This window comes from Coffea arabica, chromosome 10e (genome assembly GCF_036785885.1).
Source record: "Coffea arabica cultivar ET-39 chromosome 10e, Coffea Arabica ET-39 HiFi, whole genome shotgun sequence".
Lineage (NCBI taxonomy): Eukaryota > Viridiplantae > Streptophyta > Magnoliopsida > Gentianales > Rubiaceae > Coffea > Coffea arabica.
The window spans coordinates 10,615,106-10,687,194 of record NC_092328.1 but is presented as its reverse complement, the minus strand read 5'-3'; the positions used below and the strand labels follow the sequence as shown (position 1 = coordinate 10,687,194).

At 34.4% G+C, this 72,089-nt stretch overlaps 2 protein-coding genes across 2 annotated transcripts; both read right to left on the bottom strand.

The window, feature by feature from the left end:
- Window positions 1-23,579: 23,579 nt before the first annotated feature.
- Window positions 23,580-39,237, bottom strand: LOC113711268 (putative germin-like protein 2-1). The gene is made up of 5 exons (XM_072066970.1): window positions 39,070-39,237; window positions 38,673-38,808; window positions 24,374-24,709; window positions 24,269-24,287; window positions 23,580-23,781 (listed from the first exon to the last, which is right to left on the bottom strand). The coding sequence occupies exons 1-5, from the start codon at window positions 39,235-39,237 to the stop codon at window positions 23,580-23,582; spliced, it is 861 nt and encodes a 286-aa protein (XP_071923071.1).
- Window positions 39,238-54,649: 15,412 nt separating this feature from the next.
- LOC113712798 (germin-like protein subfamily 1 member 14) lies at window positions 54,650-56,007 on the bottom strand. The gene is made up of 2 exons (XM_027236378.2): window positions 55,817-56,007; window positions 54,650-55,357 (listed from the first exon to the last, which is right to left on the bottom strand). The coding sequence occupies exons 1-2, from the start codon at window positions 55,935-55,937 to the stop codon at window positions 54,807-54,809; spliced, it is 672 nt and encodes a 223-aa protein (XP_027092179.1). The 5' UTR covers window positions 55,938-56,007; the 3' UTR covers window positions 54,650-54,806.
- Window positions 56,008-72,089: the final 16,082 nt, after the last annotated feature.

Sequence of the window (72,089 nt, the reverse complement as noted above, 5' to 3'; positions counted from 1 at the left end):
AAAGAATCCTATGTTAAAAACAAGGAACTGAGGCAAAAAATTAGCTTTCTAATACAAGACAATGCAAATCTTTTTCGACAAAACAAATGTCTTAAGTATGAAAATGATAACCTGAAAAGGACTGAGTCTGATGTGCTTGCTGAACTTTACAAAAAGAAAAATTACTGTGACATACTCAGAAGTGAGCAATGCAGCTTAAGAAAAAGGTTGGATGACTTATGTCAATTGTTACATCATTTGAAACAGAACCATCTTCAAAAGAATGACACTGTACCTTATGTTAATACTCATCAAATAAGACTGAACCAAAATACAAATGAGTTTGCTATCCACAGAAGAAGGCAAGTCAGATTCATTAAACCTGTTCATTTGATTGATCCAATGTCAGTATGCAACTTTTGTTGTCAATCTGGTCACATGAATAGCAACTGTCATGTTAAGAAAAACATGAGGAATGGCATGAGATGCATGTGGGTAGTTAAACATAAGACTAACTCTCAAGGACCCAATATGTAAAGGGTACCAAGTATTATATTGTGGGTTTGTGTGTAGGTGAACCAGGATAACATTGCCAAAAAATCAAAATGGTTCATTGATAGTGGATGCTCAAGACATATGACTGGTGATGCATCACAATTCATTAAACTCAAGCAAAAAGCAAGTGGAAAGGTAACGTTTGGAGATGATAACAAAGCCAAGACTGTTGGTATTGGCGATGTTGGTAAGAATGATCAAACTTTTATCCACAATGTTCTTCTTGTTGACAATTTGAGCTACAATCTGTTAAGTGTTAGCCAATCGTGTGATAGGAATCTGTTTGTATTGTTCAAAAAGCTTGAATGTCTCATATTTGACTCAAAGTTCAACATTATTTTCAAAGGAAAAAGAGTTAATGATGTCTATGTAGTTTTTCTTGAAAAATTTGATTCCTCATATCTCAAATGTCTCAAAGTAGCAAATGAGGACCCATGGTTGTGGCATAGAAGGTTGTGTCACTTCAATATGGATTTGCTGAAAGAAATTTCTAAAAAGGAACTTGTTAGAGGTCTTCCAAAAATTAGATTTGAAAAAGACAGAATTTGTGATGCTTACCAATTTGGAAAACAAGTCAAGGTTTCTTTTAAACCTAAGAAATGTGTTTCTACTTCAAAACCACTTGAACTTCTGCACCTTGATCTGTTTGGTCCTACACAGACTGCAAGCCTTGGTGGTAAGAGATACTGTTTTGTGATTGTTGATGACTATTCTAGATATACTTGGGTGATATTCCTTGCTCATAAAGATGATGCCTTTAAGAATTTTACCTCATTATTTGCTAAAGTACAAAATCTGCTTGGCTTGAAAATTGTCAGGATTAGAAGTGATAATGGGACAGAATTCAAGTTCTGTGGTTTTCCAGAATTTTGTGATCATAATGGTATTACTCATGAATTCTCTATTGCTAGAGTCCCTCAACAAAATGGAGTTGTAGAAAGAAAAAATAGAACTCTCCAAGAGGCTGCTAGAACCATGCTTAGTGAATGCAATTTACCAAAATATTTTTGGGCTGAAGCCATAAACACAGCCTGTTATACCATGAATAGAGTTCTTCTAAGACCAATTTTGAACAAAACTTCCTATGAGCTCATGTATGACAAAAAGCCTGTTGTCGGTTACTTCAAAGTATTTGGTTGTAAATGTTTCATTTTGAATATCAAGGAACATCTTGGAAAGTTTGACAAGAAATCTGATGAGGGAATTTTCTTGGGTTATTGTGAAAACAAAAGAGGTTTCAGAGTTTATAATCGTAGAACATTGATTATAGAGGAGGCTATACACATTACTTTTGATGAATCTAATGGTGACATCTCTATGAGTTGTGGTGAAGATGATGACACAGGTGTTCAAGAAGAACTGAAGATGCTAGCAATCAATGATCATGACTCTGCCTCACCAGAAACTGATTCAAAGGATACTGATGCTCAGGTCAGTCCAGCTGAAGAAGTGAATAATAGAGATACCACTACTCCTAATGATCTTCCAAGAGCCTGGAAATTTGCTCATAATCATCCCAGGGAGCTTATAATTGGTGATCCTTCTGAAAAGGTCAAGACTCGTTCCTCTAGACACCTGGTAGATAATCTTGCTTTTGTATCACATATTGAACCTAAAAATGTTGTTGATGCATTGAATGATGAGCACTGGATTTTAGTTATGGAAGAAGAGTTAATCCAATTTGAAAGAAACAAAGTTTGGACCCTGGTTGCCAGACCACAAGGCCATCCTATCATTGGCACTAAATGGGTTTTTAGAAACAAAATGAATGATAAAGAGGAGATTGTTAGAAATAAGGCTAGACTGGTGGCTAAGGGATACACTCAAGAAGAGGGAATAGACTTTGATGAGTCTTTTGCACCAGTAGCCAGGCTGGAATCCATAAGAATGTTTTTAGCATTTGCATGTTTCAAGAATTTTAAATTATTTCAAATGGATGTTAAGAGTGCTTTCTTAAATGGATTTATAGATCAAGAAGTCTATGTTGACCAACCTCCTGGTTTTGAAAATGAATCTTATCCAGATCACGTGTTTAAACTCTCAAAAGCTTTATATGGATTAAAGCAAGCTCCTAGAGCATGGTATGAACGTCTGAGTGGATTTTTGATTGAAAATGGTTTTAAAAGAGGCATTGTAGACACTACACTTTTTACAAAACAAAGCTCACGAGATCTTTTGATTGTGCAAATATATGTGGATGATATCATATTTGGTGCTACTAATGAAAAATTGTGCAAGGACTTTTCCATCATCATGCAAAAAGAATTTGAAATGAGCATGATGGGAGAACTGAACTTCTTCCTTGGACTCCAAGTGATTCAAACCCAAGATGGAACATTTATAAATCAAACAAAATACACCAAAGAGTTGCTGAAAAGATTCGGAATGGAGGATTCAAAGCCTGTTGGGACACCTATGTGCACATCTACCAAACTTGACAAAGATGAAGAAGGTACAAAAGTTGAGGAGAAGAAGTACAGAGGTATGATTGGGAGTTTACTTTATTTAACTGCTAGTAGGCCTGACATCATGTTTGTTGTGTGCTTATGTGCTCGATTTCAATCCTGTCCAAAGGAATCACACTTGAATGCGGTAAAAAGAATCTTGAGATATCTTAAAGGAACCTTAAATTTTGGCTTGTGGTATCCAAAATGTCATGAACTTCCTTTGTGTGGATTCTCTGATGCTGACTTTGGTGGTTGTAAAATAGATAGAAAAAGTACTACTGGCATATGCAACTTTCTTGGAAATTGCTTGGTCTCTTGGTTTAGTAAAAAACAAAATGCTATCTCACTGTCCACTACTGAAGCTGAATATGTTGCTGCTGGTGCTTGCTGTGCTCAATTGTTATGGATGAAAAACACATTGAATGACTTCGATTTAGTATATGAATGTGTACCCATGTACTGTGACAACACTAGTGCAATCAATCTAACAAAAAATCCCATTCAACACTCTAGGACTAAGCACATTGATATAAAGCATCATTTCATTCACGATCTTGTCTCAAAGGGGGTAATCCGTGTTGAGTTTGTTTGTTCTAAAGAACAGATCGCTGATATCCTCACAAAAGCTCTTCCGCTAAATCAATTTGTGTCCTTGAGGACAAAATTGGGTGTTTCAGAAAAAATGTTCTAAGTCTTATTTCTAGTCAATCCTTATCGGACGTCCGATGAATTGGAACGAACGTCCGACAGTGTTCTTCGTCCAAGTTTCAGAAAAACCCTGGTTCGGACGGTTGTGTCGGACGCTTCATTTCGTTCGGATGTCCGACACTCAAAAAATGAGTCCTATAAGGCAGTTACCCATTCTTCTCAGTTCATTTTCCTCCATAAGTCTCGGACGCGACCTCTCAGTTTCCTCTAATATTTGAAATTCAAATTCCTCTCTCCTCAAACCAAGTTCCGAGAAATTGAACCAACCAACTTATTTACACCTCTATTGCTCCTTAATCACTCATAAAAATCACTCCTAACCCCCAACTACCCCAAAACTCCCAATTCACATACGAAACCCTAACTTCACACAACTCCCTTCTTGCGGCTTCTTAGTGCACTCTAGTTGGCTTTTACTGCATTCTTCTTCTGTACACCACATTCTGCATCAAAAATCATATCCACATTGCATCATGGTTAGAGTCAGAGGAGGATCTACTAGTGCCGGACGATCCTTTAGACTTAGGGATGAAGACATTGAAATTTTGGAACCCCCTCCTGTGGCACCCAAAAAGAAGAGTGTAACCCGTGGTGGTAAGGTGAAGCAAACTGCCCAAAGAAAACTGGATATTCCAACTGCTGAATCATCTGATGAACAGTTGGAAGAACAGAGCTCTGAAAAAAACATTGCTGGTGGAAACGAGGAACCAGAACAGGCTGTCCGGGGTGATAAAGCTGTCACAAGGTCCTCTGCTAAAAGAAAGAGGTCTGCAAAGAGGAAGAGCACTCCTCAATCCAAGAAAAAACAGTCTGCTGATCCCTCTGATGATCAGCAGAATGAAGGAAACACCACTGGGAGTCAGAAAACTCCTGAACCCTCTACCAGGAAGTCTCCAAGGACAAGAACTGAGGCTCAAAATGTAGAGGCATCTGCCACACAAACCTCAAACAGGAAACGTTCTGGAAAGGATCCTGTGTCTCAGCTAGTAGAAGAACCCACTCCTCTTCCAAAATTTATTGATGATGAAGCTAGAGACAGATTTGAGTTAGTCTCTCAAAAAGGGTTCATCACCCAAAGGCTCATCCTTCCCTATGAATTTCGTAAGCTTGATCTTGAACCTGTTATCAAACTATTTGAATTCCAGAAATGGACTCATATTCTGACCATTCCTAATGTCTTTTACCCTGACATGCTGTATCAATTTTTTGCTAATCTTAGAAAGGGTATATCACACACTGAACTCATCTCTAGGGTCAATTCTGTAGACATCATGTTAACTCCTGACATTGTGAATTCCATTCTGAAAACCAGTATTGAACCTAGTTTCAAAGGAAAAATTGCAAATTTCTTTTCATATGAGGAATTTCCTTCTACCTACCATCATTTTTACAATGCTAAACTCATGACCTACTTTCAAACCACATTCAATACTCCTGCTGAGGCAAGACTGGATGATCTTAGTCCTCAGAACCTGATCATCTTCACTATCATTTCAAATCTGTTAGTGCCAACTGATGGCCACAGAACAGATGCAAACAAAATGGAACTCTATCTGTTCTACTGCTTTGTTGAAAAAATTCGCATTGACTTTGGATTTGTAATGTGCAAGTTTTTGCTCAAAATTAGCACTGACAGCCGTAGGAAGCTCTCTTATGGCAGATTTCTGACCCCTATCTTTGCCCACTTTGAAATTCCTTTTTCTGAAAAATCTCCCAAAGACAGTGCTTCATCAGTCTTCTCAAAAGCTTATTTTGAACGTAAGAACTTAAAATTTTTTGAAGGCCATTGGTGCTATAAGGAGACTGTTGCTGAGTCTAGAAGGAAAAATTTTCATGAAACCCCTGTCACTCCTAGGACTCCTCATGATCAGTCAGACTTTGTCTCTCCTTTCACCATTCATCCTAGGAAGTCTGCTAGCAGGTCCTTCGCATCCAATTCTGAAGTCATTTCCTTGCTTGAAGATCTCAAACAGCATGTCTTGCTTATTGAAGAAGGTCTCATGATGACCATGACCTCTGACCAAAAATCCTCCTTCATTGAAAAAAGAAACCTTCTTGTCCCTCCAATACCTGAGAGCAATGTAAATGAGCCAAGAACTGAGCCCACAGGACCAACTACTGGTGCTGAGACTACACTAGCTTCCAGTTCTCAGCCCAAGGATAAAGGCAAGGCTCCAGCAACTGAGGAATCAGATGAAGATAGTGATGAAGAAACTGAGGAAGAAGAGGATCCTGCACAGTATCGTCTGGCAAGGAGAAGGCCTGGATCATCTAAAATCACCATCTAGGCACTACTAGGTCACTACACCTTTATCTAGGACTATAGTTCATCTTTTGCATTGCACTTTTGTATCAAGTGCTGAACACATGGTCTGTACAACTGGATATTTTTTGTTTACTGCTTGTGAATGTTATAACTAAGTGTTTTGTTATGAATGTTTTTCTTGGGTGATATGATTGGTTATGTGTTTGTGCAATCTGCTGATTGAATGAATGTTTCTGATTGATATCTGCTAAATGATTGATTCCAAACTGTGCTGTACATTGTAAATGTGTATACTGATATTGTTTCTGATGAGATGCATTGCTGGTACCAAAACTGATACTAAATCTTGTGATGACAAAAAGGGGGAGAATTAGAATTGGATTTGGTTTAACACTGATGGTATAGAGTAACTAGTTAGGGGGAGTCAGTCTCAGGGGGAGTTGAGTTGGATCAGCACTGATGATGTGGATTGCGTTTCTTCCTGTATACTACTCATGCACTTCGTTAGGGGGAGCTGTTATATTTTTTGCTCTATCCAATTGTTTTGTCATCATCAAAAAGGGGGAGATTGTTTATCTCAACTCATATCTTTTAATGATTACAAAATAATTGGATGTTTCTAATACCTTTTGTAGAGATCTTTTTTCAGAAATGAACCAAACAGGTCTGTGGATTTAAAGCAGAAAAAGAAGATCAAAAAGAATGAAGTCTGCTGAGGACGATGTCGGACGTACAAAAGGAGAGTATCGGACGTCCGACATTCTTTGAGTATCTTCGGACGAGTAAAGAACTCAGACTCGGACGTCCGAAGAAGACAAGCCAGGAGTTACTTGATTACTGATCAGGATCAGACGCTCAACACCTGTGTATCGGACGTCCGACAGCACCAACGGCTAGTTGACTCTTCAATTGCCTTCTACCCGTTGACAGCATTAATTGAATAACCTTCTGGTCTCCTATAAGTAGAACATAGTCAACCACCTAAAGAGAACTTTGCACATCAAGCCTACATCAGTTTGTGAGTGATTCTAGTGCTAGAATACTCAAAAGGAACATTTGTACTCTTTGCTTGTGTAATCTTCGTGTAGTTTTTCAAGTGTGACACAGCTTCTTCAATAGTGTAGCATAGTGAGGGTTGCGAGTGTTTGTAAAACTTCCTTGCTTGACCAAGTGTGATTTGGGGCAAGAAGGAAGTGATCCCTTCCTTGTACACAAAAGATTGGTTGCAAGTTTGTTCAACTTGAAGTAATTTGGTATATTAAAGTGGTGTTCAAACCTCAGTTGTGTTTGAAGCCTGGTTTGTTTCTTTACTTTCATTTACTGCTTTTCTACATAAACTGTTCTTCTCTTCATCTCACGAATACTTGTGCTCTTGTGTTATCTCGTTCATTGGGAGGTATTTGAGAAAAGAAAGGTAGTCTGTGAAAAAGTGAACTATATCTTAGCAGGTTTTTTTGAAAGCCTAATTCACCCCCCCTCTTAGGTTGTCTTCGATTCTTACACTTACCAAATGACCATGACCACCCTGTTCCACGATATGATTCATAAGGAGATGGAGGTTTATGTGGACGATATCATCATTAAATCCAAGAGAGCGGAAGATCATCTGATTGATTTGGAAAGGTTATTCAAAAGATTGAGAAGATATGATTTGAAACTAATCCCTGCAAAGTGTGCATTCGGGGCCCCTGCCGGAAAGTTATTGGGATTCATTGTCAGTAAGAAGGGTATCGAGATAAATCCGACAAAGATTAAAGCCATTCGTGAAATGCCAGTACCAAGAACACAAAAGGACGTAAAGAATTTTTTAGGCAAGATTAACTTTATCGGGAGATTCATTGCCCAGTTGACCCATACGTGTGAGCCTTTGTTCAAATTATTGAAGAAAATTGTACCATTGCGTTGGAGTGGAGAATGCCAGCAGGCGTTTGATAAGATCAAGGACTAGTTATTGCACCCTCCAGTTTTAGTGCCACCCAAACCCGGGCGACCTTTGATCATGTATCTATCGGTGTTGGACGAAGCTATGGGGTGTGTATTGGGACAACACGACGAATCGGGGAAGAGGGAGCAAGCTATCTATTACCTCAGTAAGAAGTTCACTGCGTATGAAGCCAACTATTCTTTTCTTGAGAGGAGTTGCTATGCTTTAGCTTGGACCGCTCAAAAGTTGAGGCATTACTTGCTCAGCCATACTACTTACCTCATTTCCCGCTCCGACCCTTTGAAATATCTTTTGGGAAAGCCTATGCCGACAGGATGTATGGCAAAATGGCAGATGATTCTTTCGGAGTTTGACATTATTTTTACTACGCAGAAGGCAATCAAGGGCCAGGCTGTAGCCGATCATTTGGCTGAAAATCCGCTGAAAGATGATTATCAACCTGTTCGTGGGTATAGCAGAAGATATGAATGATCAATGCCCGGAGTGGAGGTTGTTCTTTGACGGAGCGTCAAATTCCTTCGAGGCCTGTATTGGAGCTGTTCTAGTATCGCCTAAAGGAAAGCATTACCCTGGTTCGGCCAAACTCTGATTTTTCTGTACTAACAATATGGCTGATTATGAAACATGCATTTTTGGGTTAAAGATGGCGTTAGAAATGGAGATTAAGGATTTACTAGTGTTCAGCGATTCAAATTTACTTGTACATCAGACTCTCAAGGAGTGGATCACTCGGGATTCAAAGATCTTGCCTTATCATTGCAACTTACTGGAGTTAGCAAATAAGTTTAGGAGTTTGGAGTTTCGGCATATTCCTCGTGTCAGAAATGTCTTTGCCGATGCATTGGCCACTTTATCTTCAATGATTCAACATCCAGATGAGTTGGTAATTGAACCTATCCAGATTCATCTACAAGAAAAACCTGCTCACTGCCTAGTTGTGGAAAAGTTTTTCGATGGCCATCCCTGGTACAACGATATCAAGGAATTTCTCAAAACAGGGTCCTATCCCCCTGGGGCCGATACAACTGCTAAAAGCTTCTTGCGCAGATTGTCTTCCAAATTCTTCCTAAATGGAGAGGTGGTATACAAAAGGACGTCAGATTTGGGCCTTCTAAGGTGTGTTGATGAAGATGAAGCAGAATACCTGATGAAAGAAGTACATAGTGGAGTGTGTGGATCACATATGAATGGCCAGTTATTAGCAAAAAAGATCATGAGGACCGGATATTTTTGGCTTACTATGGAGCATGATTGTGTAGTTTTTGTTAGGAAATGTGTAAAGTGTCAATTGCATGGAGATGTTATGCGCACTCCCCCTACAGAATTACACAGTATGACTGCTCCCTGGCCATGTTCGATGTGGGGTATGGATGTAATCGGAGCAATCGACCCTCCCGCTTCAAATGGGCATCGGTTTATTTTGGTGGCAATTGAATACTTCACCAAGTGGGTCGAAGCTGAATCTTATAAGCATGTGACTAAAAGGTGGTGACGGACTTTCTAAAGAAGCACATCATTTGTCGTTTTGGAATACCAGAAACATTAATCACTGACAATACCAAGAATCTCAACAATGATATGGTAGATGGATTGTGTGAACAGTTCAAGATCAGGCATCGGAACTCCTCTATTTATAGACCACAGATGAATGGAGCTGTTGAGGCCGCAAATAAGAACTTGAAGAAGATAATCCGTAAGATGATTGAAAGACACCGTGATTGGCACGAGAAGCTTCCTTATGCATTAATGGCATATAGAACTGCTATACGGACCTCTACTGGGGCAACTCCCTACAACCTCATGTATGGGATAGAAGCAGTATTGCCAGCTGAGGTCGAAATCCCTTCATTGCGCATTGTAATGGAGGCCAAGCTAGATGAGGCTAATTGGATTAAACAACGTCATGAGCAGTTATCTTTCATTGATGAAAAGAGATTAAATGCCATTTGTCATGGTCAATGCTATCAAAAAAGGGTAGCTCGTGCTTACAATAAGAAAGTCAGACCACGGATATTCACAGAAGGAGATAAAGTGCTGAAACATATTTTGCCAGTACAAGAGGAGGTTAAGGGGAAATTTGCACCAAATTGGCAAGGCCCTTTTATTGTCCAAAAAGTTTTACCCGGGGGAGCGCTCATTCTCGCAAAAATGGATGGGCAAGTGTTCCCTCAACCAATCAATTCGGATATGTGTAAGAAATTTTTCATATGATAAATGGAATTTTCCTTTTAAGGTTGATGTAAAGAATGGAATGAAAAGTCAGGCCTTCTTCCTTTTCAATCAAACATTCTACCCCTAGTTATCCCTTTTGAGTTTTCAGAGCAAATTATTTCGTTTGGCAACCCCTGAGAATCGCAAACCCCACACTGGGGCAAAAAGAAAAAAAAAGGTTTTCAAAATGAAGAAAAATGGAAAAAGGATCTCGATTGAGAATAAACTGGGGCAATTGTTAGTAGAATTAATTTGAAGATGCGATCTCAGGAAATCTAAACATTCATAAATTTGCCTTCGAGCCTCAACCTTTTCCAAGCACCCCACCAGACCCTATTACAAAAACCAAAAGTCCTGACTTCTGTTCTCTATATTGCCTTCTTAGGATAATTCCTAATCAAATGGCACATGATGTCAAAAACACCTTCACCTATTTTGCAAGGGAAGGATTGTTATACTGATGCCATTGTTTTTCAAAACGCATTTCTAAATTAGTGCGGGCGGTGGACAAGATTTGTTCTTTAGGTGAAAACCCGTAAGGGCACCTTAAAAAAAATGAAAAAATGAAATGATGGAAAAGAAGAAAAGAAAAGAAGAAAAAAGAAGAAAAGAAAAGAAAAGAAGGAAAAGAAAAGAAAAGAAAAAATAAAATAAAAAGGGCGGGGGCAACCTTAGTGAAAACCCGAAAGGGCGCTGAGGTAAGGGTTTTGCAAACAAGAGTGAGTTTGGATCTGAAAAGCTGGTGACTTAGTTCGTTGGAATTTCTCCTCACATTGTGGTTCTATTTGTCAAGCATTGAACTTCCGAAGATTGATATCCAAAGGGTCAAGAGTAACATTTAGTTCGAGAACTCAAATGTTCGATCTATCAAACACAAGCTTTTGAATTTGAGTATATAAGTTTATTTATTTGAAATGATTTTTCATTCAATAAAAGGGATGGTTGTGTTTATGTTATTAGAATATTCATCATTATATGCAATTAGAATATTTTTTCATGTGTTTCATGGTCCCATTAGTTTCTCTCGTTTTATCAATGGCAATCCCTATAATTTATCGAATGTAAATGTGTGACGCCCAGAAAAAAAATGAGTTTGAGAACCCGGAAATTTTCTACTTTTCTAGGGTTTATTTGTTTAACGCCCGCTTTTCTACATTTTCTTGATTAGAAAAATTTCCCAGATAAAGTTTATGAGCAAATATCGTTTTCAAATGATTTTTCTAATATTGGAGAGTTTTTGAGAAATTAAGAGTTTATAACGGACGTGGGACCCACTAGTGCGAAAAGTTCGGAAAAATTCGACCAATTAGGTTAAATTTCGGATACTGTAAAATTTATCGGGTGTTAATGGATAAGTAAAGGAGTGTGAGGTGATTGATGTGAGAGAGAAAAGAAAGGATTGAATTGCATTTAATGAGATGCCATGTGTCATTTTTCTATTGGGTGGACTTTATGATTTACTATTCATGGTTTTGACCTTTTGACTTATGGATTAAATATCTTCAAAATTCACAAAAAAACTTACCATTTTTCACCCCTTGATGGCCGAACCTCTCTAGCAAGAAGAAAGACAAAACTCTTCAACATCTTGGCAAATTCCTAGCTCAAATCATCCAAACTACTTGCTTAAATTAGTTTTTACTCCATAAAATTCCTTCCTTGGGTGCTAGGAAGTAGTTTAGTGAAGTTTGTTTGAAGGCTTAAGGTGTCCAACATCTTCCTCTCTCTTGGTTACTTGGTAAGTGGTATATGAACACCCTCCTATATCTAATGATGTTGAATTTATGCCTAATGGTGGCTATGGTGTTAGAAATTGTGGTTTATTTCTTGGTTTGAAGTGATTTGGTTGAGTTTTTATTTTTTTTGGGAATTTTCTGGTTTCATATGATCATGATGGTGTGGTTGTTTTTGATGGTTGGTAATAAGGGGTTATGACTCTAGTGGATGTAAATGATTGGCAATTGCAATCAATTTTGGATTTGGAAGGAATTCTGGAAAATTAGGGTTCTTGGTTCTTCATTCTGTCCGAAATTTTAGGTTATAGATAGAGGCCGAATTGGCCTTGACTCAAAACATGAAAGTTGTAGGTATTGATGTTTTTGAGATGCCTGTAAAATTTCAGGGCATTTGGAGTAGTGTAGAGTGAGTTATGCTGTTTTTACTGTTGCTATTCTGGGTGATCAGAATGTGCGAACTGCACTTGTAATTGTCTATTTTGACTGGAATTGGTTTGGATTTTGTTGTTGGTGTCTTCTGATGAAATGTAGCTTGATGTCTTAGCTATCATATGCCTTTGGAATCAATGCATTTGGACCTGTATAGACTGAATTGGACTGATTACAGCATGGTGTGATTTGGGAACCTGCAATTACGGTTCTGGGTTGGTTTTCTGCATTTTTGACCTAGTTGTGCTAGGATTCGGACTGAGTGGCCTTCTACATTGTTGTAGCCCTGTCTTTTAGCTTCGAGATGGTGGGTCTTACACCCTAATCCGATAATCGTAGTGCAAGTTGTGCCATTACCGCAAAGTGATGTCCAAAACTGTTTTTCTGGTTTGAGCTAAACCTTCATTTCCGGACCTTTTCCCTAGCTTGATTTGTACTAGTACTACTTGGAGCTTGCTGAATGGCTATTGGATGAACTCGTTGTTGTGTGTGTACCTTTGGGACTGGCTGAGGATATAATGAAGCCGTGATGGCTGGGAAAAGTAAGGAAATTCAGGGGAAGTGCTGTCCGAACTTTTGAAGGAAGTTATTTGCATTGAGTTTGTGATTGAGGACTTGGATTTGAGCAAGGCAATGATATTTGATGGATGATTTCTGAGTCATGGAGGTGAGTGACCTCAAACTGTTTCCAAATTTACTTTTGAACCGCTTTCCTGCATTATCTACTTTTGAACTGTTTTCAAAGTTACTTTTGGAACTGTTTTCTTACATATCATGCGTGCTTGCATATTAGTGTCTTGTTATTATTGATTTTGCTTTCAATGATTGTTAAAACGAGTTTTCTAGGCGAGTGTGTACTTTATCGCACTCGACCTAAATAAATATGAAATTTTCAATGAGTAATGATTAAATGCTACTTGCGCATGAATGTAAGCCTTTTGGGCTGAACTGGCCATTGCCCCTTGTTACCGGTCGTCTCGAGCCAGAAGCGGACTCGGTCGGGCGACTAGGAACTTGGGTGAACGTTTCGATATACTCGAGTATTACCTTGTAGGTTGGTGGAGCCTGGCCAAAAGCCAGGGACGGGGTGAATGAATGCACGAATGAAACGAAAAGAATGAAATGAAATGTCAGGAGAACGAACGTATCCTTTCATGAATGTTACTATCGCTTTCCATTGTAAATGTTTCTTGAATTATTGATACTCCATCATTGATTTATGACATCATTGATCTATGACATCATTGAAATGAACGATTGTGAAATTGATTTGATAACTAATTTTACTGGTTACTCGCTGAGCTTCTAGCTCACCCCAAAAATGTTTTTTCCCCTCCACAGGGCTCAAGGCGAAGGAAGGGCTTGTAGTGTTTAATCCTGGATTATTTCATGTATGGTTTGAATTTGGTTTTCCTTTTATGTAATCATTCATATTGGGATTGTATTGAACGTTTAGAATTGATTGGATGTGTAATAGTCAAGTTTTGGACTTCCTCCTGTATCATAATTGCGACCAAGGATCAGAGTGGCGCAGTGGAAGCGTGGACGCTTCGCTTTTGATATGTAAATGTTGGAATATTTGATTTATATTGGAGATTTTATCTTGTATTCATTTGAGGACTGTAGTGATCGACTGAGTCCCGGCGAGAGTTGGGCAGGCGGCCCGTTGACCCCTCTGGTTCGCCTTAGGGGAAAATGGGGTCGTGACAAAATGGATACTAAATGATATGTTGGGTTAAGTATGAGAAATTATGGAAGTTTGACATTGTTTGCAGGGCAAGGTTGGAGTACTCACTGCGCCAACAAAGAAATCCAAAATACTCATGTTTACACATCTCTTGAAGAAGGGGTTGATCGAATGGTGGCGGTGTTATCTATCCTTATTTCTTTTCTTGCAGGTCCGACAGTTCAATCGCATTGCACTGGGGCAATTTTTAGAAGAAATCGTTTGTCTCTCCTTTCGAAATTCTACAAAAGTCTTGCACAAATCGATCAAATGAAGGCAGGCTCGGGTGTTGATCCCACTGACCAATTAACCAAATTAAGGCAGGCTCGGGTATTCATCCCACTGACGAAAAGGAAGGCAGGTTCGGGTATTGATCCCACTGACCAACTGACCAGGTAAAGGCAGGCTCGGGTGTTCATCCCACTGACCAAAAGGAAGGCAGGCTCGGGTGTTGATCCCACTGACCAACTGACCAGGTGAAAGCAGGCTCGGGTGTTCATCCCACTGACCAACTGACCAGGTGAAAGCAGGCTCGGGTGTTCATCCCACTGACCAAAAGGAAAGGCAGGCTCGGGTGTTGATCCCACTGACCAATTGACCAAATGAAGGCAGGCTCGGGTATTCATCTCACTGACCAAGTGACGGCAGGCTCGGGTATTCATCCCACTGACCAAAAGGAAGGCAGGCCCGGATTTCATCCCGCCAACATCGGCAGAATCGGGTGTTATCCCACTGACCGTTTTATGTTTACGTGTTTCACGGTAGAATAATGGAAGGTAAGTATTTTTGTCTTGAATTTCTCCGAAACTCAGACAAAGAGGGGCAAGCTGTAGACACCAAATTTTTATTTTATTTTATTCTATTGATAATTATTATCTATTTTTATTTATTAATATCATGATTTTGTTTTTGGACACTTTTGTAGCATTTTAAAATTTTTCACAAAAAATGTATTTTAATCAAATTTGTTGTCATGTAACTTTAGTTAGGGATTAACATTGTTTTTGATGAAAAGAAAGTAATGAAAATCAATTTTAAGAAAAATTAAAAAATAATAAAATAATAATAAAAGCAAAATCATCAATCAAACACAAAATTTTTAGCATTTTATTTTTTTGCTCATTTTATTCGATTTTACTTAAAATGTTATTTTTGTTTATGCTATTTTCATTTTTATTAAGTAATTTGTTATTAGAAAAAAAAAAAAACCAAGCTCACGCACTGTGAGCCACACAAGATCCAAGCCCTTCCTCAGCTTCATATCAGAAACCAAATACGTGCAGTACAGAAAAATTGCAGCTGGCTTTTTCTTCCCATTTCATTCGTTCCTCTAAAGGGTTCTCAGGATAAGTCCGGCTCACTCCATTCATGAATGGGATCAAAGGGGCAAGAGCAGGCCACATAAACCCATTTTGGGATTTGAGATCTCAGCCTTCCATCGTAGGTTTAGGTTCGAGGTTCCTTTAAATGCTTGAAAACGCAGCTAGCAAAGAGTAGGACTCAGGTGATGGCGGAGAGGACAGAAATAGAGAAAGGCTTTCGGCCAAGAGAAAAGGAGGGGGCTTCGTCTGAGAGCTAAAAAAAAAAGATAGAAAAAGAACCGAGAGAGTTGAGAGAAAAACGGAGGAGAAAATCGAGTGGAAAAAAAGAGTTTCGGCAAATGGAAAACCAGGTGAGAGAACAACGAGCTTGAAGAGAGAAAAGTTGAAAAGGAGACCTGGAAAAGGAATTGAGAATAAGAGAAAAAGAGGAGATTCGGCTGAAGTAAAGAAGGAGCAACCAGATTGGAGTTCCAAGTTGCAGCTTTTTTCCAGTGCGGGGCGTTTCTGGGGTAGAATCACCTTCATCAGTTTGTGTTTGGACGTCTCGCCTAGGCTAAAGGTAGTTTTCTCATCTTTGCTAGATTATGGGATTTGCAGCCAAGGCATAAAATTTGTGGTTGCTATGCTGTCACCCTATTTTTCTGTTTTCCTTCCATTTTCATTTTTTTTCCTATCTATGAATCTGGGGGTGGGGCGGTTTTAAGCCATGGAGACTCGTGTTTTCCGTGTATTTTTCTGTAAAAAGGAGGAAGACACTGCCTGAGAATGATTAGACTAATGTTGAGTTGCCTTTAGGTGAGTAAGTTTGCCGAATGTTTTTTTTTTCTTACATTATCTCTTCTGGTTTGATGAAAAGGAGGATTCTTGTTAGTGTCTCAGGGATTTTTGTTAGGAGTCTAGAGAAGATGTTGACTTAATGTGCTCCCTAGAATAACGTCTCTCAGGTTTCTTTTTACGGCATAACATTCATGCAAACCTTTACACCAGAAAACTCATGAAGTTGCAGAAATTTCATCTCCATTTTCACACATTCTTTCTTTTCTGAAATTCTGGTGTTTAAGTCTAAGAATCTCATATTGAAAGCTAGGAAGAATGTTTGATGTGCTTGTTTGCATGATTTTAGAACGCTCTTGCGTTTAGATTTACGCTTGAAATCTGCTGCAACAAGTTCGATGTTCCTCGGTTTGAGGCAGCAGTACAGGCAGATAATCTTTTTCTTCTTTTGGGGTGGCTGAAGTTCTTCGTTTGGCTTAATTTTTCTTTTGGGTCTGTTTGCTGTGTGATGTTAGCCTGTGTGTATGTTTGCTGCAATTTAAAGCAGCGATATGTACGATAATACCAGACTGCAACATGGCCAGTCCATGCGTTATAGCCATAGGTTCTTTAGCATTTTTGAAGTTTCGGTTGCCTCAACAGCAATACGAGCTCACGTTCAATTGATTTGGATTATAGCACTTGTTCATTATGTGTAGGATCTCTCTCTCCCTGCTCTTATTTTGGGCTAGGAGTTTATAAGGGTGAATGTATGATTTTACTTGCAAAAGTTTTCTCACATCCAGAAAAAAATCAAAAATTTTGAAAGCAAGTTCAAGGCCTTTGAGTTTTCCAATTCCTCTCTCGTGGGTTATGCTTCAGAATCCTTCAACTCAAGTTGTGGGAGAGGGGAACTTTTTCTTTAGTTACTTTGGTCATACGCGTTTGTTTTCTTTCTTTCATTACTGGTGTTCACTTCTGTCTTGCACGTTCTTGTTTTCCTGGCCATTATATTGAGGGGTTGGGATTGTTAGTTTTATTGTTAGAATGCCATGTTATAGCTTGCTTCCTTTGTTGTTGCGCAAATGGCTCGAATGTTTGAGAGTCGCATAAACCTACAGAAGAATTGTAGCTTGAAGTTGCAGAAACCAGAATGCATGGCGCGACCTTTGCATGAAAAGATTTTCCAAAATTGCAAATCAGCCCCTTAAGTTTCATCTAATGCCACTTTAGCCCAAATAATTGAATAATTTAATCAATTATATCCCTTTAAACATATTATTTTCTCTTTAGCATGCCTTAACATGATTCTTGGACAGGTTTTTTCATGAATTTTAGGATGAAATAGGGATAGTTGTGAAGAAGTTATAGTCTTGATTTCCATTTGATTAATATTTTCGCTAATTTGGTCGTTTTGTCCTAATAAATAAGTTTCCATTCTTCTTTTGTGAGGTTGTAGCACTTGAATGTGATAGATTCCATTTTTTTTTTAAGCCATTGAATTTTAGTATTTCATTTTAAACTTTTAAAACTTTTTTACTTAGGATCTTGCTTGTCTCGATTTCTTACACATGGATGATTTATTTCGTATTTAATTCTCATGTTTGTGTTTCATGTGATTAATTGTTAATTAAAGTGATGCCTTGACCCTTTTTATTATTTTGGAGGGTAAATAAGTAAATTTGTGTCACTAGGGTCCCGACTCAAGGGAGGTACACTCTATCCCTTATTTTCACTTTATTTGACCCTATGTGCATTATATGACTTTATGTGCCTAATTGCATGCCTTTTGAATGTTTCTTATCCAATTTCTTTATTTGCTTTATTTGTTTAAATTTTGAATATTTATTTTATTTTCTTTTCAATTTCAATTATTTGAAAGGCATTTAAATGCCAAGTTGTAATAGTTAGATATTTATTTTAATTATTTTATTTCATTTCCCCCTTTAGATTGTAGTAGGCCCCCCTCAAATGTAATAGTTAGGGTTTATATTCGCTTTATTTCTCGTTTGTGTGGTTTGCATGCCTGTGTGCTATATGTTACCGCTTTCTTAGGGTCTTGCATCTAGATATTATGATTATGTGTTATGTGTTTATGTGATATTATGTGTTTATATGTTTTATTAGGTCTTACATGATTTATTTGATTGTAACAAATGCATGTCGTCACCACACTAGTCCAACGCTAGTTGTGGCCCTCCTTTTCCGAATCCACACTAGTCCAATGCTAGTTGTGGCTCTTTGTTCCGATTTTTCACTAGTCCAACACTAGTGAGAATCTGTAGACATGGGTTAGTCCAACGCTAGACCCTTAGGAGCCCTTTGAGCGTTAGATCATAATTGTATGATAAAAATCACTTCATCTCATGCATATTTTTCACTTTCTAGGGTCTTTTATCATTTTGTGTGATATTCCCCTTATACATATAGCCCTTATCCCTAATTTCCCTATATATATACCCCTATGTATGATACATAACATTAGAATTGCATTTCATTTTAGAATTAGGATTAGGGTAGTGCATTTGCTTGATTAGATTAGGGAATAACCCCTTGAGTATGGGATATGGACGAGTATGGCTTTTCTAGCATTAGCACGCTCGTATTCCCTCTATAAAAAGGGAAAATTGAGTCACGAACATTAGTCCCCCGTACCCGACATGATGCATCCCTTTGGGTCATGTATATTTCTATAATTATTTTATCTTTTTTCTTTTCTTGGAGTCTCATATTTTTGCATTATTCGTGACTTCTTCGAAGAGTCTTCATTGGGCGTCACAATTAATGTGATTGGTACCATTCAAGTTTCAAAGAGAAATTTCGAGCCCCCGACACCCTCCTAGATCTAGGGTTTGCATTCATGTAGATATCTCCAAAATGTGATAAATTTTTAGGTTAAAAATAAGAAAATTTTTGACTAAATCGCGCAACTAGCCTTGGCTAGGTTGAGAGGGTGCCTTGGACTTCGTCCTTGCCTTCCCTCTCATCAAATGTGACTCCCGAATACTTTATCTGATTTTTCGTAGACTTAAGAGTCGTTTAAAAGGATTTTTCTATTTTTTCCTTAAAAATTCATTTTTTAGGTGACTTGGTACACCTTAACTCCATACCAAGTGACGACTCCGATTTTTATTTCAAAAACCCTTTTTAAAACTATTATTTTGGGTCAAAACGTCGCATTTTCAAGTCCCATTTAGACCCGTACTCTTTATTCATTTTTCAAATCAAAATTCACTTTTTAAACCATTTATTTATTTTATAAAAAATGGGGCGTGACACAAAGAAATCTGGAAAATGAACTAGAACTAGCATGAGGTTGGGGCAAAAAACCTTCACATTTATTGGTAATATTGAGGATTTTCAGGTTAATGATGACATAGAAACTGATGATGAACTTTATATATTTAGTGACAATGCTGAAATGTATGCTGAGTTTGATGATGATTTGTTTAATTCATATGTGAATGAGGGTTTAGAAAAAATTCAGAAGATAGTGGTGATTTGTCTGGTTATGAGTCAACAAATGATGTTGAAGCTACAAACGATTCAGATAGTGATTTAGAGAATGACTTGATGGGTGCTTGCTTGAATGCTGCTGCATTTTCTATACTAGAGGGGGAAAAATTCAGGTTGTCAAAAGGAATGATGTTTCCTAATGTTGATAAATTTAGAAAAGTTATGTATGAGTATGTGATTCAATGGGGCTTTCCTCTTGTTAGAGACAAGAATGAGAAGAGTAGAGTGACAGCCCATTGTGGTAGTGAAGGTTGTGAAATGAGGATACATGCTTCCCCAATGCCTGACGGTGTGACATTTTGTGTCAAATCATGCAACCCTGATCAAACATGTGTCATGAGTGAAAAAATTACTGCTAGTGCAAAATGGATGGCAAGCAAGATAGTGAATCTGCTAAGAATTGGGCAAGTATGGAGTCAAACCTACTGACATGTTGTTGTTCCAAGCAAGCAAGATAGTAAGCAAGAATTGGGCAAGAATGGCCACTGCCTACAAAAATGGATGGCAAGCAAGATAGTGAATCTGCACGAATTGGACAAGTATGGAGTCAAACCTACTGACATGTAGTTGTTCCGAGCAAAATAAAAGGCAGTGGCCATTATTGAGGGAAATCATGTTGATTCCTACAAGTTGCTACCAAAGTACCGCATCATGCTCCTTAACACAAATCCCAGAAGCCTTGCTAAAATTAAGTTTGAAATGGGACTTGGATCTCAAATACCTTCTATTAAGAGGATTTTTGTAGGTCTTGATGCAATGAAGAAAGGATTCGTTGCTAGATGCCTTCCTTTCATTAGATTTGATGGGTGCCATTTAAAGGGACCATATAGGGGAGTATTGCTATTTGCAGTTGGTTTGGATGGAAACAATGACCTATTTCCTATTGCTTTTGCAGTTGCTGAGAGTGAGAACAAAGAAAGTTGGTTGTTCTTCTTTAGGTTGTTATCAGATATGTTTGATGGATTTCCAAAACATAGACCTTGGACTTTTATGACTGACAGACAAAAGGTTTCTAAAATCTAAGATCTTATTACTATTTTACTCTAAAATACAATACACTTATTACACCTATACTTGTACCATGGATAGTAAATAGGAAATGTTGCAAGCATATCTACAGCAACTTCAAAGGTCAGTTTCCTAGAATTATGTTAAGACAACTATTTTGGCAAGCAGCCAGGTCCTATAGTGAATGACTTTTTAAGAAGCCAATGGCTAGAATCAAAGAATTGAAACCTGCTACACATGAATGGCTTGAAAAGATTCCATACCATTTATGGGCAAGGCATGCTTTCCTAATTGATTTGAAGAATGACCATTTCACTAATAACAAAGCTGAGTTCTTCAATCATTGGGTAGGAGATCTTAGGGAGGGCAACTATCCTAAATTTACTTGATGGTCTTAGAGCTAAGTTGATGAGCAGGCTGCAAAAAAGATTTGAGAAAGCATGTACTTGGAAAAACTCTATAGTCGCTAATGTTATAAAAAAAGTTGAATGAGTTTAGTGTTCAAGGCAGGAAGTGTACTTTACTATATGCTAGTGGGTATGAGTTCCAAGTGAAAGAGGTTGAAGTTTCCTACAATGTCAACATCAAGGAAAGAACATGTGACTGCAAAGCTTGGCAACTGACTAGAATACCTTGCAAGCATCCTGTGGTTGTCCTTGTTAACAAAGGGATGATTTAGAAAAGTACTGTGATCCAAGCTTGTCCAAGAATCAATACATCCAGGCATATAATGAAGTCATTCATCCTGTACCTCATGTTAAGTTCTGGCTAGATTTTGATGCAAATCCTTCAAATGTCCTACCACCAATGCCTAGGAGGAGATCTGGTAGGCCAAAGAAGGCAAGAAAAAGAGAGCAAGGTGAATCACTAGTTGTGGGGAAAGATAAAAGATCATATACTTTAAGGTGTGGCCGCTACAAGCAATTTGGCCATAACAAAAGAACTTGCGAACGTGGTCAAAAGAGAGATAGAAAAGGAAATTGTAACCAAAGAAAGGTAAAGTATAGTAATTTACATGTTAAACATTCACTTTTGAATGTTTACTTGACTTCACAGATTTACTCACTTTATCATTACATTTTCCTTGAAGCTGAATCTGGATAAAAATGAAGTTGGTTTTGAAATGTCTGGACAACAATCTGAGGCAAAAATAGCTACTGCACGTGGCCTATTTTATGGAGGAACACATGTGTCAATTGTGGATAACATGCCTTTTGGTGGAACACAAGAATCTGTCCAAGCTTCTCAGGGTATATTACTTACTCTCTAAAGAATTATGTGAACAATAAATAGAATTTTCACTAATTTATTTAAAGGCTTTCATACTTCAGGGGTCAATAGAGAACATGAGTGGTACCAGTACTAGAGCGTTAGAAGAGATATTTGGAAGTTCACGTGCATCCATGCTAATGGGTAATGATCTTGCGAGAAAGGTGTTGAAGGCAAAAGCTACCAAAACCTCAGCATCGAATGTTGCTCCTAATTCACTAGCTACTGCAGAGGCTTTAGCTATGGCAGAAACAAGACCAACAGCAAATTCTAATGGAGAAGAGACATTTGCACATTCTAATACCAACCCTTCTACCTCATTTGTTGCACCAACTATTACTAGTACTTTATTTTGGTTGCAAACTTGGTTGACTTAATATGTTATGAGTCATATGTTACTAGTACTTTATTTTGGTTGCAAACTTGGTTGACTTAATGCTTTTAGCAAGCCTTTTGTGGTACTAGTAATAATTGGATAGCTGCTTGGGTTTTATGCAATGTTTCATAAGTCCTATCAACAGCTATTAATCTAGTATTGCTAATGATGTAATAAAAATATGCATTCTGGTGAAGAGCATTTGCTTGTTTTCTCGTAATGTTTACTTCCAAAAAAATACGCATTTTGAAGTAATTTTTGGAGAATTTGGAAGATTAGTTCTCAATGTTGATGCTTTGTTTGGTTGTTCTGGAGTAAGTTTCTTATGTTTGGCCTATTATTGTAATGACTAATCTCCAGGTATAGAGACATGCATTATAATACTAAAATTTTGCAAAATTTGATTGATTTAAACTTAAAAACAGATTCAGAGGGTAAATTAAGTGCTCAATCACTTGAAAAACACAATTGATCATATTCCGTAGCCATCTATGTCGAAGCACAATAGGAAGGGACCACATTTAGACAGCCCTTTTTTGGAGTGTTTTCATTATTTAATCTTTATTCGGATGAAAAAGGCTATTTTTGGAATAAAAGAACAAAAAATAATGGCACATGGGCCTTGAAGGACATGTTTGGACTTTCACTTTAATTTTTGGTTGGTACTAGTAGAATTCCTAACCGTTTTAGACGATAGGGTGGCTTTTGTTAAAACAGTAATAAATTTGAAGGAGGTATCTGTTATTTTTTGAGACCACAGAGATTGATTGGTAGTTTGGACTAACCACAGGGGAGGTAAATGTAATTAACCCTTAAAAAATTCATTGGTTCTCTCTTTTATTTCCACCTATTAATTATGGTTTTACTATGAAAGTAGAATTTTGTCTCTATATCTAAGTGTGCTTGAGCAATGATGAATTATGTTTTCGGGGACATGGGGGCATTTCTTGGTTTAGTATTGGTAGTGGTGGCAGCAGGCCGCATTAGGCAAGATTAGTGAGGAATGGATTTTGAGGTGAGTTGGAATCACTGGACTCCATTTACTTTAGTGAGTTAAAAACTTGTTTTGTTTAGCCTTGTTCTCTAGAAGAAGAGTATTTCAAGATATTTGTGAAAAAATACAAACTATTGGGCCTATATTGTTACATAAGTCTTAAAAGCAAGGGAAGTAGATGTAATTTTTGAAACTTGAGAGCAGCCCCCTGGAAACCTCAAGGGAGGTTTCTGAAATTGTCCCACTAATCTTTGCAATGCCCCATGCATACATAGTACAACAGCAATGCTAGTAGATTTAGAACAAATCCATGGATCCTTTCGAGTTGTCTCAAGAAAACTATGCCTCAAGTAAGTCAATGACTTTATTGTCAAGCAGCAACACCTTAGTGATAACATCCGGAGAAATGGGAGGATTTGATCCAAAGACTGCATTTGCAATAGTATTGACTCGTGGATTCTGGCTGCTGAAACCAACAAATGCAACAACATTCATCTTCCCAACATTAAATTGGAAGTGAATCAGACCTTCTTTTTTTTTTCTTTGACAAAACATAAGTCAATATTATTAATCATCTAACTAGAAATCATCCAGCACGATTTGCTTGACAAAGTAATCTACACTAACGGCAGAAAATATATTGAACATATCATAGATATATTTGATATGAAAAATCATAAGATTTAATAGGGTTACAGAATATAAAAAATTACACTGTGAATCACAAATCATCAAATCTGACCAATTGAATGAACTGCTTCATAGATATCTATGCATGTCTATTCCCTCAGATTTACTATCCAATCGGTTCAAGTTCAAAGCTAATGTTGAGATCTGACGAGAAGACTAAAAAATTTTGAATCTAACATATAGATTTGAAGAAATTCTTAAATCTGAGAAAATAAAATAATAAAAACTAAACAAAACTCTCATCAGGATAGTTTGGGAAAGAAGAAAACTCTCACCAAGATACCTTAAGAGAGACTTTGTTAAATAAAAGTAAGAACAAAGAAATATGAAGGGAGGACAAAGGAAAAGGAATGAAGACTTTAGTTTAAGGCCAAGATCTCCCTCCTATGGAGGAAGAAGCGTAGAGAGAAGGTTGAGGGTAGAGAGAGGAGATGACTGAGAACTTTCTCCTAGATTCAACGTTTTCGTAAAGAGTTGATTTTTCATGTTATTTGGAGGATTTGAAGTGACAAAACCAACATGAAGAGTGCCCTCTAACACGAATAGGACCTCGGTTGCACGAGGATGAGTATGGGGTGGGTTTAGGCCATAAGGAAAGAAATCGAGACGAGCTAGGGAAACTCCCAAAGTGTTGAGCCCAGCTAGATTGTTGGCATTCGCAGAAGTAACATTACAACCTTGTTGATTTGCTGCATTTCCAAGTTTGTTCAGTCCCTGAAAGAAGAAATCGTCGGCGTTCACAACCTTTGGGTGCTTACAAATCTTTCCATTCACAAATACTGTGTTAAAAAAAAAAAGAGAACTTATATGTCAAGGCAAACATGATAGGACACGAAAATTGTGCTTAGAAAAAGAAAAATATTTTGCTACTGATTGGGAGTGGATTTTAGCAATGTTACATGTACCAATTGTTGGTTAATTGTGCCTTTTCATGCTTTAATTGGACGAGGACTCGTCTAACTTGGATAGATGTGGTTTTTGTAGGAAAAAGTGAGGTCGAGGAGAAAAACGTGTTGATTTGATGCAACTTGGCTTGGAAATTGCACGTGGAACTTGAACCAAAAGTGGAGGCGAGACTTGAGACCAAACTTAGGTGTCATTTGGTTCGCATTTTGGAATCGGATTTGGATTCAGAATCATTCATCCTGGATTTGGAATGAAATCAATCATTCCAATACATTTGCTTGGTTCAGTGCCAGAAATGTATATCATTACTATAGTTTATGTTGTGTTCGTTGGCTCTTTGTAAATTGAATATAAGAAATTTTCACTAATTAAATATATTAGTATAAATGTATTAGTAAATTTAGTATAACTATTAATAATTTCTATTAGTAAACATGTATAATTATTAGTATAATTGATAATATTAATTATTTTACATAAATTAATATACATTATATAATACATATAACTAATAATATCATTATTATAAGTTTGTAACTAATTAAATTAAATATTATATATAATTATACAAATGTTATAATATAAATATATAATTATAATTATATAATATATATAAATATTAATTATACTAAAATTTTATATACATATAATGTATATTATATATTAAATATAATTATTATATATTTTTTTATTTAAAATAATAAATGTAATTATAATTATATAATTTATTAATATTATATACATGTATATATTATAATTATATGCACATATAATATACATTTATAAATATACATATGTATTATAAATATATTATTATATAATATTAATAAATTTACAATATATATTATATAATTATAATTATATTTAACTAAATAATTACAATAAATATTTATATAATATACTAATATTATAATAAAATATATAATTATAATATATAATATATATGTATATATTATAATATAAATATATAAATATACTCCCTCCGTCCCATTGATAGTGTCATACTTTCCTTTTTTATCTGTCCCAAAATAATTGTCACTTGCTAAAATTGGCAATGAAAACTTTCACACATTTCCGCTCCATACCCTTCAATGTGACAGCCTTTTCTTATCTTTTAGTGGGCCCAATGTAATACATTTCCGCTCACTTACCAAGTACCAACACTGCATTCAATAGTTCGTGACTCTCACGTTAAATGCATATAGCAAGCGTGCATGACACTTTCCTCTAACGTAGTGTGGAGACATTTAAATTTTTTGGGTCCCACATGTTTTATCACAACTTGTGCCTCTTTTATCATTCACCGACGTATGACTGTATTGGAAGTCAAGCAGGGCATTGCCGGAACTTAAACGCAAATCATTTACCAGTCTTCCACTGTTGATAATAATTCCAATTCCCGAAACGCGACACACTTTTTGGGACAGAGGGAGTATAAATATATAAATATTAATGATATTAATATTATATAATTATAAAGTATATTATATATTAAATATAATTTTTATTATATATTATTATATTTATAATAATAAAAATAAATATACTTATATAATATATTATTATTATTTACACGTATATATTATAATTATATGCACATATAATAGACATTTATAAATATATATATATATATATAAATAATATAAATATATTATTATATAATATTTATAATTATATAATATATATTATATAAATATAATTACATTTAATTAAATAATTAAATAATATATTTATATAATATATAATATATGTCTATATAATAATTATACATATATTATATAATTATACTAATAGTATAATAAAATATATAATTATAATATATATTATATACATAATTATATATATAATTATATCAACACTAGGAAATTATATATAGATATGTATATAATTATATATTAATTTTTTTAATGGGTGGCGGGACGGGTCCCATTTCTAAATGGGAATCAGATTTGGGTTTTGTTCAAAACCCTCCAAGTTATTAGGGAATTGAGGAATTCTAAATTTTTAGATATGATTCTAAAATCTCGATTTCGATAGTAATAATCGAAACAACAATGATGGGGTTTATACCAATTCTTCATTCCAAAACCCTCTTACCAAACGCCACCTTAGAGATTTTGTATGGAAAAAGGCAATGGAAACAACTACGCACCATGTTCAGCCCCACACATGGCACCAGACTTGTGGCTAGTCTTGGCGCCAGACTTCCTCGAGAAACTACACAAGATTCATATTCTTCAACTTTAAGAAACTTATTCCTTTTGAGATTCAACAGAAACTTTAGAAAACTATAAATAGGAGTACTTAAGATGTTTTTAGGTGAGAAAATACTAGTTCAAATATTAGTTCTAGGATTTTATTTTTGAGATTCAAGAATCAAAGTGGGAGATTAACGTACATGAGAGTTTCATAAGTTGGGAAGTTCTACATGCTCCTTATTCTAAGTTTTGTATTTTTCAATATTGAATTCTTGTTTACTCTTTCTATTGTTATGAACTAATCTATATCTAGGGTTAGGATTTTGTGAAGGAGTTTTGATTATTTATCCAACTTAAATTATATACCTTTACCTTGGTTTATCTATTTTGATTTAATTACATGTTTGTGTCCAGCCATCATAGATATGCTCTTAGAATTTATATTGAATTGAAAAGGGATATATAACCATGCACTAGATAAATAGATATATTTAATCTAATCATGAGAATAGGTTAAGGTTTGTATGATATAATTAAATTATCTAAGATTTTAAAGGGTTTAATTAAATATATATATGATTTTGAAAAATACATGAGATTGAATTAGGCACAATTTATACATATCGAGAGATAATTTAAAATACTTTTGGGTGATATGCTCTTGGTGTCGTGCCCTATTTTTGAAAAAAAATAAAAGAGAAAGGGATGTTTAAAAATGAATTTTGGATTTTATTTTAAAAAATAAAGAAATAGGGCCTAAAATGGGACATATAAAGTGCGCCGGTTTGATCCCAAAATTTTAGTCTAAAAAGGGTTTTTAAGGAAAATAGGAGTCGCTACTTGGTATTAAGTTTAGGTGTACCAAGTCATCCATAATGTTTGAAAATGAAAAGAAATAAAAAAAACCCTTTTAAAACTCCAAATCTTTGAAAATAAGATAAAAGAGTTCGGGAATCACATTTGAAAAAAAGGAAGGCAAAGATTTGATGTAAGACACCCTTTCAACCTAACCAAGGTTAGTTGCGAGATTTAGTCAAAATTTTTCCTAATTTAACTTATAAACTTATCACATTTATGTGTTTCTATATGGATGCAAACATAGATTTAGGGGGTATCGAGAGGGATGGAATGTCTTTTCAAAGTTTAATTGGTATAAATCACACTAATTGAGATGTCCAAGAATGATTCTTTGAAGAGGTCACAAAAAATGCGAAATATGAGACTAAAAAAAAGAAATTATAATATATAGATAAATATACATGACCTTGAAGAGGGGAATGCAACATAATGGGTACACGATGCTAAAATTCGTGACTCAATTTTACTTTTTAGAGAGGCGATAAAAGCGTGCTAAAACTAAGAAATCATATTCGTTCATTTCCCATATTTGAAGGGTGACTCTCCTATTCTAGTCAAGGAAATAGACTAATCTATTTCTAATTTCCTAAAATAAAATACAATTCTAAATGATATGGTCCAAACATATAGAGGGTAAGGGAATAATAGTAGGAAAAATATCATGCAAATGAAAATAATCTAGAAATAGGAAAAATGCATAAAATGCAATAAATGTTACACAAGATATGAACCTAACGCAAAAATGGTCTAAAGGGTCTAGTATTGGACTAGTTCATTTTTATAAGTTCCCACTAGCGTTGGACCAGTGAGAAATCGGGAGAAAGGCTACAACTAGCATTGGACTAGTTTGGTGACATCATGCATTTATTATAAATAAATAAAACATGTAAAGCATAATTAAAGCAAATAAACACATAAAACATACATAGCACACAACACATAGGCATGATATTTAGATGCAAAATCCTAAAGAAAGTGAATAAACACATAAGTACACAAGCACACAAACATGCAAGCAAATGCAAACTATCTATTACATTGGGGGCAAAATTACAATCTAAAAGGGAAATTTTTGGAAATAATAAACCTATCCATTACATTTTTGGCAAAAATAAATTCTATCTATTACATGACTTAACTAAATACATTTCTTGGGCACCTATCTATTACAATTTGGCATTTAAGTGCATCCCAAATAATCATAAAAAATTAAATAAAATAAACTAGAACTTTAAATGAATAAATAAAAAAAGCACTTAAAACATACAATCACACATAAAATCACATAGGAGCACATAAAAGAATTTAAATTAATAATAAAAGGTACCTCTCTTGAAATAGTGGTTAAATGATGTAGAACTTGGCCTATTTATACTCCAAAATCAACAAAATGGTCAAGGCACCAATTTAATTAATAATTTAAAAGAAAATGCAAACTTATAGCGAATTCACTTTATTATTATAAAGAAATATAAAATCCCTAAAATTTACTAATTAAATGCATTTAAATGAAGCATGATTAACAATGAAATAAGTTAAACAATCATACTTAAGAGATCAAAACCATCAGGGACCCAATTGTAAAAAATTGAAAAGTTTTTATTGAAAAAATAGGGGTCAAAAATTAAATAAAAGATAAAATTTAGAGACCAAAATGTAATTAAATTAAGGACCTAATTGAAAGAAATCAAATTTTTTTGGGCCATGATGAGGTTATTTAAAAGATCAGGGGTTTAATTGCAAATTTGATTTTCTGATTTCTCAAATGCGGAAGGCCTTTGGGCCATCTTGTTTCTTTTTCTAGGCCGAAACTTCATTGGCCCAAAGAAAAACTCGAAGAAAAGGATGGGCTAGTCCTTTTATTTTACTAAAACAGGGCCATCTAAAAATGTTGGGATTTAGTTTAAAGTCCATGTCATAACTGAAAGAAAATAAAAGCAAATCCATTTACCAAAACCCAACAAATAACCTTAGCCCAATTCTTAAATTATTTTCCTAAATCCCCAAAAGAAAAAAAGAGAACATATTTAACTAGGTAATTTATATCCAACAAAATTATTTAATCTTTAATTATATCCTCAATTCAAAAATAAATCACTCAAAGCATACATAAAATATACAAAAGAAGATCAAGGCTTGAAAAGGGAAGACTTGATTCATTTTCACAAACTTTTGGGCCTTAGTGTAATTATACAAAAGTCAGGGGGCAAAATTGCAATTTCTGAATTCTTCCATGCAAGCTCCTCGAAGCTTTCTCAATTCTAGAAGCTTATCAAGCCCAAAATCATACCAAAATAATTTCCAAATTTTGGACCTAAATACATAAGGTTATGCAACCTCAAACATTAACACAAGATCTCATCTCCGAAACATAGGATTCAACGGAAGATTAAACAAATGGACTGCAACAAGAAAGAGAAAATAGCAGAGAAAAGAAACCAAACGATGTGCAGCAACTTTTCAACCAATTTGGTACGGATCTAAGCATGTACGAAAGAAAAGGAATGAACTAGGATACCTCTAATACTTTGTGGAGTCGAATAAGCACAGTAAACCTCAAGGAGAATGGATCCAAGAGTTGAAACAATGGAAAGCAACTTTTGTTGAAGAATGTTCAAGAATTGTGACTGCAGCAAGTTCAAGCCTCAATTCGAAGGGGTTGCAACATTTTTTTTGAAATTTTTCTAAATGAAACTTCTTCTACTAAGATCCTACATTACCCAGAAATTAAGATCTCCCCCAAAGGAGCTGTATCAAAAGAGAAAATCAAGCTCTAAGACCACGGGTCGGCCAACCTTTTTTTTCGAAAAATTTCTGCAAAACCCTTTTTTTTTCCTTTCTCTTTTCTCCCACCACAGATTTTGGTGCAGCTGACTTTTCTTACCTCCTTCTTGCCCTAAAGCCGCGTCTTTACTATTTAATTGAAATGAGAACAACAAAACCCTCACCTCCATAGTGAGGATGAGAGATGATTTTTTGTTGGCTATTTTGAGCCATTTGATGGCTTTTCTTCCAAAATTTTTTTGATAAATCTTGCAGGGTGAGATGGCCTTTTGTACTAGCCAGACTTGGGGAAAAAGCAAAGGAAAAAAAAATGCAAATTTGATGCCTCCAAATTCTAGCTCTCATTTGTACCTGTTTCTAGTACGAATGAAGAAGGTGATGTACGCGTGCTATGGGGCAGATTTTTTTTTTTTTGAAAAATGACATTTTTCATTTTGTTTTATTTTCTGCTTTTTCCCTACAAATCCGAAACAAATAATCAAATAAAGTAAAAATGATTTTCTTAGAAAAAAAAAGAAATAGCAATAAAATTAAAAATAAAATAAAAATAGAATAAAGTAGATACAAAAATTTTGGTATTTACAACTTGCCCCTCTTTGTCTGAATTTCGAAGAATCTCAAGATAAAAATGTAGACACCAAATTATTTATTTGTTTGCTTCAATTGCAATTGAATCAAAACAAATAAAGTGAATTTTAAACAACATTGAAATTAGTAAGCATTTAAATCGATTGGCGGGATCTAACTTAGTCTCAAATAACTAGCGAAAAATTATTTTTGAAACTAGATTAATCGGTGGGATACAACCCATCCTTAGACAATTAGTAAAATCTAACGGATTGGAGAATTCAAGCCCATCAAATGATAGGTTGTTGGGATAAAATCTGAACCCAACAAAATAAACAATTGGTGGGATAAAACTTAAAACCAACAAATAACCGGTTGATGGGATAAAACCCAAACCCAAAAAAATAAACGGTTGGCAGGATAAAATCCAAATCCAACAAAACAAATGGTTGGCGAGATAAAATTCAATCCCAACAAAATAAACGGTTGGTGGGATAAAATCCAAATGCAACAAAATAAATAGTTTGTGGAATAAAATTCAAATCCAACAAAATAAATGGTTGGTAGAATGAAACTCAAACCTAACAAATAAACAGTTTATGAGATAAAATCCAACTCCAATAAATAAATGATTTGTGGGATAAAATTCAAATTCAACCATATAAACTATTGGTGGGATAAAATCCAAATTCAACAAAATAAACGGTTGGTGAGATAAAATTCAAACCCCACAAATAAACGGTTGGTGGGATAAAATCCAAATCCAACAAAATAAATAGTTAGTGGGATAAAACCCAAATTCAACAAAATAAGCAGTTGGTGGAATAAAATTCAAATCAAAACTCAATAAATAAACGATTTGTAGGATAAAATCCAAATCCAACAAATAAACAATTGGTTGGATAAAATTCAAATCCAACAAAATCAAACCCAACAAATAAACGGTTTGTAGGATAAAATTTAAATCCAATAAATAAATGGTTAGTTGGATAAAATCCAAACCTAACATTCAAATTCAACAAAATAAACGGTTGATAGGATAAAATTCAATCCCAACAAAATAAATGGTTGGTGAGATAAAACTTAAATCTAACAAATAAATGATTGGTGGGATAAAATTCAAAATCAACAAAATAAATGATTGGTAGGATAAAATTTAAACCCAATAAATAAATAATTGGTGGGATAAAATCCAAACCCAACAAAATAAACGGTTGGTGGGATAAAATTCAAATCCAATAAATAGATTCTTAGTAGAATAAAACCCAAATCTAACAAAATAAGCGGTTGGTGGGATAAAATCTAAACCCAAAAACTAAATAATTTGTGGGATAAAAGTCAAATCCAACAAAATTAACAGTTTGTGGGATAATACCCAATCCCGACAAAATAAACGGTTGGTGAGATAAAATCCAAATCCAACAAAAAAATGATTGATAGGATAAAATTCAAACCCAACAAATAAATTGTTAGTGAAATAAAATTCAAATTCAACAAAATAAACGATTGGTGGGATAAAATTCAAATCCAATAAATAAATAGTTGGTGAAATAAAATTTAAACCTAACAAAATAAATAATTGATAGGATAAAATTCAAACCCAACAAAATAAACAGTTGGTGGGATAAAATCCAAATCCAATAAAATAAATGGTTGGTAGAATAAAATTCAAACCTAACAAATAAACGATTGGTGGGTTAGTGGGATAAAATTCAAATCCAACAAAATAAATGGTTAGTGGGATAAAATTCAAATCCAACAAAATAAATGGAGAAATGAAAATGCATTCCAATTAAAAAGAAAAGGTGTGAAGCGATTTTCGCTATTTTTCTAAGCAACTATTGAACTCACTTGCAGAATCAGGTATCACATTTATGAAAATTTTACCCCAGTATAGATCAAACTCAACTAAATAAGTGTTGTTCTTTCTTTCCCTCTAAGAAGGCATGCGTAATCCAATCTTGCAAAAGAAAACAAAAGTAATTGCGGTGAAATATAACGCCACCACCATGTAATTTCTCGAGTTTTGAGAACCATATAAACATGAGCTTTTTAAATGTCAAAAAAAATGTTCGATTTGAAAATATTGTGCAATCTGTTCCTGATCTGTTAGTGTCTGTACTTAACCAATCATGCCTATATCATGAGACATATATGTCTATACACCTATTACGATAAATTACAGGGATTGTCTTTTAGCAAAATTCACTAAAAAGTATAAAAGGTTTTAAACAAGATTATTTGATGCAACGACACAAAAATAGAAAAAAGAAATAATTTTTAACGTTTTTTATTAAGTCTATGAAAAACGACTTAGAGATTCAGATATAAATTTGAGCGGCCAATCTATGATGAGAGAAATACCACATTTGACTTTTTCTGATATCACTTTTCTAAAATTCAATGTTGGCAAAAGAGCCTTAATATGAAGAGAAACCCAAATGAATATAGTCATCAGTTATTCAACAATCGACCCTCTGTTCCATTCACTGCTCTCTTTGTGCTTCAAAACCTTACCTTAGTGCCCTTTCAGGTTTTCATTAAGGTCGTCCCTGCCCATTTATTTATTTTCTTTCTTTTCTTTCTTTTTCCATCATTTGCTTTTTCATTTATTTTATTTTTTATTATTTTCTTTCTTTTCTTCTTTTGCTTTCTCTTTTTTTTTTTAAAAAAACGTGCTTTCAGATTTTCACCTAATGAACAACCTTTAATGATAGCCTTTGTCAGTTCAAAAATATGTTTCAAAATTGATGGTATTAGTGAGACAATCCTTCCCCTACAAAAATTATTGAAGATATATTTATATCATCTGTCATTTGATTATGCAATTTTCTATTAGGAATATTGTAAGAAGTAGAAGTTGAAAACTTTTTAACTTTTGTAATGAGGTCAAGTGGGATGTTAAGAAGTGTTAAGACTCGAAAGCCGATCTTTTAAGGGGTTTTAAAAATTTTAGGACCCTATCCTACAAAATTTGCTCCAGTATAGGGTTATTAAAATTAAAAATTGCTCCAGCTTGAATTTTCAATGGATTTTTTCCTCTCTTTCCTTTGTTTTTGTGTACTCTTTTGTTTTTGACCAAACAAAAAATAAAATTTGCCCCAGTGTGGAGTTTGCGATCCTTAAGGGACTATCAAATGAAAGAATAGATCATTCTGGAGGCTCAAAGGAGAAAACCAAGGGTAAAATATTTAGAGGGAAAAGAAGAAGGCCCGCCTTTTAGTCCACCCTATGTAGTATTTCAAAAAGAAAACTTACATAATCAGATGAAGAACTTTTTACACATATTTGAATTGATTAGCTGAGAAAAAACTTGTCCGTCTATTTTCGTAAGAATGAGCGCTCCTCCGGGTAATACCTTCTTAACAAGGAAATGTTCTTGTCAATTTGGGACAAATTTTTCTTTGCCCTCAACTTGAATAGGAAGAATTTGCTTCAAGACCCTATCTCTTTTTTTGAATAGGCGAGATTTGACTTTCTTGTAGTAAGCATGAGCAATTCACCTTTGATACCATTGTCCATGACAAATAGCATTTAACCGCTTTTCATCAATTAGAGATAGTTGCTCATGTCTCTGTTTAATTTATTCAACTTCCTCCAACTGAGTTTCCATTAAAATGAGTAAGGATGGGATCTCAACCTCTGCGGGTTATACTGTTTTCATTTCATACATGAGACAGTAAGACATTGCCCCAATAGAATTTCTAATTGCAGTCCGATAAGCCATTAATGCATAAGGTAACTTTTCATGCCAATCTCACTGTTTTTCTATCATCTTGAGAATAATCTTCTTCAAATTTTTGTTTACGACCTCCACAGCTCCATTCATCTGAAACTTGTAGATAGCTGAATTTCAATGTTTGATTTTAAATTGTTCACAAAATCTATCTATCATGTTATTATTGAGATTTCTTGTATTGTCAGTGATTAGCGTATCCGACTCCTACTTTTTTGGTTACATGCTTGTAAGATATTGTTTCGACTCATTTGGTAAAACAATCAATCACCACCAGGATGAATCGATGCCCATTCGAGACAGGAGAATCAATAGCTCCAATTACGTCAATTCCTCATATTGAGCATGGCTAAAGGCAGTCATACTATATAGTTCTGTAGGAGGGGCACATATAACATCGGCATGCATTTGATATTTTGTGCATTTTTTAACAAAATCTACACAGTCATGCTCCATAGTAAGTCAGAAATATCCTGTCTTCATGACCTTTTTAGCCAATAAATATCCATTTATGTGTGGCCCGCATATACTGCTGTGCACCTCTTTCATCATATAATCAGTTTTCTTTCTATCAACGCACCTCAAAAGACCCAAATCCGATGTCTTCTTATATAATACCTCCCTACTTAAGAAAAAATTTGATGACATTCTGCGCAAGAAACTTTTGACAACTGAGTCAGCACCCGGAGGGTAAGATCCTGTCTTTATAAATTCTTTGATATTGCTATACCAAGGATGATCATCAGAAAATTTTTTTACAACCAAACAATATGCCGATTTTTTTTTCTAAAATTGAATGTATAGGTTCAATTACTAACTCATCCGGATGTCGAATCATGGAAGGTAAGATGAATAAAATATCAACGAAAACATTGCGAGTGCGAGAAATATGCCTGAACGTTAAATTTCTGAACTTGTTAGCCAAACTGAGTAGACTATAATGATCGACATGATCTTTGATTCTTGACTTACCCACTGCTTATGTGTTTGATGCACAAGTAAATCGGAATCACTGAATACTATCAAGTCTTTTATCTCCATTTCTAATGCCATTTTCAATCCAAAAATGCAAGCTTTGTACTCAACCATGTTGTTGGTGCAATAAAATTGTAACTTAGCGCAGCAGGATCGTACTTTGCCTCGGATGATACTAGAACGGCTTCGATTCCAACCTCAAAAGAGTTTGAAGTACCATCAAAGAACAGTCTCTATCCAGAATATTGTTCATTCATGTTTTTTGGTGCGTCAACAAAAAAAATCTCCTCATCAAGAAAATAGGTATGTAATGGCTGATAATCATCTTTCCTCGGATTCTCGATCAAATGATCCACTATGGCTTACCCCTTAATTGCTTTTTGTGTAGTGAAAATGATATCGAATTCAGAAATGATCATCTGCCACTTTGTCATATGTCCTGTCGGCATCGACTTTCCCAACAAATATTTCAAAGAGTCGAAACCAAAAATGAGATAAGTAGTATCTCAACTTCTGAGCTGCCTAAACTAAAGCACAACTCCTCTTAAGAAAGGAATAATTGGCCTCATATACGGTGAACTTCTTACTAAGATAATAGATGGTTTGTTCTTTCTTTCTCGAATCATCATGTTGTCCCAAAACACATCCTACAACCTCATCTAGCACGGACATATACATATTCAGAGGTCAACCCGACTTGGGTGGCACTAAGCCCGAAGGGTGTAATAAGTAATCTTTAATTTTACCAAAAACCTGCTGATATTCTTCATTCCAGTTCATCAGTGCATTCTATTTTAATAATTTGAATAAAAACTCACATGTAGATGTCAATTGAGTAATAAACCTACCAATAAAATTAATGTTTTCTAAGAAACTTTTAACATTTTTCTGAATTTTTGGTATGGGCATCTCTCGAATTGTTTTGATCTTTGTAGGATCAATCTCTATTCTCTTTTTACTGATAATAAACCCTAACAACTTACCAGCGAGAGCTCCAAAAGCGCATTTTACAGGGTTCAACATTAAATTATACTTTCTTCACGTTTCAAATAATTTTTTTAAATCTACCAAATGATCTTCAGATTTCTTGAATTTAATGATAATATCATCCATATAAACCTTCATATCCTTGTGAATCATATCATGGAATAAGGTGGTCATGATCCGTCGATAGATTGTTCCGGCATTCTTCAACCTGGAAGGCATTACCAGATAGCAGAACATTCCCCACGAAGTGATGAAAGCGATTTCCTCTCTATCCTTTTCTGCTATCAAAATATGATGATACCTGGCAAAACAGTCACCAAAAGATTTGATTTTGTGTCTAGCAGTGTTGTCCAGAAGAATGTGAGTTTGGTAGCGAAAAATCGTCCCTCGGACCAGCTTTGTTGAAATCTCTATAATCGACACACACTTACACTTCTCCACTCATCTTCGAAACAGGTATGGAATTTGAAAATCAAATGGGATTATGAGACACGATGATAATTTTGGCATTGAACTACTTCTCGATCTACTCCTTGATTTCGAGACTTATATCTGGATTAAATTTGCATAATTTTTACTTTACTGGTAGAAAATTTGGATCAGTGGACAGTCTGTGAACCATTATATCTGTAGAAATTTAGGACATATCATCATACGACCATGCAAATATATCTTAGAACATGGTTAAGAATTCAATTATTTCTTTTCTTTGCTCCTTATTTAAGTGCACACTGATTTTGATTTCTTTAGCCTTCGTCTTAGTGCCAATGTTAATGATTTTTTGTCTCTTCTAAGTTCGATTTGAATTTCTCTTCATATTGTTGAGAATCTTTGAAATTGACTCAAGTTGCTCCTCGCTATCACTCTCATTTTGAATTTCGGACTCCATAATTTCAATTTCGTGAGAGATATCGAGTTTGCAATCATTGAATTTTAGAATGGTGATATCCGAAGGGTCGAACGGTTTTGTTTTCGACCATCAAAATTCCTTTCGAAAGAGAAGATAGTCAATTGTCCAATTTTACATAGCTCCTTCAGGGATATTTGGGAACTCCATATCTTCTAATGGTTCATCCTCGCAAATGGCTCCAACGAATAGTTGAGACAGACTTACCTCAACCTCTTGAAACAGGTTCTTCTCATCTAATTTAGAGAGAATTATCCTTGATGGACGAGGAAATGTATAGTGCAATGGCAGGATACTCATGACAATCTGTTTTCCTTCCTTTTTCACTTTTTTGTGTGGTTGCATCTCCCTTTTGTCCTTAGCGATTGGCTGAAATCCCAATCCAAATGTGTCTTTCTTTTTCAAAAGCTATATTGGCTCCAAGATACCTTGCAAATTTCGTCCAAGAGCTTTACCTATTTCATACCCTCCTTGGATTATCTCCTTGGCTATCATGATGTTAGTTTCAGGTGCATTTGTCTTTTCTTTGTACAACCATTCGACTAATACGATATTGGTCACATGGTGAGGAGAATTGAGACCTTTTTACTACTTCTCTACTCAAACTAGAGTTGATAATAATGGCGCAATCATCTTCGGTGAATACGTTAATTAACTAATTATTTACAATAATTTTAGCATCTGATGCAAAGAAAATGGCACAGAATTAGAGAGGTGGATCTAGGGTTGCCCAAGTAGGACATTGTAGACACTTGGAAAATCCATGAGTTAGCAGGTAATTTGAAATTGAGCAGGTCCTATCTCTAACACCAGGTGCACTTCACCCATCGACTCTCTCTTTGCACCATCAAATCCTCTTACTACAGTTGCTGATGGGCAAAGTCTAGCATCATGAAGTCCAAACTTTGTAAGAGTATTCCACGAGTAGATGTTCAAAGCAGATCTATTATCTATCAAACTCTGGGCAATAAATTTTCATTGCACCATACTGAGATATATAACGGCTTATTGTGTTCGATCTCCTCCGGAGTCAAATCCTTATAAAAAAAAATGTTATATGATTGGAGGTCAAAACATTCTCTACAATGTGAGTGAACTTATCAATTGAAATATTCTTTGGTCACTCAAAACTCTAACCAGTGCTTTCCTATGTAACTCAAAAGTTAAAAGCAAGTCCAGAATATAGACTTAGACAGGCATTTTGTCCAACTGTTCCATAACCTTGTACTCACTCATCTTTAATAACTTGAGAAAATTCAGTGCCTCCTTTTCAGTCACAGATGACTTCAACGATAGAGCATTCTCCCTCGCATTTGGTTGGACAAAAACTTCAGAATCACCCACAATCTTTCCAAATTTGGTAACGGTAGTTACCTCCTCCTTTGGCATCTCTATATTCCCAACCACTAGGGCAAGTTCACTATAATCCCATGATACTTCTTGTAAGTTGTGAACGAGCGACTACTCGAAAAATTGAAGTACCACAGGTACTGACTATTCACATTCAAAGGGTGACAAGTCCAAGATGAAAGGATCCCTGCTAATTTCAGAGAGTCCTTTTTCCAGTATAAATGGCTTCTCAATTATCCCAACTATCTCAGTCTCATTCACAATACATTGGGCAGGCTCTTCAAACTCCTTATCGGTGGTGATAGCCCCCACAATGTTCTTATGTTCCGAAAGAGGATTCTTACGAACATTCGACCCTTGCTCACCTCTCCTTCTTAAAACTATATCTCCAACATCAATCAAGTTTTGAATTTTGTGTTTCAATGCTCAGCAATTGGCAGTAGAGTGACCAGAACTCCCAGAATAATAGGCGCAAATGGTTTGGGGATCATAATCAATGAGAACACCTCTAGGATAGGTTTTAGGAGGCACAATGCCAATCTTGCCAGCAGCCTTGAATTGCTCATATAATTGGTCGATAGGTCGGTCCAAATTGATAAAGATTCGATATTGATTTTGATTTTGGGTTTCATTGGTTTGGTTATGGTTATATGTTTGGTTACTTGGTAGAATAGGTCTTGGATTATAAAGGGCTCGGGGTCGAACTTGTAAGTTTGGTTGAGAAGTCTGAAAAGGTGATGTGGGTGTACTTGTGTGAGAACACCTCTAGGATAGGTTTTAGGAGGCACAATGCCAATCTTGCCAGCAGCCTTGAATTGCTCATATAATTGGTCGATAGGTCGGTCCAAATTGATAAAGATTCGATATTGATTTTGATTTTGGGTTTCATTGGTTTGGTTATGGTTATATGTTTGGTTACTTGGTAGAATAGGTCTTGGATTATAAAGGGCTCGGGGTCGAACTTGTAAGTTTGGTTGAGAAGTCTGAAAAGGTGATGTGGGTGTACTTGTGTAGTTTGGTCGGGGACGAGAGGGGTTGATAGTGGTGTGGTAAACAAGTCGGGGATTTGACTAGTAAAGAGGTGAGTATGTAGAGTGATTTTGAAATCTTGGTCTAAAAGACGGGCTTTGATCCCACACAAAAGTAGTTTCTCCTTCCTTTTTCTTGAACTGAGGTTTCTTTCCAAGATTATTTTGATTCTGCAGGGCCTCCAACTGTACTTTCAAAGCCGACACATTAACAATTTTTTCTGTCTTAACAAACTCATTGAATTCTTTGAGTTCGTTGACGGTAGTTGCGAATGAACTACCAGTCATGTGAAATTTTTTTTCAAAATACGGTGGATCATGTGCCTTAATAAAGCTGTGGACAATTTCCTCTTCAGTCATTGGGGGTTCCACTTTAGCAGCCAATTTCCTCCAATGTTTAGCATGTCTTATGATCTTCTAATGGTTTTCTTTTGGTTTCTTTAAGTGTTGTTCTTGTCGGTGCAAGTTCACAGTTGTATTCGTATTACCTCACGAAAGCTATAGACAAATCTAACCAAGTTTTCATCTCTTTAGGCTTCAAATTAGAATACCAATCCAGAGTGTTGCCCTCCAAACTTTCAGGGAACAATCGCACCAGCAAATTTTCGTCATCCATAGGTTTGCCAAGTTTGTTAGCAAACATTTTAAGATACGTTTTAGAATTTTCAATTCCATTGTACTTATTAAATTTAGGAGCTTTGAAACCCAAAGGCAATTGCATATCCGGAAAGAGACACAACTCATCATAGTCCGAACCTCCATGCTTGTTTAATCCTTGACTTTTTTTTTCATAAATTCATCAAATCGGTCTAGCCTCTTCAGTAGATTCTTGTCAATCGGAGCAGAGGGTTCATCTATTTTTACTTTCCCTTGAAAATGCGGTATCCAATATCAATGGCTCTGTGGCAGGATGATGGGGCCTTTATGGGTTTGATGGGATATTCAGGTTGATTTGTGGATACCTTTGAAAAATTTGATTGCTAGTGGGGTTGGCTAAGATATTGTTCGAATATGTGTGTGGTAAACAAGGAATAGGGTATGTAAAAGCACCCCTAGGTGGACTTGTAAAAGGTGGGACAAAGATGATTTGGATGTGTGACATGTGAGGTGGTTGATTTTCTAATTCGTGTTGATTATCGTCAACAGGTACATGGTCATTTTGGACACAGCCAGCATTGTTTGAGACCAGTTAATCGATCATACATCTTTGCGCCACTATTTCTGCACTTAACTCATTGAATCTGTTCAGTATCTTATTTAATTGGGCCCCGAAATTTGAAGCGTTTGACGAGAGAGAATCATTGCAAATCTTTCTGATGGCTCCGGATAGAAACTCATGTTTTCACGATTTCTCAAGGTTCTGCTGCGGGACCGTGTGAAGATGGGGATTCTGTGTGTAGCTATATTTGAAAGTACCTTTGTTGCTTTATGGAGTCAAATAGACGTGTAGAAATTCAAGAAAAGTGCATCCAAACGCTAGAACCAAGCAACCAAACTTGTACTGCAGGATGTTTAAGTGCTGGCGAGCTGGTGATTTTGAGTTGAAATTAGAGAGACCTAGAGGCCTTTTTTTGGGAAGTTTCCTAGATGAAAGTTTCTCCCTTTTAAACGTAGATGGTGCAGAAATGAAAAAATTGCCCTAAAGACTATATTCGAAGTCGAATCTCGGCCGAGAAGAAGGCTGAACCATCAACCCTATTCTAGAATTTTTCAGCCAAAATTTTCTGCTCCTTTTCTTTCTCTCTCCCTGCTTTTCTCTCTTTTCCTCTCTTTTTGTTGTTTTCCTTTTGCTGACCTTTTCTCCTCCTTCTCCAGAAACCCGACATTAAGTTGTCCAAAACCCTCTTCTCAATGGTGAGAATGAGGTGGGTTTTGTTGGTTTATTTTGAGCCATTTGATGATCTTGTTTCCAAAGATTTCTTGATCATTCTTGTAGAGATGATGTGGCTTCTTGTACTAATATGCCTGGGGAAAAAGAATGAGAAAAAAAGCACCCCAAATTTCCAACTCACATGTACTGGTTTCTAGTATGAAAATGAAGAAGAAAAATTCACATGCGCGTTAGTCTAAAAAGGGTTTTTAAAGAAAAATAGGAGTCGCCACTTGGTATTGAGTTTAGGTGTATCAAATCACCCAAAATATATTTTAAATAAAAAATCCTTTTAGACGACTTCAAATCTTTGAAAATAAGCGAAAATAGTTCAGGAGTCACATTTGAAGAAAGGGAAGACAAAGATTTGATCTAAAACACCCTTTCAACCTAATCAAGGTTAGTTGCGAGATTTAGTCGAAAATTTTCCTAATCTAACATATAAATTTATCACATTTGGGTGTTTTTATATGGATGCATACCTAGATTTAAGGTGTATCGAGAGGGATGGAATGTCTCTTCAAAGTATAATTGGTGCAACTCACATTAATTATGATGCCCAAGAATGATTTTTTAAAGAGGTCACGAAAAATGTAAAATATGAGACTAAAAAAAGAAATTATAATATATAGATAAATATATATGACTTAGAAAAGGGGAATGCAACATAATGGGTACTAGATGCTAAAATTCGTGATTCAATTTTCTTTCTTTTAGAGGGGATAAGAGCGTGCTAAAGTTAAGAAACCATACTCGTTCATTTTCATATTTGATGGGTGACTCTTCTAATCTAGTCAAACAAATGGACTAACCTATTTCTAATTTCTTAAAATGAAATGTAATTCTAAATGATATGGTCTAAACATATAGAAGGTAAGGGAATAATAGTAGGAAAAATATCATGCAAATGAAAATAACCTAAAAATAGAAAAATGCATGAAATGCAATAAGTGTCGCACAAAGTATGAACCTAATGTGAAAACGGTCTAAATGATCTAGTATTGGACTAGTCCATTTCTACAAGTCGTCACTGGTATTGGACAAGTGAAAAATTGGGGAGAAAGGTCACAACTAGCATTGGACTAGTGCAGTAACGTTATGCATTTGTTATAAATAAATAAAACATGTAAAGTATAATTAAAACAAATAAACACATAAAACACATATAGCACATAACATATAGACATGATATCTAAATGCAAAACCCTAAAGAAAGTGAATAAACACATAAGCACACAAGCATGCAAGCAAATAAAAACTATCTATTACATTGGGGACCTTAACTACAATCTAGAAGAGGAATTTTTGGAAATAATAAATCTATCTATTACATTTATCTAACTAATTAACTTTTTGACAAAAATAAAACATATCTATTATATTGCCAAACTAAATACATTTCTTGGACACCTATCTATTATAATTTAACATTTAAATGCCTCTTAAATAATTATAAAAAATTATATAAAACAAACTAAAACTTTAAATGAATAAAATGAATAAATAAAAGAAAAAACACTTAAAACATGCAATCACATAGGAGCACATAAAAGAACTTAAAATAATAATAGAAGGCACCTCTTTTGAAATAGTGGTTAAATGAGGTAGAACTTGTCTTATTTATACTCTAAAATCAACAAAATGGTCAAGGCCAAATTTAATTAACAATTTAAAAGAAAATACAAACTTATAGCAAATTCACTTTTATTATTACAAAAAATACAAATAATTATAAAATCTCTAAAATTAACTAATTAAACGTATTTAAATGAAGCATGATTAATAATGAAATGAGTCAAACAATCATACTTAAGAGATCAAAACCATCAGGAACCTGATTGCAAAATATTAAAAAGTTTTTGGGGTTATAATTATTGAAAAATTAGGGGAAAAATTGAATAAAAGATAAATTTTAGGAACCAAAATGCAATTAAATTAAGGATCTAATTGAAAGAAATCAAAAGTTTTTAGGGCTATGGTGCAATTACTTAAATGATTAGGGGCATAATTGCAAATTTTGTTTTCTGATTTCTCAAGGCCAGAAGGCCTTTGGGAGATCTTGTTTCTTTTTCTGGGCCGTAACTTCCTTGGCCCAAAAGAAAACCCAAAGAAAAGGATGGGCTAGTCCATTTATTTTACTAAAACAGGGCCAACCAAAAACTTTGGGTTTTAGTTTCAAAGTCCATGTCATAACCCAAAGAAAATAAAAGCAAATCCATTTACCAAATCCCAACAAATAACCGTAGCCCATTTCTTAAATTGTTTTCCTAAATCCCCAAAAGAAAAAAGAAGAAAACATTTAACTTGGTAATTTTTATCCAACAAAATTATTTAAACCTTAATTATATCCTAAATCTAGAAATAAATCACTCAAAGCATACATAAAATATACAAAAGAAGATCAAGGCTTGAAAAGGGAAGACTTGATTCACTTTTCACAACATTTGGGCCTTAGTGTAATTATGCAAAAGTTAGGGGGCAAAATTGCAATTTTCTAATTCTTCCATGCAAGCTCTTCGAAGCTTTATGCAATTTTGGAAGCTTATCAAGCCCAAAAACCGTACCAAAATAATTTCCAAATTTCGGACCTAGACACATAAGGCTATGCAACCTCAAACATTAACACAAGATCTCATCACCGAAATACAGGATTCAACGGAAGATTAAACAAATGGGCTGCAACAAGAAAGAGAAAATAGCAGAGTAAAGAAACCAAACGATGTGTAGCAATTTTTCAACCAATTTAGTACAGATCTAAGCATGTACGAAATAAAAGGAATGAACCAGGGTACCTCTAATGCTTTGTGGAGTTGAATAAGCGCGGTAAACCTCAAGGAGAACGGATCCAAGAGCTGAAACAATGGACGTACAGCAACTTTCGTCGAAGAATGTTCAAGAATTGTGACTGTAGCAAGTTCAAGCCTCAATTCGAAGGGGTTGCAGCATTTTTTTCGAAATTTTTCTAAATGAAACTTCTACTAAGATGCTAGATTACCCAGAAATCAAGATCTCCCCCAACGGAGTTGTATCGAAAGAGAAAATCGAGCTCTAAGATCACGGGCGGCCAGCTTGTTATTTTTGAAAATTTTCTGCAAAACCCTTTGTTTTCTTTCTCTTTCTCTCTTTCTTTCTCTTTTCTCCCACCTCAGTTTTTTGTGCAGCTGACTCTTCTTACCTCCTTCTTGCCCTAAAGCTATGTCTTTTACTATTTAAATGAAATGAGAACCACAAAACCCTCATGATGCGAACTTGATTCTCCAAGCTCCCCTTCTCGAAGAAATGAATTGCACAGGCAGCAGAAGAATCTATCTAGACCAGGTTATGGATACAAAAATGGAACAACCTTGACCCCTCTAACCCACAAAATTACGAACCTTGAATCTAATCGCGACCCACAACTCAACAAGATAGCGAACCAAGATGTGTTGGTAGAATGGCGCCACAATTCAACGTGGTCTTGAATTGATAAACCAAAACTTGAACAAAGGAGACACGATTCACTTTATATCAAGGACCGTTCTCAAGGAATAAGAAAGAGAAAACTCTCAAATTTTATTCATCATCTGACTTGACTATAAAAAATGTTGACATTTGAGGCTTATTTATAGCCTTTTACAAGACTCAAAGACCTAAACCAACTTGGAAACAATTAACTACTTTCCTAAAACTATAACTAGACTAGAATAGGAAACTAACTAAATCAATTGGCTTAACTACGGTCAACATGACCTTAGCCTTTATTTCCTAATTCAAACAACTTACTTAACTCTTAAATTAACTCTAATTAACAATTAACATTGCTGGAAACTCAATTAAATAAATGATAACAAGAAATAAGCATGACACAGGTTTGGATCTTCAATGATTCTTGAGCCCGATAACCATTATTGGAATGTGAAGACTTGTAAAATGAATTTCCCTGAACTTGAATCATTGGATCTTATTTTCTCATCATTCCCTCCCTCTTAAAGACGATTTGTCCTCAAATCGAGTGCTTGCCTACAAAGGAGCAATTCGGGAAATGTCTTGATGAATGCGAGCCAAGAAACATGCCTTCTACTCAATTTGATCACGAGCCCACTTGCACGTCTCGACTCATGAGCCATGAAGCACGAACACTCTTCACCAAGCTTATTCGATCCTTTATCACCTCACCTCAATGGTGAGGATGAGAGTTGGTTTTTTGCTGGTTATTTTGGGCCATTTGATGGCTTTTCTTCCAGAATTTTCTTGATAAATCTTGTAGGGTGAGGTGGCCTTTGTACTGGCCAGACTTGGGAAAAAAGTAAAGGAAAAAAAATGCAAATTTGATGCCTCCAAATTCCAACTCTCCTTTGTACCTGTTTCCAATGTTTTAAAACCCAGACCGTCAATTGAACCGATGAAGTGAAAGGGTCGAAATTCAACCGGTCGGACCGGTTAGATCCCGGTTCAATAAATTTTTTTAAAAATAATTTATATAAATATATGTATGCACGAACTAAGACATGCACTGGACTAATTTAAAACTTTATATGATGAAAATTTTACTATTTTTTAATAGCTTGGATTTTCAAAAATAAATTTTTTAAATTTTTAGTTGAAACAAATAAATTTCATCTCAATTTCAATTATATCTACTAAAAAAATCTTAAATCCAACCCAAAAATATCACAATATTTTGAAATTATACAAAATTCACCTCTATGAGAATTTAGACATTGTGAACTTAAATTTTAATTTACGTTTTTGAGATTTAGAGATTGCAATTTAAAAAAGGAAGTTTGGAGTTTGAAGGAAGTCAAGAGAATTGAAAATAGAAATGCAAACTTGATAAGAAACAAAAAATGAGATAAAAGTGAGTGGTTGTGGCATTAAATAATTTGGGTTAAAGAAAAATAATTCTTTTTTAACTTTTTTCAATTTAATGGAAAAAACAAAATTAAAAGATGGAAGAAAATATCAATAAATTAAAACTAAAGAGATTTGATTAAAAAGGGAGTGACAAAAGAAAAGAGAAGAGAGAGAGAGAGAGTTGAAGATTAAAAAGAAAGAGTCATGAGAAGATGAGATTTTGTAAAAAAAATGGAAAAAAGAAATATGGGTGTTTGTTTTATATAAATAAGTTATAAAAAAAAGCTAATAAGATGTGACGGTGCAATGGTTACTACATTGATTTTCTATTACAAAGGTCTTGCGCTCGAATCTTGATAGTTGCATTTTGCAAAACAGAAAAAAGGGGGGGGGGGGGAACTTGAAAACCGGTTCAATCCGGTTCAACGGTTTTCACGAGTTTGACCGGTTTTCTAACAAAGTCAACTTTAACATAGAATCGGACCGGTGCCATGGCCGGTTCGCGGTTCAACCGGGTGACATGGCCGGTCTGCGATTCAACCGGTCGAACTGGCCGGTCTAGTCCGATTTTCAAAACACTGCCTATTTCTGGTACGAATGAAGAAGGTGATACAGCACACGCATGCGTGGGGCAGAAAAATATATATTTTTTTTGAAAAAAATGATATTTTTCATTTTGTTTTGTTTTGTTTTCTGCTTTTTTCCTACAAAGCCAAGCAAATAATCAAATAAAGTAAAAAATGATTTTCTTAGAAAAAAAGAAAAAGCAATAAAATAAAAATAAAAATGGAATAAAGAAGATAATAAAATTTTGGTGTCTACACTTGGTATGTCCAGAAATTAACTGGATTGTAATTCTAACTCTGGATAAAAAATCTGAACCTCGAGTTTTGCCAATTATTTTCTTACCACTACGCTGTTTGGTTTGATTATCTATTTAATTTCTTAATTAGTAGTTAAAAACATTTTTAATTTTAATTTATTATTTTTCATAGTAATTAAAATAGAAAAATTAACTCCTACCTCTAGATTCAACTCTAGGAATATTCCAAGTCATTTTATTACTACCATTGACCCTTGACATTTGGAAAAATTCGTCTATCAGCTACATGTTTTGATAGTTGTAAGGAATTACCAGCAGTATTGGGATCATTGATTGCAACACAAAAATCCTGCGAGGGGCTAGGATCAGAAGCGACAGCAAGGGATGAAAGTAGTGCCATTGCGGCAATGGTTATGAGGAATGGAGCTCCCATGGTAATTATGGATGAGATCTAGTATTTCTTACACTAACTCTTTGGCTGATGGTTTGAGGGATTTGGCTGATGGTTTGAAGAAAATTAGAGTGCCTGACAACTAGGTCTGCAGGTTGGTTAATTAGTGACTTCTCATACTTAATTAAGTCAGCAAGATGAATCCTTCCTCAACAACTAGGTACATGCATGTATCTAGCTGAACGCATTTTTTTTAAATTTTTTTCTTTTTCTTTTTCTTGAATCCCCCCCCCCCTCAATGTTATGCCCTAGCCAATCCAATCATTTCTCCATGGCTAGTCCTTTACTGGAAAATGGTCGAACTTTCAATGGTTGAAATTTTACTTTGATGGTAAAAAGTTTGAAAAGGTCATGAAGCTATTCGTGAAATCCATGTAATTCTAGATATAATAATTTTTTTCTTTTGAACTTCCTCCAACTGATATCGAGTACTTCCAATAGATTCTAATGATATGGCTTTCTATTTATTTATATTGTAAGCAGGAGGTTTGAATCCAAGAACCGCTACTTATAATCCCTCCCTCGATGTGCTTTGTTTGAATGTTCAACGTACAACTAATACTTCGAAATTACTCCTTCGTGCAAGAGAGTTAGCTATGAGAAGCAGCCAGAAATTCAATCTTAATTATCCTTTTTAGATTAGATCCTCTGACTAAATATACTTAGTTGGATATGCAATAATGAATTAGAGCATTAACTTGATCCAAACTCAAAGGTTTTGTGATAAAGAGTACTATCCCAGGCCATTGTATTTTTCCATATCACCTAGTCAAACCCTACTTATTCTAGGAGTTAAGATGTTAATATTCATGCACTTCTGCCCACTGTAAATCCCAACAAATTTTGTTCCACAACTAATCTCATTTGCAAAGTCTTCTTAATATTTAGTTAGTGGTGTTAGTTGATTCAAAAGGTCATGATTGCAACTTAAACTCCAATACTTATCCAGCTTCTAGGTAATCATTTTTCATGACCTGGTTTTTGAAAATATGGGAAGTAGTTAAATTCCAACCACGTAATTGAAAAATCATTCACTTCCAGACTGGCCAGAGGAATTTCTTTGCCTCTTTCCTGAAAATGATATATGTACTTACGTAAAGGATAAGGGATGCTCGAAAGTCTTTGTTACTAGTTCAACTAGACGAATAAATATCTCTTGCCTTTTCCTAGGATAAGAATAGATAGATGCAGGAAATACTTGATCCCTGATTATCTATATACATTTAAAATGATATTTGAAATCATATATATATATATAATAAAGTCGTATTTTCATTCTTATCACTTTATACTTTTCTCTTTCCTACGTGGCTTAACGACAGGGCAAGTGGTTTCAACACACTCTATAAAATAACCTACGCTTTTCCATCTCTCTCTTCTTTTGCCTTTGTTCATTTATTCCACGATTTCCACCTTTTTTTAAAAAAATAACCTATGCTCTATATGGAGCTTATCTCTCTCTTTTCATAAGCACGAAATCAATTATCAATATCTATCTAAATTAAATTTCAAATATAAAACCGTCCTTATCATCCATGTATGGCTTATAAAACCGTCCTTAGCATTCTATCCTATATTCGCGGCCGATTATCATTCTATCATAATTATATATTTGCGGCCGCTTGCTCCTCTTTTGGTTTGTGAACTTCTAGGTATAACAACAAGGTATAACCCGTACAATTTCTTTAGCATGCACGCCTTTAATAAAACTATTTTTTATTATCTCTTTTGGTTTGTGAACTTCTAGGTATAACAACAATGTATGACCCGTATAATTTCTTTAGCATGCACGCCTTTAGTAAAACTAATTTTTATTATCATCTTTTTATATTCTTATCAATATCTCTTTATATTCTTATCAATTCTTATTTTCTACCCAAAGTTACGTACTTTCAGCAACTTAAATTAAGATAAAACTACTTTTGATATTCTTATCAATATCTCTTTATATGCTTATCAATTCTTATGCCTACATATAGCCTCTTTATATGGTTAGGTATTTCCAGTGCAAGCGGTTGGCACATTAAAGCATCGATTTTGGGTTTCCACTTCTCTAGATTATCAGGTAAATCTTTCTTTGATACACATTTTTCTTTTTTAAAAGACATGTTCATCTTCAATTGTAAGAATTTAATAACATATCTTGAATTTTGTGTGTTTTGGTTTGATTTTCTATTTGTTTTGTATGAAGAGATAGGATTTAAAATAGTATTTTCATCATAAGTTTTCATATAGAAACATGTTAGATGTTTCCACTGAATTGGACAACATTCATATGCTATAGGATGTATGTTAGATATTTGTTAATTTGCCTTTGTTTCGTTTGTCCAAGGTACTGGGCTTGTAGCTGGTGCGGTGGATCCTTACTCAGCGCATATTCCAAGAGTTGAATTTGTTATTTTCTCCGGTCTTTTTTTCCCAACCATATGTAAGTTTGTTAGTTACTTTGGTTGAACTATCTATTGTATATTTTTCACTGCTGTTAAACATTCATATTATAAGCATTTGGCCTATGCCTCTTGAGTGATCATGAGCTGAGAGAGGCAAATTTATTTTCGTTCCTTTTGCAAAGACAAATGTCTACTAAATTTTCATCTTGAATTGTGAGTGATCATGGGTTTTGTTGTCCAAAATTGTAAATACAATTTGTAACTATAATCTGGAACAGTTTCATCTTGAATTGTTCAGTTTTATGGAAGTAAATGCTTTTGTTGATTACGTCCCATGTTGTTCTTAAATTTTTAATAATCAATTGACGAAGATATTTCTTCAGAAATTTTGTATGTTTAGCTATTATTGTTGTTAGTTACTTTAGTTGAACTATGTTTTCTATGTCTTCCACTGTTGTTAAATATTCATATTATAGGCATTTGGCCTATGCCTCTTGAGTGATTATGAACTGAAATGAGAAAATTTATTTTGGTTCTTTTTGCGAAATTTATGTATGGGCAAATAGACATTAGTGCACTTTTTATTTCTTTTCAAGTTTTTAAATGTTATGGTATTGTCGAATGTTATTTTTTCCATTTTTGAATTATTATTCACTGAATTAGATTTTCATATTTATATTATAAGAATACTTTATATTATGATGCGCACATAGTAATATACTTAAGAAAGGTTATAATAAAATATACATTAAGTTTGTATTTCATATCGACATTTTTATAAAATTGACTAAATAGTTTATTATTTTTCGAAGATTCTCGTTCAACGAATGAGTACAAAACTAATTGATTTATATTTTAATATGGTATAGTCACAGGTGGCGTCTTAAATTCCAAATTAGAAGTTGTAAACAATTAACTAAAAAGGTAATTAGTTTTGTTACAAACCCGATTTAGTTATCTCCATCGACCGGATTTGGATCGCTTGACCGGACGGCCTTTGTAGTCCACGCTTCCTTCAACGATGTCGAGGAGTTTCAACGGCCTCCGTGGCTGTAGAGACAGCGGCCATGATTCAAGTCTCCAGCCAGCCAGCCAGCCAGTCAGCCCACGGAGGAGGTGCAGTTTTCACCTGCGTGTGGAGCTAGCTGGAGTTTTTTTATTTGTTTTTTTTTGGCTGTTGGTTTAATTTTTTTCACTTGTTATTGTTTCAAATGATAAGCTGGTGGTTGGATTTGAATCGTGCCACAGAATTGTGGTGTTTGCGTGCTAACTATTACTTTTTATTCGTTGAGCTTTTGAGCTTTTAGAAGTCAAATTGACTTTAATTCACTTTACTCGAACTCGAATTCAATCAAGTCTAGTCTAATCGAATTCAATTAAACTTAATTGAGCTCACCTAATATAAATTTATATTTTACATATAATTTTAAAAAATATATATTCAACATTTCACAATAATAAATAAAAATATAATATAAATAAATAATATATATATATATATATATATATATATATATATATATATATATATATATATATATATATATATATATATGTGTGGAGGAGGGATGAATTAAATAGTACCAAAAGAGTGAATGTAAGTGATAAGTTTTGAATTCAACACCTCCCACTTATATACTAATATATATATTGAAAGCTCACGAGTTTTTTTGATCCAACTACTTGAGCTGGTGATTTGTTGTCACCCACCCCCAATGATGATGTTATTTGTATTGAACTTTGCCCTTTTTGGTGTAGATTGGACTTGTTGCTTATTTTCTTTGTCATAAATCCATCAACCCCAGAAGGGAAAAAATGACAGAAGACAAACTTAAAGATATGTCATTTGTCTTGGACTTTGGCCTTGTCGAGGTAGGTTGGACTTTTTGTTATTTGGTTTGTCGTGAATCCATTAACCCATAAAATGTGGCAAGGCACTTCAAGTGGCTTTCAGACGAGTGTATCGTGTACTCGTCTGGACCAATAGGTAGTTCAATCCTCTTCGTTTTCCCCCGACCTCTTCAGGTTCTCCCCTCCCTGTAGTATAGAATAATTGTAGGTCTATCATATCGACAAAAAAAAATCAACCCATAAAGGAAAGAAAAAAGACAAAGTTGAATATTCATTCTTAGACTTGAGAAGTACTTAAAAGTCATTTCACCTTTGGGCTCATAAGTTGCTTTCACTTAAGTTGAATGCAATGGCTGGGCTTGAACTTGCAACTTCTGCCTTAATAAGGCGATCTTATGACCAACTGAGCAAGATTCCCCACGCCAATTGATGAGACAAATCCCATCTTATAAATTATTTTTTATATGTCAATTCAATTTAAAATTTTCCCCTTTTCCTCTGTGTTCTTCAATTATCATTACAAAAAGGGTTATTATCACTTTACCCCCTTCAACTATATTACTACTATCAGTTTATCTCCTAACGTTATCTTTTAGTCACTTCACCCCCATAAGTAATTCAACTCAACATGTTAAAAAATTTTGGACAAAAATACCCTGTTATTCTATAGCATTACTATATTGTTATTATTACTTTATTTCTTTAAATTATAGTGATATAATCGCTTTAATTCCTAACATTATTTTTTAGGCATTTTATTTCATCGTTAATCTAACTAGTATGGTCAAAATTTTTTAAATATATTTACCCTTTTATATATATCATTAAAAATAAAAAATTTGAAATGATTATACTTCTTTTTTTTTTCACTTTAAGAGATCCAAAAATATAAAAATAAAAGGATTTTCTCAAATTTCTTTTTTCACACTTATTAATACTAGAAAAAGAAAAAGAGATAGGAAAGAAGGAGACAGAAAATTAGATTTTGCAAAAAAAAAAAAAATAATAATAAAGAAAAGTATAACATTATCGTATTAATTTAAGATTGTTATAATTAGGATTGAAACATGGTGGTAAACGGTAAAGTAAAATAATTTTAAAATAATAAAAGTATTTAATTCTTTCTTATTTATATTTTTTAAAAAAAAGAATTGAGCTCTATCTCTCTATCTCTCCCCCTCTCTCCCTCCACTTCCCAATCTTTTTATTTTTTTTAATATTAATAAGATTGTCAAGAAAAAAGAGACTAATACTTTGACTTTTTTTTTTGATACTAAAGAGGAGAAGAGCCACTCTAAATTTTTTATTATTTTTATTATACAAAATAGAGGGTACTTTTTTCTAAAGTTTTTTAACTTCCTAAGTTGGTTTAATGGTAAGATAAATTGTCTAAAAATAACTTTATGGGGTAAATTGATAATGAGACTACAGTTTATGGGGGTAAAGTGATAATAATTTTAAGGGCTAAACTTGTCTTTTTACTTTAATTAACAAACTCCCTTAAGTTTGACCGTTAGTCTTGGGGATAAATTGACTAAAAGATAACATTAAGGGGAAAATTGATAGTTGCATCGAACGTTAAAGGGGTAAAGTGATAATAACCCTTACAAAAGTAGCAATTAAATTTCTTAATAATGATGACTACCCATTATTTGTCTTATTTTGCCACTTTGATAATTGCCCAAGAATTCGGCAATTCGCCAAACGGTACATGAGTTGGTTTTAGAACGTTGTGAGACAAGCATTAGGCATTCTAGCCTAGCCTTGCAGCACGGTTGCATGTTATGTTTATCGCTGGGAATTTGACACAGGACGAAGGATGTGGGCAGACACTAGGCGGGCATCTCTTTTTCTACACTCTTGGCGGTTCCTTCTTTGAAGAAGCACAAGCAATATACATTCCTGTTTACATACACTTGCCTTAGAAGTATCAAAAATATTTTGACATGTTAGACCCTAACTAAATGTTTACTGAGAAACAGAAGAGATACCTATATTGTTTAGCTAACTTCTTTTAGTCGATTTTGTAGCGAGTTATCTGATGCCGATTAATTTACGTTTGCCAAATTTTAATAATTCAGTCCTCTACCCGAACAATGTCGAAATCAAGTCGAATCAGTAAAACTCACCAAGGTCATTATTTTCTAACGCTGTCATCTTCATTTTTTCTTCCATTTCAACAAAAATAACTTGAACTAAAAAGGAGAGATTAACTTATTTAATAATATATCACTTTATGCTCACACATATAATACAGTTTTATGATGTTATCAAATCAATCTTTGCAATGCCCTGTGCATACATAGCACAAAAGTCATGCTAGTAGAATTTAGGACAAGTCCATGGATCCTTTCGAGTTGTCTCAAGAAAACTGTGCCTCAAGAGCGTCAATGACTTTCTTGTCAACTTGGAATGCCTTAGCAAGAACACCTAGAGAAATGGGGGGCTCTGTTCCAAAGACTACATTTGCAATAGTATTGACCCCTGGATTTTGGCTGCTAAAAGCGGAAAATGCAAGAGCCTTCGTCTTCCCAAGATTTTGTATGAAGTGAACCAGACCTTGTGGGAACACAAAAACATCTCCTGGATTCAAGACTTTGGTAAAAAGGCGATTTTTCATGTTATTTGGTGGATTTGAAGTGACAAAACTAGCAGCCAGAGTGCCCTCTACCGCAAATATGACCTCGGTTGCACGCGGATGAGTATGAGGTGTGTTTACACCATAAGGAGCGAAGTCGATACGAGCTAGGGAAATTCCAAAAGTGTTGAGCCCTGGTAGATTGTCGACAAGCACACGAGTGACATTAGAACCAACTGGATTGTTTGTATTTCCAGGTATGTTAAATCCGTGGAAGAAGAAATCGTTGGCACTCACAACCTTTGGATCCTTGCAAATCTTTCCGTTCACAAACACTGCATTCAAAAAACTAGCTGTTAATAATGTGACAATGCGGAAAAAACAAACCCACGATGTTGTGAAAATAATAATAATACTTCCTCCGTCTCATTGAAAGTGTCATACTTTCCATTCTATTTTGGAATATCCTAAGACAATTGTTATGTTACAAAAGTCAAAACACCTTTTAGTCTCTCTTTCCAATATGATTTTTCTTTCTAATCATATGCATGTTACCATTTAAATTTAAAATTTGAATTTGTGGGGGTAAAATTGAAAAGAGAAGCACAACCATCACAATCAAATCACTATTTTTAAAAGGTTGGATTCTTCAAACATGACTAAATAAATAGGACGGAGGGAGTAGTAATAAAGAGAGAACTTAAAAGTCAAGCCAAAACATGACAGGACACGAAAATTGTACTTAGAAAAAGAGAAATGTTTTGCAACATTCTCTGATAGGTATAAGGAATTACCAGCAGTTTTGGGATTATTGATTGCAACACAAAAATCCTGCAAAGGGCTAGGATCAGAAGCGATAGCAAGGGATGAAAATAGTGCCATTGTGGCTATGGTTATCAGGAATGGAGCTCCCATGGTAATTGTGGACGAGATCTAGTATTTCTTACACTAACTCTTTAGTTGATAGTTCGAGGCATTTGGGCAAAGATTTGAAGCTATATATGGGCATATTTCATTTGACTATTCGCCAAGTTTATCTCTATCACATGAAGACAATTACACCTGATTGACACCTAGGTCTACAGGTTAGGTTGGTGACTTTTTATACTTAAATATTAAGTCACAGCAAGATGAATCTTTTCTCAGCAACTGAGTAGATGCATTTATCTAACCATCAGCCTAAGGCTGATGGCCACCACCAAGCCTTTGAAGCTTTGGTGGGGTGGGAGGCAAGGGTTCAAAACCTTGCCTCCTACCAATTTGCCACATTTGTGCCACCATCAATTTATCACGCATCCGTCTGATCCGGTGGTGGTTCTGTCTCCATCGGTTCCCCATAGATCCAGTTGGGTCTCCCCCGTAGTTAGATTAGAATAGCGTAGGAGTAGAAGTAGGGTTGACGATTGACCAAAAAAAAAAAAAAGTAGATGCATTTATCTAGCTAACATTCTGAGCATTCAATATTGGTTTTTCCCTTCCTGCTCCTATGAAAAAAAATAAAGAACAAGAAAGGTATATAACAATTGGAACGGTCCCCTATCAGTGTTAATTTCCTGATTAGAGTTTTACTTTAATGGCAAAAAGTTTGAAAAGTTCGTGATGTAATTCTTGAATTCCTCGTAAGGTCTTCCAACAGGTACTAGTGAGATGCTATCTTTGAATGTTCTGAATACAACTAATACTTTGAACTTACTCCTTAGAGAGCCCTGATTGATGCTTAATTTTACATTATTTTTTAGGGATATACATAAGGTATTATTGAAAACAGAGTGCTATTACAAAAACTTAATTTTACATGTACCACTCCATTTCCTCTTAGAATTCTGCAATCAACTGTCACCTGTGGATGATTTGGTGCTTTTTTTTTAACCTTCCATATTTTTTAGCCGTTTAGCGAAAATAATTCCCAAGAAGAATAGTGTGGTAAATTCTAGAAAATTAGCTACGAGGAGCAGCCAGAAATTAATCTTATCTTTTTTAGATTTAGATACCCTCACAAAATATTTTTTTTATTAAATAAAAGTTTGGGTGGATTCGAATCCTCTAACTAAATATACTAAGTTGTATATGCAATAATAAATTAGAGCACTAATCTGATCCAAACTCAAAAAAAGGTTTTGTGATAGAACGTACTATCCAATGCCATTGTAATTTTCCATATCACCTAGTCAAACCTTACTAGGAGTAATTGTTTCTAGAAGTTAAGAAGTTAATATTCATGCACTTCTACCCATTATAAATCCAGAGAAATTTCGTACCACAACTAATCTTGTTTGCAAACTAAGTCTTCTTAATATTCAGTTAGTGGTGTTAGTTGATTTGAAAAGGTCATGATTGCAACTTAAGGTGATGTCCTAATAAGTAGGATTAATTTGTGTCAAGTTCCCTATGATATGAAAAACAAAATCATTTCACGTACACAAACAATTATAAAACTATTAGAAAAAAGAATATCACATAATTTTAAAAAACAAAATTTTGAATTTACTTAATATCCTTAGATTTGTATTCAGTAGAAGTGAAATATTTTGGAAACTCAGCTTCCCAAAAAAAAAAAAAATGATTTCATTGTAGAAATGTGTGACATGAGAAGTCTAGGCAGGGAAAGGAAGAATAGAGAAAAATGAAGATAAAGGTAAAATCAAAACTTTTAAAAATGGTAAAAACTGATGTGACTTAATAGATGGGACGGAGCTCGACAAAAATAACGGTAGGCAAGCGCAAAGGACAACAAATGTTGGGGGTTGAGTGCCTTTAACCCTTTTAACGCCGATGCTAATCGAGGTGTTACGTTAAGGATAAGAGATGTTCGAAAGCCTTTCTTTGTAGTTCAACTAAAGCAATAAAAATCCTCTTTGCCTTTTTCTACGGTAAGAAAAGATGCATACGGCAAGTTTAAGGCTTGATACCAGATTAGCTATATACAATTAAAATGATATATTTGAAATTAGTTTGAATTTCAATTAGGTATGGTCACTTGTGCCGTTAATGTAAAATATTCTGTTATATCAATTACTGTTCATTAGCATCGATCAGGATCTTACCTTATATAATTTTCTCCCAAATGATCTGATCATGTGCAAACTGGAGTTGGTTTCCTTTAAGGCTGCAAACGAGCCGAGTCGAGTCGAATTTTGATCTAATCGAGTCGAATCTTGACTTAATTTTATTAAAGTCGAGTTCGAACTCGAAGAGTTGACAATTTAAAACTCAAGCTCGAGCTCGACTTGATTCGAGCAGAGCTCGAGCTCGAAAAAAATAAAAAAATAATTATTTTATTTTAAAAATAAATAAATAAAATAATATTTTTTCTTAAAAAATATTAAGAATATATATGTAATTTTATACTTAAAATAAAAAATATATATATACTTAAAATAAAAAATATATATATACTTAAAATAAAAAATATATATATACTTAAAATAAAAAATATATAATATATATATTTATATATATATACTCGAGCTTGCGAGCTAACGAGCTTAATATTTTGAGCTCGATTTCGACTCGAGTATCGAACTCGAGTCTAGCTTGACTCGACGCTCTCGAGCGGCTCGGTTCGTTTGCAACCCTAGTTTTCTTGCAACCATCTTGAGTTCGGGGAGATGCTAATTTAAACTATTATTTTTATATCAATTACTGTTCATTAGCATCAATTAAGATCTTATCTTGTATAATGTTAGTTTAAATTCATTGGTTTTAAGTGTCTAGGTTCATTTTGTAAAGGCTATAAATATAAGCATTATATTGTTGTATAAATCAAGAATTCAATAAACAATATTCTCCCAAATGAATTCCTCCAACATGTGGCATCTTAAATTCCAAATTAAAAGTTGTAAACAATTAACCAAAATGGTAAACAGTTTTGTTATAACCTGATTTAGTTAGTACTGCTTATTTAGAACGCCATGCTACTATGAGTAGCATGGTGTCCTAAATAAGTAGGATTAATTTGTGTCAAATTCCATATTATATGAAAAACAAAACGTGGGATTATCTCATTAGAAATTAAACGATCTAAATATAATATTGCATATTCTTTCTTGAGTTTATGTAACATATTAGTTTGGGTCTTTGAACTAGAAATGATAAAAGTGCTTATAATTAGAAGGCTACATATATTATATGTCTTGCAGTTTTTCCTGTCCGTGGTTGAGTGCCCATTTTTTTCCCGTTGAATTTTGGCAGATCCAAATATTTTCTCCTGTAGTGGAAATAAATTTTTTTACATCTGGTTAATTCGTTCAGGATATTAAAGAAACCCATTATTCTCTTTCTTAGTTTAACTAGTTTAAACCCCGTTCGTTGCACGGAGATTAATCTTGAGAGGGTTCGGTCCATTTTAATACTAATCGAAGTGCATGTTGCGGAATAATAAGTGAAACTTCAAAGATTTGACATGCGGCTTATTTTGAAACTTCAAAGAATTGAGATAAGAATAAAGGAATTGAGGTTGCATCTAGTCAATTAGGTTTTTTAATTCTTGCATACTCTAAACAGTCACAGGGATTACTCAAAACTCAAATACTGAAAATTTGATTGAATCAATTCATAATTTAAGGATGTTAGTAAATTACGTACTGATATAAGAAATATGATGTGTGTCAAGCAATCCATTTGAGCTCCTCTTTTGTTGACTTTCAAGTAGGGATAACAATAGGTCGTGTTGTGTACTTATCGTGTCATATCATTATTGTGTTCGTGTCATAAAGTTTCAATGCTAACTCAACTCATTAGACTTTCGTGTTATGTCATGTCATAACCTATTTGTTAAAGGGTTGTGTCACTCATAGGGTTTGTCCAATAATGACTTACTAAAGTTCGGATCATGCGAAAATCTATTAATTTTAATCGTGTTATCGTGTCATGTCAAAAATTGTCATCCTTACTCTCAAGAGAATGGCATTCACCGTTACATCATTAACAACTTCGCAGGTTTCTGAATTGCTCTTTGTACGACGCATATTGGTACCAATGCCATTGACTCGTATGGTAAAGCAAGTATGGTAAAGCAATTAAAGGGACAAAATTGAAATTCCAATGCACATAACCAATGGATCTCAATACCAAGAAACCTTCATCAATTCAACTTAAATGTGCAAGATTGAAATATTTATCTGTAAAAAATAAATAAATAATTTAATCTCTTGGAGAGTGTAATTATTCAACAAAGCCCCAGAAAAGATAAAAAGAACCCCACTATTAGTACCTGAGAGCCCAATTTTGCTAAACATGAATACTAAGAAAGTTCCCCCCAAGTCTTTTCCTATCAAACACATGACTGTCTTGTTAGAAAAATTGCCAAAATTTGACCAATGATGAGCTATTTCTCCTTGGTCAAGTATTTGGGTAGTAATACTCGGACTTGAACCCAGCATTAGGAGCTCCAGCTTTTATTTGGGTAGTATATGGGACTCACCAAGATATAGATGGGGAAAGAATTAGAAGACTCTAATTGATTGTTCAAGATGCATCAAAGATAACTTTTTCCCCGATCTGCATGGCCAAATCTTTTTTGCATTTCCAATTTACATCCGCATATCTAATTCCCTATCCCTCAAGTCTGAAGCATCATAGGAGAGCTCTACAGCAAGTTAAAGTTATGTTCAACCACCACAAAATGCATCTTTTAATTCACATGTACAATCCTAAAACATTGAAAACCAATAGGTGATTAAGTAGTCTTAAATTATTACCATGTTATTACGTATATATTCCAAAAACATTGAAAAGCCAAGGAGTGATTAAGTAGACTGCAATTATTTTTACGTATATATTCCTAAAACATTGAAAAGCCAAGGGTTGATTAAGTAGACTTCAATTATTACCATGTTATTGAAAAAGATGACTTTGTTTCTAATTTCAACAACATTATTATCAATTCATTTGTCAAATCAAATCTGAAGCATCATAGGCGAGCTCTGCAGGAAGTTAAAGGTTATGTTCAATCACCACAAAACGCATCTTTTAATTCACGTATACATTCATAAAACATTGAAAAGCCAAGGTGAGATTAAGTAGCTTCAAATATTACCATTTATTAAAAAACTTGAAGATGACTTTGTTTCTAATTTCCACGACATTGTTATCAATTCATATGTCAAATCACATCTTACAACTAATAATTAGCCGCCATAACAGTTGAGAGGTTCAATATCGATCACCTAATAGAGAAAAATTTAGCAAAGCTAGCTAACTATTACCCAATAATAATTGATATTGGCAATCCTGACTGGCGCCCCATTATGCATCCCCCATTGGAATTAACATCCAAATAACTACATTTAATATCACCACCAAAGTTGGAAAATCACCAAAAAATTTAATCTTTTTCAGCAGAATTTAACAAAATACTAGAGAACTTTGAGCATTCAGTTAACTAACACTTGATTAAATACCTGGATGCTTTATTAGCTCCATTCCTCCAATACAAGTCCTAAAACAAAAACCCACTATGTGATTGTTAGACATTGAATTAATTGAAGCAAATCAAGCAAAAAAAGTTGATATTTAATAATAAATAAGAGGAACTGAACATAATTTCTATGCAAACATGCTCAAACATGATCTTCAAGGATTCAAAACATATTCGTTCTCGAGTTTATGTTACATATTAGTTCGGGCCTTTGAACTAGAAATGATAGAAGTGCTTATAATAAGAAGGCTACATATATTATAGGGATAATTTCAGAAACCTCCCCTGAAGTTTGTGACAATATCATTTAGCATTCTTGAAATTTAAAAAATATCACTTACCTCCCTTATTTTTAACTTTTTATAACATTATAAATCCATTTTAAAATATATTATTAGGAAAACTCATTTTTGGATAGAGAATTTGTATTCAATCCAATATTGCCCTTTTCTTCTGCACCTTTTAGTTTTCATAACAAATGTAGTTAATCCTTTAAACTTTTAAAAACTTCACAGATATGGTTTTGTAGTTAAGAATTATAGGATATTAACAAGATTAAAAAACATTTTAATAGTGTTCATGCCATTAGTTGGCACAATAAATATTAAATTTATAAATTCAAAAGCACTTTTTAGTAAAAGAATAACTTCTTTTGATCTTTGAAAACATATCAAATGAGTTTGTAAACATAATTTAAATTTTTTCCAAGTTTTCAAAAATTATAATAATTTGAAAAACTCATCAAGTAGACTATGAACACTTTGTAGTTCATAATATTTTTTAGCTTGAAAACACGTTAAATATACTCTTAAAATAAATTATTTATACCTTAAAGCAACTATTGTTATATTGTATCCCTAAAATTGCACATTCACTCAATTTGTCTATTGATTTCAAGCATTTGTAATATACTTTTAATTTTTTCTCTACTTCAAAAATGAGTGTTTTAATAATTTATTTTGAAATGGGTCGATAATGCACAAAAAGTCAAAAAATAGGGAAGGCAAGTAATTTTTTTAAAATTCAAAAGTGCTAAGACAAATTGTCAGAAACCTCAAGAGAAGTTTCTAAAATTATCCCTATATTATATGCCTTGCAGTTTTCCTGTCCGTAGTTGAGTGCCCATATTTTTCCACTTTACTTTTGGGTGATTCCAAATATTTTCCAATATAGTGGAAATAATTTTCTTCTGCATCATCCTAATTCGTTCAGGATATTAAAGAAGGCCATTATTCTCTTAGTTTAATTTCAAACGTAAATATGCAACCATTATACAGTCACATTCTCACTAAATGCTTTCCAAATGGAGGTATCTCATCAGTATATATACGGTAATAAGTTATATAGTACAAGAGAGCATGCAATACATGTCAGCGTCTCTTAACGTTAATAGTGTTTATAATTTTACCAATCACTTTCTAGACCATCACTAACGGTAGTGGCAGTGGTGTCACCATCAAAGTTCCATCACCAACGGCAATGGCTCTCGTGTCACCACTGGTTTGTCGCCCCTCACCACTCATTTACGCTTCTATCGGACTTCAACTTGGGTAGGTAAGTTTGTCTTATAGCAATTGTATCCTTAATACATGCCAAGAGAAAAATTTGTCTGCTTAGAGTCTCACAATTCGATAGGGGAAATGTGCATAGAGTTGGTGGAAACATTTACTAATTTTCAAAATTTTTCTGCACTATACAGTACTAAGTTAAAACCTCAAGCCAACTAACCAATGATTGCAATAGTTTGTAATTATTTGGGACATTCACCAACCAAACAGTTAACTTACATGTCTAGCCTTATAATGTTACAAGATAATTAATTTCAAGAGAGGTTAGTGTAATTTATGAAATTTGGAGGAAGGCCACCAAAATAGTCAGAAATCTCAAAGTAGGTTTATGAAATTCTTTGTAATAAGGGTGATTAAAAGCCCTAAACTACATTGTATACTAGTATTCTGACCCGTACTATGCACGGATTTATATTTCAATTCAAAACAATACTTGTATATTATAGTATAGGATAAAGTATAAGAAAAAGGCAAAAACAATTCAAAGAAGTGTATGCTTAACATGTTAAAAAAAAGTTTATTTCGTAAATACAAAATGGACTTTCTTAATTTTATTATCTTAAATAAGTTGAAATCAAATTTTGTTAACCTATTGTTTGTCAATAAATGATAACAATTTGAATAAAATAATTTAATATATAACGATTTACATGATAGAGCAATTGTAAACTTATTTATCAATATATCATGTTATACCTTTATATCAAAATTTTTAACATTAAAAATATAAAGTATAACTAATTCATTTTCGTCAATTTTAGAAACTTATTTCTCCCATCTTTTACTTGCTAATTGGCTATCTGTTGCCTTCTATGACTTTCAGATCTCTTACCACTGTGCTATCCTTCCTATCATATCCCCACAATCCTGTTCTTTCTTCTCTCCTCTCTCTGTCCAATCTTGAAATAGTTCACTTTCCTTTTTCGACTTTTCTCACTACTCTTTAACTTCTCGTTATTGTCTTTCCCTCGCGTATAGCTAGCCTCTAGTTTTCTATTATTACCATTCGATTCCCTATTATTTTCCCTTCACCATTCTTCCAAACCCTTTAAATCCATAATTTGATTTTTTAGACTAGTAATACTTTATTTTTTATTCAGTGATTTCATAATTTAGGATTCACAAATGGTACCATTATTGATATTTAAATCCATGACCAATGACTATTATTTTCCTTTTGTTTTCTATATAATTTGCCCTTTTGATTACAAAGTTGAAGGGTAAAATATTGTTATTTACTTTTTTACTTTTAGTAGGGTTGGTGATTTTTCCTCTTCATTTACCCTCACATTAATAGATTTCAAATCAAATTCCTATATAAGTGGGCTACTCCTAACTTTTAAATTCAAAAGGCATGAAAAGATATATAATAATTTAAAAAATTCAAAATTCTATATAAAAAAAGAATGAGGAGTTATAAGCATTCTGATTTAACCATACTAAAAACCCTCCCTATAATACATATAGATATAGATTTTAGTGGCAGTTATTTTTATATATAATGGTTGTGTATTAAAGGCAAGGGATGTAACTGAAATTGGTATTTGATAACTAAATGAAAAATTCTCCCTCCCTGCTCAATTCTCGCTCTCTTCATATCTCTCTCTTTTCCTCTTTCTCTTTCTGTCTTCTTTTTCTTTTCTCTTTCTGTCTTCATTTCTGCACTTATCATTCTTTATCTTCAACTCTAAGCTACTAAAACCTTCCCATTGATTCTAGCCCTTGTCGCATTGAGACGAATTTCATGGTGAAAAACCTAGATATTAGTCTTGTTAGACCTAAATCGGAATGGCCGGTCTGACCGTGAATCGGTCTTCTTCCTGGTTTGTAATGCAAAACCACTTTGGTCAAAAATAAGTCAAAATTAGCTAAACCAGTGATCCGATTTGACTGATTGACCCGGTTTTTAAACTTTAATTCTTGTTTTCTCCAAACATAATTTGAGTTACAAAATTAAAATTTTCATTTATTAATAGAAATAAGAAAACGCGACCCACTTAGTGTAAACAGCAAAATCACTTGCTTCCCTAAATGATCTAAATCAAGAAATTTTCATTCCTATCATCTTATCAATTTAGCATCAATGATTCCAACTTGCATTAATTTGTTTTAATTTAGTTTTTCAAGTAGTTTTTGAAAACAGACATATTTTAGCCATGAAATTACATTTTTATATATAATTTCTAGATGTATGTTTGATTGTAAGTCTAATATGTTTGGAATATTTTGTATAGTTGGTTGACATAACCAAGAACTTAATTTCAATATTTTGGAAACTCATAAAAATATAAAATAATTATGACTTCATGCTGATATCAATGAATTTTTTAGAACGGTTTGACTGATCCAACCAGTTGACCCTTGATCCAATATTTTAGCCTAGTCGCTATTCGGTCTGAGTTTAACAACATTGCTAGATATCGTTCTCTTGAGGAACAATCAAGCGACAAGAAACTCGCCTTCAAGAAGGGTTGGACTCAATGGCTGCATTTCAAGTGAGTTGTCAGCAAACTCTATAGCAGAATTTGCAGCAGCAATTCCGCAAAGAGTTGGAAGGAAATAATAGGCAATTAGAAGCCATGATTGGAAACTTAGACCAGAAGTTCAATGCTTTTGTTAAGCTAATGTTGAAGGAGAAGGGGCCAATTCTTCCTAGTCCATCACCTCATTAGAGATTAGTTCCATAAGTCGACTCCAATATCTTGTTGCAAGATAAAAGGGGTAAAATTCCTATTTTAAATCCTTCAAAAATTGAAATGTTTTCTTCTAGTAGCCCTAGATAATGGCTGAGAAAATGTCACAAATATTTTGTGAATTATCAAAGTCTGCATTGCTAGAAGGTGGATAATAGAGATATGTTCTTTGAGGGGAAGGTTGACAAATAGTTTCAAGCGATTAAACTTTAAAAACCCTGCATTTCTTGGCCTAAATTTAGTGAATTACATTGTGAAAGATTTGCAGTAAGAGGGTCAAGAGATGTAGTGGAAGAATTCAACAAATTGCAACAAAAATGGTCAATAGAATATTGCCAAGAAAATTCAAGGAGTTAAAAACCCTTATGCTACTCAAGAATCCTAAGCTAGATGAGGCATATTTCAAATCTAGCTTTATTAGTGGGCTAAAGAAAGAAGTTAAGCCCATGGTGAAGATGTTCAACTAGAGACTTTGGGTTCTTTTGATAAAGTAGAAGTCTGAAATCTGAAATTTGAATTCTGAATTCTGAATCCATTAAGTTATTGAATTACTAAGTATTAAATCTAATATATTTGAGTACATATCACATTCACTAATAAGTGAATAACTTATCACTTAATTTTGAGAGCAAGTTTTGCCCAGGAAATTTAGTGCCACTTAATTAATTCAGATATTCAATTTTTGATTATCAAACGATCTGAATATGTTAATATCTAAATCCATTAATTTTAAGTGTTGAATTGGATTATCAAACAAGGCCTTTGTCTAAAGCGTTTGAAGTTGCAAAATTGTAGTAATACTCAATAGATCTGCAAAAGAAACACTCTAAGTATCATGGCAAAACTATATTAGAATCCAAGTTTGGAATATACAAGAACCCTGCAGGAAGTCATAATCCCTCTAGTTCTTATAAGGTTCCTACCATGGCACCCAATTTCAAGAAAGTTAACTCAATATCAAAGGATTCCAAGAAAATATCAGTAGAGAAAAGGTTATGCTTTAAGTGTGGGAAAAAATCGATGTGGTACATCAATGCAAGATGGGACATTTAAACTTCTTAGTTCGTGAAGAAGATGATGAAGGGATCTACAAAGATGTCAATGGGAAGCAAGATGAACAGACAAAGAGGCCATGTGAATTAGAAAAATTATCTCTGAATGCACTTTCTAGGGTCATGAGAAGGAAATCGATCATGTTGCCAGTTGGTTGATACAGGCAGTACTGATAGCTTTATTCATTATGGACTGGTCAAGTTCTTGGAATTACCTTTCCAGATAGTTGAGCCTTTCTCTATGACACTGGTTGATGGATCTAGTGTTACAAGTGGAGCAATCTATTTAAGGGTGCCATGGAAGATTCAAGAACATCAGTTCAGAATTGCCTTGAGAATCATGGAACTTGGTGGTTGGGACATAATCCTAAGTGTTGATTGGATGTGCCATCTCAGTCCAATTACCTTTGATTTCCATGAGTTGAGCATTGCTCTCAGCAATGAGAGGGAACTGGTACATTGGCTTTATTAATTAACCAGTGATGGAGTTAGTGAAAGGAAGGACCTCAGGACATTTATACAGGATAAAAAAAGATGTGGTGCTTCCATGCAATTGGACAAGATAAATGTACAAGTTAGTAAAGCTCTTAGAGAAGTCAAAGTTGAATTGCAACAATTTTCCAAAGTATTTGAGACTCCACAAGGCTTGCCACTAGAAAGATCATTGGATCACCAAATTACACTCACACTAGGAGCTGAGCCTTTCAAATTAAAACCATGCAGGTATCCTTATGCCCATAAAGCTGAAAATTGAGCAGCAAGTTGCTGAAATGTTAACCAATGGAATTATAAAACATTGTGGCAGCACTTTTGCATCTCCTGTTTTGTTGGTTAAAAAGAAGGACAACACTTGGAGGTTGTATGTAGACTACAGGAAATTGAATGAAATGACTGTCAAGGAAAGATTTCCTATTCCCAATATTGATGAGCTATTACATGAACTGCATGGCACAAAATCTCTCTAAATAAGATCTTAGAGTTGGATATCATCAATTGAGGGTTAAAGCTATAGATGTTCCCAAAATAGCTTTTCAAACTCACCATGGACACTTTGAATTCCTGGTGATGCCTTTTGGATTGACAAGTGCTCCAACTACTTTTCAAACTCTAATGAAGCTAATCTTTCAACCATACTTGAGGAAATTTGTATTAGTCTTCTTTGATGATTTTCTTGTTTATAGTCCTACCTTAGAAATGCATGTGCAGCACCTACAGATTGTACTAGGATTATTGGTAGAAAATCAGCTTTATTGTAAGCTGTCTAAATACACTTTTGCTCAGACTTCTATGCAGTATTAGGACATATTATATTTGAAAAAGATGGATGATTCAAAAGTGGAGTGCATTCTTTCTTAGATAAGTTCCAAAGACTGTGAAGGAGTTAAGGGAACCCCAGGCTACTATAGAAGGTTAATCAAGGGCTATGGAATCATATGTAATCATTAACTCAATTACTCAAAAAGACGGCTTTGTTTGGGATTCTGATGCTCAATCAGCATTTGAGGCATTAAAGCAAGCAATGACTACAACCTCAGTTTTAAGCATGCCTAACTTTGAAATTCTATTTATAATAGAAACTGATGCCTATTGATTGGAAATTGGGTGTCTTGATGCAAAAATAACAACCAATAGCTTTTCTCAGTAAAGCTTCATCACCTCAAAACCTCCGTATATCAGTTTATGAAAAAGAGTTGATTGATTCAGTAATGGTAGTAACTAAGTGGAAACATCACTTGGTTGGTCATCATTTTGTAATCAGGACAAATCATCAAGCTCTCAAATACTTGTTGGAACAAAGGCTCACTAACTCACTGCAGTATAAGTGGCTTAGAAAAATGTTGGGATTGGATTATGAAATCTAGACAAAAAGACGACCGACAATAGGGCAGTAGATGCTCTCTCTAAAAGGAGGATCTTGGAGAATATAGAGTCTGGATCATAAATTGGAACCCTATATGTCTTATCCTCAGCTCAACCAATATGGATGAATGAGTTATTACAAAGTTATAAGGGAGATGTGTTTGCTCAGGATATCATTGCTCAACTTTTGTTGGATCCAAACTCCAATCCTAGGTATTCTCTGGAGAATGGACTGCTTAAGTTTAAAAGTAGACTATATGTGGGGACTGTCAATGAGACTAGAATCAAAATAATCAAAGCTTTACATACTTCAGCTGTAGGAGGACACTCTAGGCAAAAAGGATGCCTACATAAAGTCAATACACTCTTTTATTAGCCTCACATGAAAAATGATGTGCTACAGTTCGTGAGAACTAGTGATGTTTGCCAAAGAAGAAAAAGTGAAAACATGCCTTATCCATGTCTACTGCAACCAATTCCTGTACCTACTCAAGCTTGGTCCTATTTAACAATGGATTTTATTGAACAATTGCCACTATCTATGGGTCTTACACCGGATTAGTGTTGGTGGACCGTTTGATAAAATTCAGTCACTTTATTGCACTCACTCATCCTTTTACAACCAAACAAGTGGCTTAGTTGTTCATTCACATTATTTATAGACTTCATGATTTTACCAGAAGCATTAGTGATATGGTGTTTATTAGCAGATCCTGCCAGGAATTATTTAAGATGATAGGCACAAACTTTCATTATAGCTCTTCTCACCATCCTCAATCAGATGGCCAAAATGAAAGGGTGAATCAGTGACTTGAAAACTACCTAAGGTGCAAGTGCAGTGAGAATCCTAGGCAGTGGAGTAATTGGATCCCTTTGGTAGAATTCTGGTATTACACCAAATTCCATACTAGTTTGTAGCTCACTCCTTTTGAAGTGTTATATGGCTATCAACCAAATCATCTGCCTTTAGGGCCATCCTTAATGCTCTAATACCTACTACAGCTGCTTTAGTATAGGACAGACTTCAGGTATTATGCAACATCAAGAGAATTTGGTTAAGGCACAGAATCGAATAAGTACTATGCTGAGTAGCATAGGACTGAAAAAGAGTTTTTGGTTGGAGATTGGGCATTTCTCAAATTGCAGCCTTACAAACAGCAAACAGTGGCCATTAGGAAAAATTTAAAACTGTCAACCAAATATTATGGCCCGTACTAGATCTTGAGGTTGGAAATATTGCTCATAAGCTCAAACTTCCACCACGAGCACATATTCATCGAGTGTTTTCATGTTTCGTTACTAAAAAAGAAAATTGGGACTGATCACAGTATTACTTCTACGTTGCCAAAAATGGATACTTTTTGATAGAGGTGTCAAAATGGGTCACTTGGATGGATTTGGGTTGGATAAAATGGGTAATTGGTATAAATGAGTCAATCCATTTATACATGTTTAATTACATGGATTAAAATATATAAGTCAAAAAATAAATTGGGTAACCCAATTACCCATTTATTTTAACTATTTGTAAACTCATTGACGAGTTTTTGATATAAGTACAAGTTTAATTCCAATTTATACCCGTTTGACTGCAAGTATCCAGGTCAAATCAGTAGTTTAGGGCATGTATCGGGTCAATCCCACGAGAAGCAATTTAAACAAGTACTAGGTCCTTTACTTACTCTATTATTTAGACTAACTAATAATTGAAGCAAGAGAATCTATAATTACTACTACCTACAAATCTTAACTAGACAATTGCAAGATAACAAATGGAGATAATTCACTAAATACTTGAGTTTAGGGATGTAGATTCCACTTATAGCATAAACAACACAAATGAATAGATTTACCTCTTGTTACAACCCTTGTTTAACTAGGGATTCATTTTCAATATTACTAAATCTAATTCTCATGATGAAATTACCTAGAATGGTTTAATTTTCCCTATTCTCATGGTGAATAATTAGTTCTACTCTTGTTTTCTTCATGAAATGCAAGTTAATCTACTTAAGTGTACCTCTATTCTCATGAGTCTACTACTTAAGCTCTGCTCATGTTGTTCCATCATTATTACCAATTTTCATTGAATAATAACAACTAAGAGCTTGTTATTGGTGATCAAGCAATAACAAGTTATAAGCATGACAAATAGACAAGTTAAAACAAGATGTAACAAGTGTAACTCATATTTATTTCATGTCAAGTAGCCATAAGGTTCATCTACTCCTTAGATCTAGAAATTTAGCTACTCATGTAAGATAGAACAAGAAAATACACAGGTTCATTGCATGAACACATCATGAATCACAAGTAAAAGATAGATTAAAGAAAGCTTAGCCAAGGTTAATGAAGAAACTCCCAATGATCTTCAATTTCTTCAACAAAATGGGTACAATGAAGTCTCCAATTGGTCTCACCAAAGTTGCTAGTTAGAGAGAACAATACAAGACTAACTTCTAAGTTCTAATTGTTAAAATCTGATATCCCCCCTTCTACTATGTTCTACTCTTCTCTAATAATGTCTTTTCCTCCTTTTCTTTCCAAATTTGCCCCTCATTGAAATCTTCACATCTTGTTTCTTCAAGTGTACAAGAGGTCTGCCAGCTTCCAGCTGAAATTTTGTGTGAAACATAAGTTAAAAAGTAAATGTGAAATGAGCACAAGTTGTCCTGCAAATTGCAGAGGATAGAGGAAGATCCGAGGCCTGGATCCGAGAGGTGAAAGAGTGATCCGAGCTCGGATCAATTTCCTCAGCATTTTCTTCACAAGTTCTTCTTGCAGTATCCGAGACCTTCTTCAATGCGATCCAAGCTCGGATCGTCTGGCCTTGGATCCACTTCTCCAGAAGATCAAACTAGGGCTCGGATCAAAGAGGATGAGCATGGATCCAAGCTCGGATCGCTCTCCCCTGTTTCCAACTTCAAATTCTATCCTCTTTTGCTCAATTTTTGCTCCTTGTTTCACTTGTCCGTTGTCCTCCAACTAGCACCTTGCCTCTTCTTTATCTTATGTAAGTGTTTCATGCACCGATAACCTACAAAATATCACATGTTTATGCATTAATCTACTCATTTTGCAAGTTCCGATCACTAAACAACACTTGAAGCAATTTGCACCAAAAGAGCTTAAGTATGGCTAAGAACCTCTAAAAATATGACAAAAGCTCGTGCAAAATCGTACGAAATATATGTGAAATATTCACTTATCAAACTCCCTCACACTTGAATCATTATTTGTCCTCAAGCAATACAATAAACCACTCAAACAACAATTCAAGTGCCAAACAGAAAATATGCTTCTCAAATTCACTTCTCACAATTCAACTATTAATCACAATGTAATTCTTCAAAATGCACTCAATAGTTATAATACTCAATAAAGGGGAAACAATTATACATAAATTTAACCACATTCAAATCATTCTCTCACCCTAACTTGTTTTCACAAATAACCGACTCATATAGTCACAAGGT

Bases quoted from the DNA above. Each gene is read 5' to 3' on its own strand.
- LOC113711268 (XM_072066970.1), bottom strand. From the start codon at position 39,237: ATGCCAAAGGAGGAGGTAACTACCGTTACCAAATTTGGAAAGATTGTG. The intron at 38,809-39,069 runs GTTATGGAACAG...TTTATTGCCCAG, and splicing joins TAAAGATGAGTGAGTACAAG to AGTTTGATAGATAATAGATC. The intron at 24,710-38,672 runs GTGAAGTGCACC...TTTTTAACACAG, and splicing joins TGCAAAGAGAGAGTCGATGG to TATTTGTGAATGGAAAGATT.
- LOC113712798 (XM_027236378.2), bottom strand. From the start codon at position 55,937: ATGGGAGCTCCATTCCTGATAACCATAGCCACAATGGCACTATTTTCA. The intron at 55,358-55,816 runs GTAATTCCTTAT...TTTTGAATGCAG, and splicing joins CAATAATCCCAAAACTGCTG to TGTTTGTGAACGGAAAGATT.